At 42.0% G+C, this 71,182-nt stretch overlaps 4 protein-coding genes across 7 annotated transcripts; 3 read left to right on the top strand and 1 right to left on the bottom strand.

Moving 5' to 3' along the window:
- Positions 1–9,686: 9,686 nt before the first annotated feature.
- pgap6 (post-glycosylphosphatidylinositol attachment to proteins 6) lies at positions 9,687–17,391 on the top strand. Its single transcript, XM_070975032.1, has 13 exons — positions 9,687–9,862; positions 10,219–10,402; positions 10,634–10,835; positions 11,359–11,486; positions 11,591–11,856; positions 11,948–12,285; positions 12,445–12,541; positions 13,166–13,280; positions 13,526–13,668; positions 13,889–14,067; positions 15,037–15,183; positions 15,284–15,400; positions 15,519–17,391. Exons 1-13 carry the CDS (start codon positions 9,799–9,801, stop codon positions 15,840–15,842), a joined length of 2,304 nt encoding a protein of 767 aa, XP_070831133.1. The 5' UTR covers positions 9,687–9,798; the 3' UTR covers positions 15,843–17,391.
- A 1,507-nt stretch (positions 17,392–18,898) lies between these two features.
- rgs11 (regulator of G protein signaling 11) lies at positions 18,899–27,636 on the bottom strand. Its single transcript, XM_070974222.1, has 17 exons — positions 27,521–27,636; positions 27,139–27,235; positions 26,820–26,870; positions 25,843–25,949; positions 25,530–25,581; positions 25,249–25,307; positions 25,005–25,081; positions 24,775–24,856; positions 23,471–23,539; positions 22,928–22,951; positions 22,773–22,834; positions 22,318–22,431; positions 22,032–22,147; positions 21,268–21,355; positions 21,043–21,181; positions 19,626–19,708; positions 18,899–19,542 (listed from the first exon to the last, which is right to left on the bottom strand). Exons 1-17 carry the CDS (start codon positions 27,581–27,583, stop codon positions 19,404–19,406), a joined length of 1,422 nt encoding a protein of 473 aa, XP_070830323.1. The 5' UTR covers positions 27,584–27,636; the 3' UTR covers positions 18,899–19,403.
- A 1,769-nt stretch (positions 27,637–29,405) lies between these two features.
- Positions 29,406–34,049, top strand: ints15 (integrator complex subunit 15). Of its 3 annotated transcripts, none has more exons than XM_070974418.1 (8): positions 29,410–29,511; positions 30,119–30,319; positions 30,412–30,633; positions 30,839–31,004; positions 31,236–31,513; positions 31,643–31,880; positions 32,235–32,274; positions 33,619–34,049. In XM_070974418.1, the coding sequence occupies exons 2-8, from the start codon at positions 30,125–30,127 to the stop codon at positions 33,842–33,844; spliced, it is 1,365 nt and encodes a 454-aa protein (XP_070830519.1). In that variant the 5' UTR covers positions 29,410–29,511; positions 30,119–30,124; the 3' UTR covers positions 33,845–34,049. The 3 variants fall into 3 exon arrangements, with proteins under 3 accessions (XP_070830520.1, XP_070830519.1, XP_070830521.1); XM_070974420.1 differs by having other exon boundaries at positions 29,418–29,741; XM_070974419.1 differs by having other exon boundaries at positions 29,406–30,319.
- Positions 34,050–40,674: 6,625 nt separating this feature from the next.
- Positions 40,675–56,058, top strand: LOC139339102 (transferrin receptor protein 1-like). 2 transcript variants are annotated; one of them, XM_070974559.1, is made up of 18 exons: positions 40,675–40,779; positions 47,057–47,114; positions 48,134–48,371; positions 49,096–49,276; positions 49,418–49,640; positions 49,725–49,847; positions 50,021–50,116; positions 50,859–50,998; positions 51,114–51,265; positions 51,355–51,474; positions 51,661–51,746; positions 51,882–51,945; positions 52,063–52,130; positions 52,244–52,311; positions 52,517–52,607; positions 52,709–52,930; positions 53,193–53,351; positions 53,646–56,058. In XM_070974559.1, the coding sequence occupies exons 2-18, from the start codon at positions 47,082–47,084 to the stop codon at positions 53,886–53,888; spliced, it is 2,307 nt and encodes a 768-aa protein (XP_070830660.1). In that variant the 5' UTR covers positions 40,675–40,779; positions 47,057–47,081; the 3' UTR covers positions 53,889–56,058. The 2 variants fall into 2 exon arrangements, with proteins under 2 accessions (XP_070830660.1, XP_070830659.1); XM_070974558.1 differs by lacking the exon at positions 40,675–40,779 and having other exon boundaries at positions 46,975–47,114.
- Positions 56,059–71,182: the final 15,124 nt, after the last annotated feature.

Raw genomic sequence — 71,182 nt, forward strand, 5'->3', positions numbered from 1 at the left:
ATGAGTGCTAATGTTGCTCTGTGATTCAAGATGTGTAAATAGGCATAACTTCTCAGAGACAAGGCTGCTCACAGCCTGTTGCAGTCCCCCCAAGTGGCCAATAAACATCAAGTAATGATCTTTTAAAAAAAACAAGAGTGACAGTGATTCTTAAAATGACATACAGCATTGACTGAAAGTCACATTTTCTCCCTGTGCTATCAATATCGATTTAGAGCTTAATCAATATTTCTGTTGTCCATCTATCAGTGTAACCTGCTTAGTACATTTTTGTTAGTAGTAGTATTGATTACTGCTGATGTCATTTGAGTTAGCTATAATTTAGCTAACTATGACAAGTACAGTGTAGCTTTTGTGTGTATTGATTGCATATCGGTACTTTCCTTTCCCATCCATATCAATAAGCATATAGATATTAGAAACACCTCTCAGTTCAGTGCAGTACAATTGATCTGCACAAACGGCATCCTCCAAAGTAACTACATATCTGACTCAACACTTCTCTAATACGGGTAACAGTTAACAGTAATTTAACATGAACAGCCCAGAGACTGGAAACAGGAGGACACAGCTAGCCTTGGCTCTGTCCAAACATAACAAAATCTGTAGTAACACTTAATAGCACAGTCCAGAATTTACAGTGCAATTTTGTTGCAAGAATAAGGTACCCATAAAATCGGTGCCTCCTGGTACTCAAACATGCAGTGGAAGAAAATAAAACTATTGGAGACAAGGGAGCAACAACTGGGAGTTTTAGAAGATAGGAGAAATAAATTCTACTCGAAGTATTATTGTAAACACTGGAAACCTGCGGGGTGCAGAACTCAGACACAAAACTGAGGTTTGGGGAAAAACGGCATTGACAACGTTAATATTCTGTGGAACTTAAACAGAAATTATGGTAGAATGTGTCTTACAGTGATATGCTAGCAGCATAACACCAGGTGTAGTCTAAACTAAGGCGGTACTTTAGGATCTTAATACTTTCCAGGTGTGGGGGCGACACCACTTATATTTGTTTTAGCCAAGTCAAGTTAAGTCATTCATAATGATGACTCATTCTAATATAACATCACACACATTTAGCATGTGTGATATGCTATGAAAGGATGGAGGTGTCTGATGGTGCAGTCAGTGACATATCCAAAGTGTCACAATGTGAACAGAGCAATGCATGTGAGAAACACTGCCTGATCATGAGAAACACTTGATCTTCACAGAATTCAATTAAACACAAGATGAGATATCAAATGTAGTACAGAGAAAATAGATAGTTTAAGAAAGCTTTCATCAGGTGCTCCTGAAAGCTTTCATTATGCTTAACCTCTTCCCTCCGTTCCTTCTGAAAGTCCATGATTACAAAAACATTTTGGATCACATAGTGTAGTCAAGAGCAGAATTGAGAAAGATGCACGATAGACAGTACTGTGACACTCGAAGGTATAAAGATGATATAAAATCTAACTTCAAATATGCAGTTTCGTGCTTGACGCTATCGCTGCTGGGCAGAGGTGTTAGTGTGCACGCTGACATTAAGATGAACAATATCATTGTGAAAAGGAGAAATGAGACTGTACCAAGAAGGACATTATACCAGACACACCGGGATTCTTTCATGTGGTGCAATTTGCTGCAATTCTGAGAGACTCTTTTTTTTCTCAGGAAGGATGGGAAATAAGGAGTTTAAAAAGCTCTGCTTTTTGGCACAGGGTTCTTTAGCTCCTCCTAACCCGGGGCGATGGAGACGCCAGAGTGATGCCTGGCCGTTCTCCTGGGCTCTGGGAGGAAAATCCTGTTTAATGTCTCCACAATAACATTCCCTGGGGTTATTTATTCAGGAATGTTAATGTGCTTAGAATCTACTGGCCCCTGTGGCCTCTGACACAGGCTCCGCTGGGATTTCCTATCAAGCGTTCGATCAGGCACAGCACAAGCTCTTCAGTGCCGCTGCCATCTGTTTAAACAACAAAGATTGATGCAGCAGGAATCTATTGATGACCCTGCAGTCAGACAATATGAGATATCTGTTTGTGCAAAAGCTTCCTTTATTGCATGCACACAATGCACATCTCTGTTTGTGCTTTGCCTCAATTTGACACTGCAATATGCAATTTGGAAGTAGATTAATATTTGCAAGCCTTTCAGTAGAAATTCATGGACTTCTTGGTATGCCTCCCACGCACTGTAAACACTGTGTTTATGCGTTTTCTCAGCTCCAGGACCTGGACTTTATGTCATGTTTTGAATAAAGACAACACAATTACAGGATGTAAATGGGCCTCTCCATACACACGAGATCCATTACTTTTCCACACTCATTTAATCTCTCTGTAGGTTCCAAAATGGAAACAGATGCACAGAGCAGCATAATCGTCTCACTAAAAATTCACGAGCAGTGGGAGTTACTTGCTTTTTCTCTTTTAATCTTAGCATTTTTTACACAAATCTTTAATATGTCAGTTAGATCCTTAAAGGACCAGTGTGAAAGATTTGGTTAGGCGAGGGGTATTCAGCTGGTTGTAATGTGCAGCCTCACTGCTAGATGCCACTAAATCCGACGACTGAAATTCACTTCCTTGCTGAGAGTTAGTTGAAAAGGTTGAAAGGCTGAGACCACTGGGATAGAAACTTTTCTGCTGCTTGGTCGCAGCTTGTCCAGGCCAAGAAATAGTGTGGAATGTTGAAATAGTTGTTTTTACACAAATAAGATGCATGTTAATTAGAAGAAAGCATTAGAGGTGCCGGTAGGTGGATTTTGTTACCTTTGGACAGAACCAGGCTAACTGTTTCCCCCTGTTTCAAGTCTTTGTGCTAAGCTAAGTTAGCTGGCTGTTAGAGGTATTTTGTATGCTGATATGAGAATGGAAACAATCTTCTAGTCTAACTCTTGGCAAGAAAATGACTAAAAATGTCGACCTTTAAATTCAGCTCATTTTGGGTAGAAAATGAAGTTTCTCGTGTACCCCACATGTGACATGTGAAGAGTTCCACTCATGAGAGCTTATTTTTCTTGGGAAACTTGGACGAGACTTGGAGTGTTTTCTGACCTAATTGTGCTGTAAAGGTCCAGGGGTTCACACCTTCCCTGACTGGCTTTGCTTGCATGTGAGAGTTTAAAACAGACCATGTGAACCCGGAGGATTTCCTGGCCCAGTGGCCTCAGTTGTTATGCTCCTTTTTCTCTGACCCTTGACTCAATGCATGTAAACACACACGCTACCCTCCAGGATTATTCACTGGGGAATTAGGCCACAGCACGAGGATTGCTAAAATATCTAGTCCTTTTTCCCCGTTCACATGATCTCTGTGAGTAAGCGACTTCAGGATAAATTCAGTTTCATGTTCATTCCTCTGCTCTTCACATTTCAGGTGGTTTGGCAAAAAACAAAAAAAAACAAGGGCAACTCCTCTAATAAACCCCACATCCTCTTTATGATTCATGGTAAATCACACTTAATTGCACTCACAGATGCTATAAAATCTTATCTGCTCATAATGCTGGCCTTTCAGTGACATCCACACTTTAACCATTTTTTTAATGTTAGCGTAAGTTTATGATTTCCCTAAAGCTGGAAGTCAGAGGCCCTGAATCGTAAAAAACATAATTCATTCTGTGTGTAACATTTTTATGATTACCCTGTACCTCATGTAACGCTGACCTCTGGGTCACTCTGAGCTGCCTTGAAAACACTTGCTTATGCGTGGGTAATATTTTACAGCCTCCCTCTGGGGTTGCAGTAACCTGTTTTTTTTACCCACTCGTGATTCCAACTTCCCGCTTGTTTTTCACTGTAAGAAATTACAAGAATGTTGTGTCAAGTATGACAAATTTGCTCTCAGTATTCTGCTTCCCTCTGATGAAATCATGGAACGTGTTCCCAGCACATTTGTCAAGAAATTTGGACAATTAATGGCCGAGACTCTCCTATTAAATTACAGAAAACATATTTTTTTTATGATTCTTAAGTAGATGAGATGACCTCAGGGTGTTGACTTAGGCTCAGTTTTCAGGGGTGCTGTGGGTTTGACAGCCTCGTTGGTGCAACTTGATCCGCACTCTTGAGAAAACAGACCTAATGAATGTGTTCCCAGAGGTGGTGGGATCAGGTTTGATTGTTCAACCTCTGAGCATCAAACGCCTGAGTGCTTAGTGATGTTGAATATCTGCTGCCATCTACAGGCCTTTTTATTCTTTTCTAAATAGTTGAATCTAGCGGGCATTCTCCAAAACTAATCAAGTACCAGATCACGTTAAAACAAGATACATATTATGACCAAAATTTGTAAAGCTGAGCAGATTTCCCCTCTGTCACAAAGACCTTCATGCTGCAGCACACAGATAATGTGAGGGTGTATTAATACTGTGTATTGTGTCCATTAGACATTAAAGGCAAATCAATTTAAAGCTTTTGAATCAACATTATTGGCTGCTGTAACATTACAGTGACTGACAGGTTCTGTTTATGTGTACAGACATTTATTATTATCTTGTGTGTATGCTTTTGCTTCTAGGCTTTAGTGGATGACTGATGCATGACCATTTCTGGTTGCATATGAACAATAACAGCGACATACAGACACAGTTTGCATGTGGGCAATAATCCATAACAGTAACAAATAAGATCATTTCCAAAACGTACAAACATACATATTTTAACAAAAATCATACCTCACATGCTCTTCACCCGCACTGCCTACCATGACCTCAGTGTTATACTGGTTTCCACAGACCAGCTCCAGTAAAATCAACCATGGGATTCTATTGCACTGCTGAGATTTAAGAGTAAAGGTGACTGAAATTTATGAGCATTTAAACTGTGGAGCAACCCACGAGAGGTAAGACTATAGGCCCGTAAAATGTCATGTTTTAAATCACACGTGTGTGAGATCATGAGTCATTCTTTAAAACATGGTTCTACCCACTCATTATAGGTTTGTACTTTGCATTTTTGTGGTTATATCTTATTGTCTCTTGTTTGCTGTGTTGAGTTTTCACAGTTTGGCAGATTTGTGTTAGTTGTGGTACTTTTGCTGCTGCCTGCATTTACTTATATTAATGGTACTTTCATTGCATAATTATCTATGGTACATCCCCTATAAAACCCTTGGCATTGTTGGCGCATACTGATCCTCAGACAGAGCTAACTTGGATGCAGCAGTGTTTGGCTCCCTCTAACGGCAGCCAGTGGTAAAACCCACCTGAAAGTTTTCTCCCTCAGTCACGAAGTCGCCTCCCACAGTCTTAAAAACAGACTTTTCTTCTCACCTTAGTTTTCTGAAAGCTGGTGAAGCATCATAAACTTTTTTTCAGTGACTTTACCTTTTCTCAGGCTGCAGCAAAGCACTCAATGCCCCAAAACTGACCTTAACCTCAATCATGAGGACGCAGGAAGCTCCCATTACTGCTGCCCTGATTTTGAAAGTCATTCACATGGGGCAATATGACAGATGAATAAAAATAAACCATCTATTTGAGTGGGTAGAGCAGATGTTAGTGTCCTCACTGCTTATTTGGCCTGTCCATGTGTCTAAAAGTGGGCTGTGCAACTGTACAGATCTGTCTCTCAGAAAGTATTAAGCACTTCCTTTGCTGCACAGTACAAATCAAACATATCATGACACAAAAAGTCTCAAAAAACATTTGTACATGGAAGTAAAATCAATTTACTAACAATATGGAGATGTACAGAATTTTGTTGGGTTTTAATTGCAACGATGGTGTCACATGTAATGGAGTTTAAATCTATTTGATATATGAGGCATATTTACATGTAATTTCAAATGTTGTATGCTTTTATTCAGCATGAAGAAAACACGCTTAATTTAAATAGCTTATCATTAGCCTGCTGGTATGGCTAATGATAGCTAGCCATGACATTAGCCAAGCTATAATAAATATCCTGTCGTGCTGTTACTGAGAGAAGTTATGGAGGGGTTTCAACATTATTTTTACCCTGCTGTTTGGTGACCCACCAACTTTGATACAGGGAACAAGAAATTTTCAGTTTACCATTAGCATTAGTTAGAAGGTTAGCAAACTAATTTGGCTAACGTTAGCTAATACTCCTTAGCCAATGTTAGCTAAAACTATGTGTTGCATGTAAGTGACATAGAAGAGCATAATTCAGTTCATATAGGTGCAATGTTTTAATGCTCATTTCAAGCAGAGAAGGAGCAAGAGAAGAATAACCTGGGTTGGTTTGTGAGAGCACAGGGGCCATCAGCATCATTTTTTACACAAAAGCGAGTCTAGTCAGTTGTGTCCACTACAGTTACAGATTATTTGACAGCCTATGTCATGTGGACAGGTATTTGACATGCTGGCTCCAACAGGTCCCATGTGTCACATTTGTCCTCATAAGGCGCAGGAAAAGATTTATTACCACTGTGAATCATTAGCTGTGCATATCCCCAAACTGACTTTACATTTTATGAGTTTTCTGGCTTTCATTACATTCTGATTTGGTACTTATATGGCATGACATGATAAGATCCAGGTCATAAATGAACTCTTTGAACTAGTAATCTAGCTGGGATACTTGTTTGCTTTTCATGTGATGGAATCAAGGTTTAATCTTATTGGACTAATGGTTTGAGCAACAAAAAAAACTTTCTGATTAGACCCTGATCACAGTAATAAAGTCAGTTTATCTGCGCAGCAGCTCGGAGCGCACACGCTGAATCTCCCCATGTGACCGCCGGTGTAAAACTCCACCTGTTGATCGAGGACTACACAAAGGGCACCACCACCCTCCAGCAGCACGTTCTGGGCTGCACAGCAGCGACACCTTTGCAGTGTGAATGGTGACAGCGGTCAGCGGGACAGAGGAGTTGTGCGTTGACACTTCCAGCGTTTTCATGACCAGTTCTGCGCTTCTCTGGCAGGTTTGTCAGTCGTGGTCATGGTTTATTGTGGAGCGTTCAGGAATATAACCTGTGTTGTCAGTCAACAGGTGTGTGGGACATTTATGGGTGTGTGATTTTCCCCGCTGCCGGGGGTCTGACGTCTCACTGGAGGGTGAAGAGGTGAAGCGACTTTACGCGAGCGTCTCTGATCGGACACCTGGACGTGATTATTGCGCTGTGGGATGGAAGAGGAAATCAACAACGATTCCTTCCTAGATCTGAAAGAACTGGAAAATAAGGTTGGCAGGAAAACACCCGAGAGTCTTCTGGTTTGGATGAGAGATGCTGCGGACTGCGAAGATGGTTGGAGGTCTGATGTGGTCGACAGGGGAGACCGCAGCTCTGCCTCCAGCGACAGCTTCTCTGACAAAATCAGCAACTTGAAACAAGAGATGGTAAAGATCCCCATTGTGTTCAGTGTTTTCACCATGTAATAGATACTGTGTGTTTGAAATGTACAAACCCTCTCTGTTTTGGAGTGACTTTGTGCTGTTGGAGTGCGCGTTGCGCCTGCATACCTGCGCATCTTTTCATATTTGGGTAAAGCCGCAACTTGTGCAACCTGTTTCAGCAATCACTGCTCTGTTTATTTTAATGACATGTCTTCCTTTGACCTGCAGAAATGTCAACACCACTGAGTTCTGTTCTGGTCCACTTCACCACTCATGTTAATGTCTGCTGACAGACAGTGTCACCTGTCTCTCACCTGGCGTCTCTTTCATTCTCCTCCCTTCATTTAACACATTCTGATGGGATTTTTCTACTCATTCGTTGGCCACACACTCCTTCCTCATTCTTCTCTGTAATTTTACTGTTTTCTTCTGCTTCATGCACTTTATTCAAATGAGCACACAAGCAGGGGCCTCACTACTCAGGCAGAATGAGCTCTGTCCGGGGCCCCTGAGAGAGGTTAAGTGCTACAGTGAACACACACGCCTCTCTCATCTGTTCCCATACATGCAGAACACACCAGTTCCCTTTTTTAAACCTGCACCATGTTTATCCACCCTAACTCCACACTATTCTTGCAGAGGTGGCTGCGTTCTGCCGATGTGAGGATTCTTCGCCAGCTGGTAGCTGTGCACGAGGGGATCGAGGCCATGCGTTGGCTGATGGAGGAGCGGGATGCCTTAGCCAGCCATGGCAGCAGCTTGACTGGCAGCCTCAGCAGCCTACTGACTGTGGAGGAGCACGGGCCCTGCATGTCCCCCTGCAGGTACAGCACAGTGTCTAGTTTGGCTGCTGTACAGTAACCGGCTCTTTTTTATATACAAACTAATATTAGATTATATGTCTGAAATATCCCACAGAGAAAGCCTGAGTCCCACTCAGGATTTGATTGAAACCGCTGGTGAGGAATCGGAAGATCAACCACCTCTAACTGACAACAACATCCTGAGCCATGAGTCTACTGAAGCAAGACCTCCTAGTCTTTCCACCTCCACCTCGCTTGGTGAAGCATCATCTCGTCCTGCCAACAGTTTGGTTATTGCCAATTTGCCAATGTCATACTCACGGCACTCAGATGGAGCTCCATTACAACACATCAAATCCAGTCCTGACGCCATCAGGAAAGCTCTGCTCAGATCAATCAGGGCAAGAAGAGAGGTGAAAGTGGATAATGGTAGTTTTGCCCTCACTAAACAGCCAGAGGAGACACAGCCAAAGACAGAGGTCCAAACTCAGGGGAGTTTCAGAGCCTCTCAGAACAATTTGATGGAAAAGGATGAGAGTGCACCCAATATAGAGTCAAGTCTGCTAGGGTATGATGCTCAGTGGTGCTGGGTAGAGTCACAGGATGATGTGACATTTCTATGATCTTCTATAAGCACAATTTAAATGTATGGTCTTCGGTTTGAAGCTGTTCCTCTTAACAGTTAACGGCCAGTAATGCAGTGGGATTTAATATGCACTTTGACACTTATGAATGAATGATGCTTAAAGATGAATGTATCACTGTCTCAGTTTCACTCCTCATTCTGTTAGTGCTTCTGGTCAGGATGTATGCCATCTGATCATGTTTTCCCCTTGTGTCCTTGTCTGATAATTTTTTTTTAACACACTGGGGACTTGAATTTTAGAGATGAACTTCAGTTTGTTTTTTCATTTGATTGCACTGAATTTCATTTCTTTGTCTCATTGTATTTATAAGACAAGAATTGTCATCTTTTGTGCTCATTTCTCATATGTTGTGTGGTCTCCATGGGATCTCTCACAATTGTGGATATAATGCAACAGTAATCATGTGAGGATTTTAAAGATGATGCCATATTTCTGCTAAAATTGTTCTGCAACAATGAGCCAAATATTCTTGTTAGTAATAAACAAGAAAAATAAATAAATAAATAAATAAATAAATAAATAAATAAATAAAATCGCTTTATTTCTGTCTCTCAACCCAAACAGCAGAGACAAATGGGTGTGCTGAATGAATGTGTGTATGAGTAAAGGCAACATGTCCTTTAATTTGGGACACAAGTGAAAAATGGTAAATCCTAATAACGACTACATTCATGGTAAAATGATAGCATTTTGTGGTCCTATGGGCGAGAATTGCCTTCTTTGTAACTCACAAACTAGTCTTACAATGTTTTACATTATAATTAGCAGACACAAAAAGTTATTAATGTCAATAAAATGCTATTTGCACGGCATCTATTTGAAAATGACGCTAATTATGAATGATATTACTATTTGTTGCCTATAGGCGTGTATGATGGTTAATGTTTCCGACAGACCACAAAGGCAGCACTGGACGTCTTTCGCAACGTCACGTATTTACATAGAAACCAGGAAGTGTACAGGTAGAATGAATTCCTCGTAGCGTAGATTAGTGTGACATTACAGGTGGATAAAGGACGATGTAATGGTTCAGATACTCGTAAAGGAAACATGGAATTTTGTTTTCTACGTGGTCTCCTTTTGGTCGCCCTGACGCCTTGGACATTAGGAGACGGTAAGTGTTTTCAGCTAAAGGGTCGAAGTCAGTGGAAACTGTTGTTAGCATGTTTGCTATCTCGACTTGCTGGTTTACCTGAACCCTCTTAGATATACAATATGGATATTAACTTATAAAAAGTAAAGGAAACACATAAATTATTTCTACATTGACATACAGAGACACAAAAACATGAAATAAATGTAACCTAATTCCTTCCTGTTTACAGTCGTTTCAGGTTAACCCTGGATGCATACTTCACTGAGAGGAGTCTTTTTTGTATGCTATGTCCGCTACAAGAGTCTAAATTTACACCACTCGGCAGAAAAACTGTGTTTGTGCACTTTCATACAGTGACATCTTGTGCTCCACAGATGGACAGGTGACGTTTGTATCAGAGCTCTCATCCAAACCAGCTCAGAAGTTGTCAAAGTACAGTTGGTACGGCAACGCGAGGCTGCAAAGGTTTCACATACCAGAGGAAACTGCTGTCGCTCGCTGGCTGTTCTCTGTCACCAAAGGCCACAGCTTCCACTGCGGACAGCACAACGTCACCATGTAAGATGTGAGAAGTTGGTCATCATGAAACCATCCCTGCTAATTGTGGTGGTCTCATTTCCTGTGAGAATCCTTTCTATAAAAGATGATGGGACAAACTTAAACCTAAAACACAAAGTTCATCGGTCATTTCAGGTCACACATAGAGTAAAAAGATGGTTATATGGTGAATTTAAATATCAGTCTCTTCTACCCATGTTATCATGTAACCAGTTTCTCTCTCTCTCCTAGTCACATTCGATGGGGTGCCCCTCCAGTCATAAACCCAATAGGGTCCGTGTTTCCCAATGCAACGCTATGGAGCCCCTGTCTGTCTCTGATCTTGCCGGTGACATCACACAGCTCCACAACCTTAAACCTCTCCAATCCCGCTCCTGGTGATTGGTACGTTGCTGCCCACTTGCCTGAAGATGATGGGCGTATAGAGCAGAAGGTTTGTCTCGACCTGTGTACAGGACTTTGTCACTTCCTGTTCCAGTTGTTTTTCTAAATAGTTTTTTCCTGGTCTCATTTCTTGACTGTTACTTTAGACACATGCACAACAACACTGGCCTCATTAAAGCCGCTGCACTTCTCACAAAGACCGCTTTTAGAGATTTATTCATAAATTTTAAAACTAAAAAAGAGTTTTGCATTGAAAGGCCAACAAAGCGTTAATCTTCCAATCATGCCTTAAACCTCAACCTGTTCATCCACAGCAGGGTGTAGGTGGATTGCTTCTTATCTAAAGTAGCTGAGCTACATTCTTCTGCTTCTTTCTCTTCGCCTCTGTTCTTATTGCAGACTTGCTGTTGGAAGTGCAGCCTTATTTACTAATGGCTGACCTTTAAGAACATTTCTATTTACATTTTCTTGTTATATCTCTCCACTTCTTTATTAGTTTGCCAGCCACCTGTGAAACACTTTGTATTTGCTCTATGTATACTTATATTGCATTTTTCATCTTTATCTGTTAGGGCTTCCCATCCTGCTCCTACTTCTTTCAGCCACAGCTGTCAATCCGGAGAGCAGTGGACATACCCACTTTACAGCAGGGCACATTCCTCCAACAGACCGCCGCCCCTGACAGACCTGCACGCCTTAAGTAAGAAGAGTCTGTCTTTTGTTTCCTGTTGTCCCATCCTTTGCTCTGTTGTATATTTTTCTGTCTCTATATAAGCACACCTAATGTATTTGTGTCTGTCTTAGGTTGTATGTTCCAGAGTTTGCCTCTTCTCTCTCCGTGTCTGTGGCTGACTGTTCGTCAGGGGAAGGAGTGGACAGTGGAAACTGTTCATTGGTCCTCAGGCTCGGCTCCGTGTCTCTGCAGCATGGCCCAGTAACAGTGAACTGCTCAGGGATTGGCTGCTCTGCAGCTCTCTCTAATCCACCGTGGGACACCTGGTTACGAGTTGTTGTAGAGAGCGGCCAAGATAACCATACTGTCACCTTTAGCATCGTCTCAAACTACACAGGTGAACACAGAAACGTGGCCACGTAAGTTTCACACACTGCGTCTGTTCACTGTTGTGATCCACTGCCTGTGTGTGCATTTGTCTGCCTCAGTGGGATGCAAGCCAAAAAGTGTAGGCCTTAGAGCGGATGATGACATCAGCAAGCTCCATGGCAACAGCAGCTATACCAACTCAGCATCAGCGGACAACAGCTCAGTGGTTACAGACGTGGTCGCGATTAGCAACAAATCAGCATCACCGTTGTCGGCGTCGGCGTGTGTGTGGAGCATCCCTGTGCTGTTCGAGGAGGTGGATGTTCTGTCGCTCCGATTCACTCCCGTCAATGGACCCAACGTCAGCGTTACACACACGCACGCCACTCTGCTCACCTACCCCCTGCACACACAGGCCACTGGTGGTACACTCAACCTACAGCTCACACTCAACACTGTGAGTACCACCCAGTTACCACACACACACACACACACACACACACACACACACACATACCGATACAGTATCATAGCATGTTAGATTTGATTTCTCTTAACTCAGAGTTGTGCATTTGCGCTGCTTTACTTTGATACATGTGTGTTTGTGTGTGCGCAGACTAATGTAACCCTGGGGAACAGCAGCAGTGTGGTGGCCTGTCTCTCTCCCTGGGCTCCAGTCCTCGAACTCAACCGCTCTCAACCTTGTCACACAGGTAGCACAGCCAAATGGAATGATTTATTCACCCTGACATGGGGGAATTGATGCATTAAACACCTGCTGTAGCTTAATTAATCAGGCAACATCAAGATAGAATATCAAGAACGTGCATGTAGAAATAATAAATGTTAGAAATAGACAGTAAATCCCACCACAGGCAGAAGGGCGGACATCAGCTGATTGACAAAGTTTGCAGTGTGAAAAGAGTTCTCTTGCAGGTGTATTACACCAGCTCAGGTTTGTGGAATAAGACCGAGAGCCTTTCACAGGTGTTTCCATGCCCTCTGCCAAATGCATGCTGGGATAGGTTCCAACTGCACTGTGACTCAGAAACTATCACGTGGATTTTTAACAGCTATGAGGAAATAGGTGTTGTTTTGGAGTAGTAAGCACTCTTAGATCAAAGATAACAAAAACATTATAATTGATATATACAAAGAAAGAAACTTGATATTTCCTGCTCTTACATCAGATGGATATTGATCAGATCTTTTTTGGAATTTCACTGATGTCTGCTCCATTGTGATACACTGACTACCAGCGATATATAACCAAGCAGGAAACTTGACTTTGCGTTGTGAAAATAACATTTGGAGCCACGTCGTGTGTGTGTCAACAGCTTTGTTTGGAGGATATGGTGTTCGTGTGAATGCCAGTGTCCCTAAAGCCGTGGTCAGGCTGCCTTTCCCTCAGTCGACAACATGGTACCTCACCTTGCAGCTCACGTGTAACAGGTAATAATGAAACGCTGCAGTACGTTACACATTTGTGTACACTTTATTTAGCTTTATTGGAAGCACTATTCCATGTTTGTCTCTGTGAATTTGAGTTGATCTGTGTTTTAAAAGACTAATTTGGGTCTGGGAGATGCTAAAGGTCGTGGAGATGAAGTGCAAAATTGTAATCTAGAGATCTCAGCGTGTAGAGATTTATGAATTGTTTTGTTTTTTTTAATAGTTAAATGTGTGTGTTCTTGCAGCAGTGACTGTGGTAATACATCATTAGTGTCAGTGGTCCCAGAGGTGTTTATCAGTGCCTGTGTGGAGGACTGTGGGACATATGGTGAATGTAGACTTCTGAGATCCTACACCTACCTGTATGCTGCCTGCGTCTGCAAAGCTGGTACGAGACTCACACACACACACACACACACACACACACACACACACACACACACACACAAAAAGAGCTCCCACCTACCTTTTGTCATCACTGTGTCTTTTGTTGTCATTTATTGATGAACAAATAAATCAATTCATTTGGTTTCATTGCATTTGTGTGTGTGTGTGTGTGTGTGTGTGTGTGTGTGTGTGTGTGTGTGTGTGTGTGTGTGTGTGTGCAGGCTGGAGCGGTTGGGGCTGCACCGATGATTCGACAGCTCAGTCGTACCGTCGCCAGTTGCTGGCGACTCTACTGCTCACACTCAGTAACCTGTCCTTCCTGCCGGCCATCGTGGTGGCCATCAAACGCTGCTACATCACTGAGGCCTCAGTCTACCTCTTCACAATGTTCTTCTCCACGGTAACACACACACACACACACACACACACACACACACACACACACACACACACACACACAAATCACACACACACTGCTGTGTTACAAGAGTATTGTTCATATTCTGTTGGACTGATGGTAAAATGCTGTGTAAAAGGGAAGTTCAGGAAATCAAAGCGAGGCTCTCTTCCATGTTTACAATAGTGATATTTCCCACTAAAAAGGGCTTATTCCTTTCCCATTGCCATTAGACATTTTTGCCTTTCAGTTGTTTTTCTGGTGTGTCATGTTCAACATCACATGTGCCAAAATCTGTGACATCATCACGCCAGAAATGAGCGTGTCAGCCTGGGTGTCCTGTTTCCATCACTGCCGATCGGGGCTGGAGCTGATAAATACCCATGACTACTGCAGAGTCGTTTGACCCAGAAATGAACGCCCTTTCCCATTGAAGACAAAAGCCAGATGTTAGGGGGTGTTGGTGGGTGTTTTTGTCCAGTGTGAAAGAGGCTTTAGATGGGAACAGGACTATTGTTTGAATGCTCGGGAGCTCAAGCTGAGCAAGTGTTTGCTTGGGTCAGCACACTTTGAATGCGCCCAGGTGACCTTTAGGGAAAAAAAAAAAACAAACAAAAAAAAAAAAACGATGCTCCTTTCAAGACTGTGAAGACTGCCAGCCACAGATTTTAAGGCACAAAATGTACTTTTTTTGAGTACAAACTGTGTTTTTATGACTGACTGTAACACAACAGCATACCGATTATGGAATAGGAATGTTAGGAATAGCCTTGATGTAAGATATCCTCCCTTAAAGATATTGATTAACCCAGACCAGATAACACACGAATGCATCTTCACCACCCAGGATAATTCTTTACATCTCTGTAACAAGTAGAAAAGAGAAAAGCCAGAGTTATCCATTCTACTGACTGGAGGGGTGGACAGTTTTGTGGCATCACACTGTTTTTTTCCCTTCTCTTCGTATTGTAGTTCTACCATGCATGTGACCAGCCTGGCATAGCCGTGCTGTGTATAATGGACTACGATACCCTCCAATACTGTGACTTCCTGGGGTCAGTCTGTTCCATCTGGGTCACCATCCTGTGCATGGCTCGCATCAAAGACACGTTCAAATACGTAAGATGCTGACTGCTGCCTCTATTTCTGTAATACTACAATCACACTTCACTGAGGATTGATATGATGCTTTGTATTGTCTTCTTCTTCACACCTGTAGACTCTCTTCATGCTCGGGGCTCTGCTCATAGCCATGTCAATGCAGCTGGACCGCAAAGGTCTGTGGAACCTGCTGGGCCCCATCCTCTGTGCCATACTATTCATGGTCACTGCCTGGGTGAGACATACATCATCATACTACAGTACACGATGCTGATTTCCTTGCAGATGAAAATGTAGGCAGTCACGTTTGCTGTAGCTGCGGTTTGCTGAATCCAGCCCTCTGTTGTTTGCAGGTGTACCGAGGGGTGCGGCGGCGACATTGTTACCCGCCCTCTTGGAAACGCTGGGTCCTCTACCTGATCCCCGGGGCAGTGTGCGCCCTGATCGGCGTGTGTTTGTACATTTTTGCCGAGACAGAGGACAATTACTACTACACGCACTCGCTGTGGCACATCCTGGTGGCCAGCTGCGTGGTGTTCCTGCTGCCGCCCAAGGAGAAGAACAGGGAGGGGTCGGGCTGGAGCAGAGGCTGGAGCTGGAACTGGAGCTGGAGACCCCGGGTTTGCGGGTACACGCTCTGTCAGAGCAGCAAGGACGAACTCTACACCGTCACGTAGACGGAGCGGAGATGCTGGAAGGAGGTAAAGCGACGAGGCATTGATTGTTCAACAGCACCACAAACATTCACATGAGGTAAAGAGACAAACACGAGCACAAGGTGTCAGCTTGTTTCTTAATGTTTTGAATTTTAAATAAAATTGAAGCCTATATTCTCATAGGTGTAACACGCGCACACACACACACACACACACACACACACACACACACACACACACACACACACACACAATTTCACCCTGCTGAAACCTCCAAGGTGGACCACTGCACCAGCTTAGGTGTGATTTTCAAAAACACACCACTACCACACACCACCTGATCTGTGACCTCATGACCAGGAGTTTGTACATATTGTGTATGTACGTATTTTACTAGGCTAGGACATAAATGTTGGAATATTTATAAGGAATAGCACTTTCTGGAACTCTTTTAAATCTTTCATCATTGAGTCTGCTATACAATATTTATAGCCTTGTTCTCGTGCCCTCTTGTATTTTAATTTTTTCCAGATGTGCTCGATTTTTATCTGCCAACCAGTTTTAACAACCTTCAAAGTAGTTTGACGAAACAATAAGAAGCCTGAACTTTCAATCATGTAACGCGGTCCTCATCAGAAGAGGAGATTAGCTTTTGAATTTCAACGTGTGTCATCGCAGAACACAAAAGCAAAGTACTCAAAGACACCTGAGAGAAATCATTTAAAACCAACAAACTGCACTTTGTTTCACATAATGTCAGCTCCTGTTTTTCTGTGCAACAAGTTCTCAGCCAGCAGCCAACTGTAATTCAGGGGCTTGGAAGAATGAAAGAGTAGTAGTTTGGGATGCGGGTGCCTCTTTATTCCTTTAAAAAAAGAAATCCACATAAACACTGTACATGACGTGTTCATGTACAGATATATATGCAGCCTGTACTGATGGATAACTCAGTGTCCTTCCTTTTCTTTTCTCGTCTCTGCTGTCTTTCTCCCACTCTACCAGCTAACATTCATTCTGATGCACTTTTATGATTAAAAAGCTGATTCCACTATGTATACACAGCCCATATGTGTATGAATGGGCACTTTATGAATGTACGCTATATTCAAATGACTGTCCGGTGCCTCCTCTGTCTGTGTCTTTCTGTGAATGCACTGTATGATTGTGTGTGGACGTTTTGTCTCTTGCACCAGTAAAGCTACAGAACACTTTCCATGCTTTCTTTAATGTAAAGCATAGAGTTAATGAGTTTGTTGTCTGTGTTGAAGCGGTCCTTACCCTGACCATTTTCTCATTGTGATTTTGCACACAGGTTCAAATTGAACGTTTCTGTCACTCTTGAGTCGCCTTCCTTTCATTGTTTTTTTTTTCTTGTGAGGGTTGTGAATCATTTTGTATGGGAATGAAAAGGCATTGTACCACAACAACATACTGTAGCTGTCATTGCTTGTGTGGATGAAGAAATATAATGTTTCATATAGAACAGGATTTTACTTCCTTGCACTGGACAGCTACCTTTCAGTCTGTTAAAAAACAACATTTAGCCCACCAAAAATAAATCTGTTGTATGAAGAGAAATGTTTCATGTTTTTTTTTTCGTTGTATTGCTTTTTATCTGGTGCTGTTTTCCTGTCCTCGGGCACTCACACACGCACTCTCACACACCAGCAGAGGATGGGGATGGATGGAAGCGGATTACCATAATCCTCAGAAATATAGAAGGTGCTTGTTTGGAGTGTTGAAATACATATTCCACTCTGTGTGTGTGTGTGTGTGTGTGTGTGTGTGTGTGTGTGTGTGTGTGTGTGTGTGTGTGAGAGTGAGAGAGAGAGAGAGAGTATATATATAGCTTCCCTCCATTAGTAAATTTGATGGGCTCTCAGCTGCTACAAAGCTGACACACATCAGTGCTGCAGATCACAAAATCAAGCCTAACTGTTCATTGTTTTTCTGAGTCAGAACCAAAGCAGCAGAGGCCAACATACAGTATCCCAACATGTAGTGCTAAGCTCGAGTCAAGCTTCAAAAATACCGGATCCAACTCAAAAGTATCCTTCATGCGACCTCAATGTCCACATCTTTAAAACCACAGGTCCCCAATTTATAACACAGCATTTCTGTTAAACATTTGAACTCAGCTCAAGACTATGAATAGCCCCTCCAGTCACAGCTGATATTATACAACCGCTTTCACAGGCTGAGCAGTACTCCTTATGGCGTTCATGGGTAAGATCTGTGGAGTGCTCCTTTAACCTGCATTGTCACCTAACGGGACCTTGGAGTGGAAATGACGATATGTTCTCAAAAGTCCTGCAAAGACAGTAATTATTCATGTGAACCTTGAGTTGTTGAGATGTGCTGTATTTACCACAGTGATTCCCAAACCAACCAGTTTATTTCTTCCAAATATTAAAATTTTTCACTATTTCTCTTGCGAAACACTGAACTATTTCTTCAGCCCTCCAGCGTAAATAAATCACACTTGGGTTGAACTGCTCGTAACTCTTGTTCTGAGTACTCGGCCTGTAGAGGGAGCCAGTCCAGTAGGAGAAACTGTAGCTCCTACAGAACCAATGGAGGGAAGTAAAGCCTGAAAGGTTGTTAGTTGGAAAACAAAGGTGAAAAAAGAAGTTTGTGTGCTCAGAAACAGTAGTGGAGGAGAGAGCGTTTGCAGACAGAACGACACTGTAGGAAACACATCTGGGCCACTGTAGCAGCTGCTCTTCAAACCTCTGGAAGCATCTGTGAGATGGGCTGAGTTGCTGAAGCTCTATAGTTCAATGCTACAATTTTCAGTGAGAGCAAAGATTTCCCTGTCCAAAACTGTGTTTGATTAACTTCTTTGTGATGATAAATTCAGTTGCAGTTCATGTGGAATTCATAAATGCTAAAATAAACCCTAAAAGGCTTTGTGTTTAAAATAGGCCTAAGGACACATGAAAGAGAGAGAAGATAGAGAGGAGAGGAGGTCAAAGGAAATAAAGTTGTTATAAAAATAATAATAGCCTGATCACTGGCTCACACACACTCACAGTTTACCACAGCATGCAGAGCTGACAACACAACACAACACTGAACGCTGTTGTGACATTTTATTGGGATGAAAACATGCTCGAGCAAAATGGACAGCAACCACCATCACACTGAAGCTCCAGCATGGGATGAACAAAACAAGCAAACTGTACGATGATCACAGACATGCCGAAGCAACGTTTTGACTAAATACATATTTTACATCTCTATTGCTCTATAAACAACTGTTGTTCCTACGCCTGCTTATCAGAGGCGGAGTAGATTCTATAGAGAAGCTACTGCGGGAGAAAGGAGGACTTAGTGTTTGGAGTCAATATCAAGAACAACAGGACAGACTTTCCGGACTCAGATGGGATGTAAATGCAGGATGACTACGCAGCACTAAAAGCTCTTTTCTCTGCTGTTCGCTGCTCTGGGAATAAAATGTGATGCTGCTGAGGTATGCATTAACACCTGTGCTCTGAGATGAAGCTCTAATGTGGAAATCCTAGCTCTGGTAATGTTGCAGCGGTGAAAGAAAAGCTTTCACACTGACAGTTTGGCTCAGCGTCAGGCATGGGAGCCGGCTGCAGAGTTGGTACCTGCTTGCCTGGCCCCCTTGGCTTGTCCGTCTTCCTCTGTCGCCAGGGTGACAGCCTGAGCAGGGGATGGGCTAGAGTGCCGCTGGCGTCTCATGAAGGGGAACACGCTGAGAGGAAGGAGGGTGATATTGGAGAGTGACTGCATTCAAGTGAAATCAAAGTAAGAGTGATAACTAATGTGAATTTTTACCTTTTCTTTGTCTCCTGGGGAACAACAGCTTTGGCCAGCATGTTCTTGTACAGGTCAGACTTAAGATATCTTGGGTAAGAGTCCTGCACACACAAACACACACAAACAGAATGTCACAGTCTGCCAGCTCCTTACCTGCTGCCACTCTCTCCCTCATCTGCACACCTGTCAGTAACGCCTATCTGTCCAATCACCAGAGCACACACCTGAGACTAGTAACAATCAGCGCAATACTTAAGCTGCTCCCTCACACTCACTCTTCGCCAGATTGTTCTTCGCCTACATGCAAGACTCTCTAGCAATTTGTATCGGACTGCTTTCTCTCAGCTTTACCTCAGCTTTCTGTCCCTGACCATGTCCATTGCCTTACCCCTCTTGGATCTGTTGCTGGGTGGGATTGCCAAACAGTTCCTGAAACTGTCGCTTGCCCCAAGCGAGGCATCAAGCCACACTCACAGACGCAAGACTCTAACAGACTCCCACATTCAGGTAGTGGTGCTATTGGGTTCAAACCTTACCTGTTACAAAGAATAGCAACGTTACCGCCTAAGTCCTAAAAACTGTCAGCTAACATTAAAAGCTGCCATTTTGATGTGTCTACCTTTAGTTTATGGACTTTTAGGTTGACCCTCAGGGGTCAATAATGGGTCCACTGCTGTTCAGTCTGTAGAGTTTGATTCTTGACCATAAAAATTATTATTATTATTATTATTATTATTATTATTATTATTATTATTATTATTATTATTACTCCTATGTGCAATATCAACACTCCAGTCAGGAGTACTATCATCGAACGTGCTATATCAGTACCTGGTGAATCTCTAATTTCCAATGTGCAATATTGGTACTTCCTCTGTGCGATGGTGTAAACTTGAAAACACTATATACTGTTACCACTCCCATATTTTACATTTCCCCATACTCGGTTGCTAGTTTCTGTATTGATCCTTGTTTGAATTGTTCATATTTTTCAATATTCCTTGTTTATATTGTTTATATTGCTTGTTTGCTATTTAATGTCCTTTTTACTGATGCCCTCTATTTTTTGCTATCCACTTTGCTGCTGTAATACTGGAAATTTCCCCACTGTGGGACTAATAAAGGAATATGTTATCTTATCTTAAATCCAGAAACACTGTGGAAGTTATCAGATTTATACTGATGACACACGGCTATGCCTATCCTTGTCCCCTGGAGGTCTAAATCCTGTTAAATCAGTCATTCAATATATTAGACAAACAATTCAGTGTCCCATAACTTCCTGCAGAAGTAGAAAAGCACATACAAATTTACCCACAGCAGCATGGTTTGGCAAATAATTAGCTGTAAAGTATACGTGATTTGTGGCAAAGGGGATAAAACATGCAAAGGATGAAGTTTTAAGTATCAAACTACAATGCGTAAGAGTTCAGACCTTCTTCATGAGAAAGTAGATGTGCATTTGTGCGTCGTCCATGACAAAACGATGTGGGTGTCTGATCCCCTCCAGAGTTTTATCCATCGTCTTACTGTCAATGTTGACCCACCGGGCAGCTCCAGGAGCAAGGAAATTTCTGAGTCACACAAACAAAAGAGTGGCTGTCATCTGACATTAAACCCAAGTGTGTATTTCTGCATCTTTGTTTGCTTGCACACTTACTTGTAGACTTCTTCCACTTTCTCGATGATCTTGGAACTTTCTCCATGTCTAATATCCTCACAGGCCTGCCAGAAACACAGGTTCTCCGCTGGCAGAGACAGACAGAGACAGACGATGAGGTGCTGGGTATGTTTGGAGGTGAACAGAACAACAACGATGCAGGAAAAAGTGACACATACTGTAATTAAGGGCGTTTTATAGCATGGCTGGCCTCTGTGGAGCGCCATGGCCACTGGCAATGTTCCACATGTCTGCATGGATTACGCTTTCTACCTACCTATCTCACTCTTAAATCTGTCTTGGACTTACCTCTCTCCTCTCTGTTCTTCTTCCTCATCTGCTCTTTCCATCCTCTCAACTAACAGAGCCATGAAAGTAATCTTATTTTCCACTACCTCAACCCTTACATCTCTCACCGCTGGGATTGGAAAATGTCATTAGGGATGATAATGATAATGAAATATGAATAACAGTTACATTATCTTGCTCCGTTTATTATTGTAATAGGCTTCTCCATATGAATAATAATTCAGTGTGCAGATTTTCCCTGCCACATGATTGTAATTCAAAATGTAAAACAGAAGTTTGCTTAGAATAAAAGTAAGAGGGTGGAGGAGATTTGGGATATTGTATCTGAATTCCTTACATGTTGAAGTTGGGTCAGATCATCTGACCTAATCACTAAATGTTTTAACCACATCAGACCTGTTTCAGCACATACACACACAAGTATATGAAAATGCATTTCTGTCACCCTCCCTTACCACTAAACTCTTTCTCCAGGTAGGTCATGAACTCCCGCTTCCCCATGGAGTCATTGAGCAGCTCCATGAAGCTGAAGCTCCAGCGTTCCACTCGAAGACGTGTCGGTACAGCCACCCTGCACGGACACACAGCAACGACACAAATCAGACACACGGGCATTCGAACTGCTGCGGTAACTTGAACGGAACATTTTTGATTTAAACCTGAAACTAGCTAGGCTAAATTACCACTACAGTGGACAGTATAGTTTGGACTTGTGATGTGTAAGTGTGTTTATTTTCTCACACGTCTGCATTCATTGTCCAGTGTGCGGTGTCATCAGAGATCCAGGGGTTACTGGGAAGGCAGCCTTGCATGATGGGATCATGGTTCAGGTACTGCTCACTGTATTTCACAAAACTGCACATCCGTACACAAATGCAGTGGCACGCACACACACACACACACACACACACACACACACACACACACACACACACACACACACACACACACACACACACACAGTATTATTGTATTAGTACTGCAGATCATAAGAGTTAATGGCCACTAATTCCAGCTTCCCTCAGGAAGCATCCATTAGTGGCTCTTACAGTGGGAGCACTAAGCCTTATGTGCATGTGCGTGCGTGCTCGAGACACAGAGTTCGGTTCAGGCAGAATCAAGTCCATTAGTCCTTGTGTATGTATCTGCGTGTGTGTCTGAGTGTGTCTATGTGCGCTTATCACACTGACACATACCCTTCGAGGCAGATGGAAGACTTAACACGATTTCTTCCAAGGGCCCTTCGACAGGTTTCAATCTGTAAACAAACGCAAAAAGCACATGTAAATACAATGAAGCGTACATTCAGTGTGCTTAAAGCAACAGTGTATAAATTATACATGATGTTTACCTCACTTTTGTAGTAGTCACTGTTCTAGTTCTGTTAAGGAAACACAGTGTCATCACACAGTGACTGCATTATACATTTGTAGTCATCTCAATAGCAGGCAGCTTCTGTGTGTCTATACATTCACACCCATACAAACAATGGCTTTAAATATTAAAACTGGATATATTCTGTCAAACGAGGAATGTACAATATGAGATTATATACTGATCATAATATAATATATATTAAAGTTTTATTTCAGATGGATATTCTTCTGGACTGCTGTTACTTAAAAATTGTTTTTATCAGTCATAATTTCCTTGTCACACAAAGGAAATGGCTTTCATGTCATGTCAGGGCCTCAGATTTTAACCTCCGTCTATAATTAGAAAAACAGTGGAATATACTGTAATCGTCCACAGTATAGCACAGCTCACTTAAACACTTACTTCAAAACAATCCCGACAGCAAGAAAGAGGGAAAGCAACAGAACCATGAGAGATGAGATGGATAGCAGACGTTATCACATCAGGGGAAGTAAAGAAATGAGATGACGTCACTGACCAGTGTCACTCGTGAGCTGAAGTTATTGGGTCTCTCCAGACCCATGTCCAACACATTATGAGCCCCAGGCTGAAAAAACACACACATACGCACACTAAGAACTAAGTGTAGTATATTTGTCACTGAGTTCGTGTGTGTGTGTGTGTGTGTGTGTGTGTGTGTGTGTGTGTGTGTGTGTGTGTGTGTGTGTGTGTGTATACGCATGTGTGTGTGAGGGAGCACTTATCCTTCCTTGAGTTTTCCACTCCACTAGCTCTGACTTTTATTCTCAGGTTTCTCTTTCTTTTTCTCCATTCCCTCGTCCCTAATTCATAAGGGCAAGACAAGATGGAGTCCTTCCTTCCTCACAGTACCTCTTCACTTCCCCCTAACAACTCCCTGCTGATCCTTGTCTTTGCCTGTCTGCCTCTGTCTGCCTATCAAATATACTGCTGAGGTGTGTAGGAAACATAAAGCAAGTGGAATATGAGGATATTTCTCTCTCTCTCTCTCTCTCTCTCTCTCTATCTCTCTCTCTCTCTCTCTCTCTCTTTCTCTCTCTATCTCTTTGACCAGATGGGTTGAATATTTCATGTAGGAGGCAGAGGGGACTGTGAGTGAACATTAGTGGGACTTCTAACTATTCTAAATACTTCAATACACATTTCTATAGTTGTGTACCATGGTCAAACATAGTCTACATGGTCTACTACAGTGCAGTAGTACAATATATTATAGTATGATATACTATACATAGAATAGCATAACATAGTATAATACAGCACAGTAGAAAACACTATAGTGTAGACCAGTTTAACACATTATTGAATAGTATAGTATAGTATAGTATAGTATAGTATAGTATAGTATAGTATAGTATAGTATAGTATAGTATAGTATAGAATAGTATAGTATTGGTGTGATATACGTAGAATAGCATAACATAGTATAATATGATAAAGTATAGGACAGTTAAGTGTAGTTCAAGTATAGTATAGTACGGTATAGTGCATATTCTAATTGAACAAAGTAGATAACACTAGTATAGAACAGTATAGTGTCACATTGTATAATGTGGGTAAATATACTGTAGTTTAGTGTAGTATACAACATATTATGGTATAGTACAGGATACACTAGTATAGAATAGTACAATAAAATATCTAGTCTAATACAACATGGCAAAGAGCACTTTAGTGTAGAGCATCACATATCATACTATAGTATAGTACAGTATAGTGTAGTCTAGAGTTGTGTAGGGCCGGGCGGTGGGTATAATACATAGTCTGATCCATCCCAGCGGAGCACAGTAACAGTGAACGTACCGGGGGTCGGTTGATGAGCCAGTAGGCCTGCTCCTGACATTCCAGGACAATGCGGTCAGCCTTCCTCCTCTGTTTGGATGCTCTAAACATAAATCACACTGTAAGTTTGCTTGTGTGTGTGTGTGTGTGTGTGTGTGTGTGTGTGTGTGTGTGTGTGTGTGTGTGTGTGTGTGTGTGTGTGTGTGTGTGTGTTTGTGTGCATGTGGGTGCATGTCTGTGTGCGAGTGCACCTGAGTTGCTCTCTGGCTTGCATCACCACAAAGTCCCAGGTGTGGTTAATCCTCTTGTGCAACACACTGTACCTCTCCTAAAAAGCAAGGGGACAAGACAAGAAATGAACAAGAAGAGAAAACACAGAGAATCAAGTAATACTGACATACTGTAGGTCTGTTACTCCAGACTGACTACTGCATGATTCATGATACACACACATTTTATCTGTAACTTACACACATGGACACACACTTTCCTCACCTTTTCATATTCCATGAGTTCTCCTTGTTTTCTTATGTTCTTTTTAGCCAAATAGACTGCTGTTGGGATATAATAAAAACAAGCACAGTAAAGAAAGCCCAGAGCTCTTGGAAATGCTTATCAGGTTTCCTGTATGAGATGATATTTGAAATGGAAGGATTACTGGTAGTCCGTTCCATTTTATAGTGTGTTGCCGGCTGATAAACGGTAGTTTTCCGTCACAATTAAATATATCATACATGAAGGGGTTTTACGACTGCTGACAGTGCAGTTTGTCTTACCATAGTCCAGCTCTGAGGCAGGCCACCGGGTACTAGTCCAGAAGTAAGGAGTCTGAGGGAAAACAAGTGACATTATTCAACATTTCTGATGGAGGTTAATGTTGAAGCGGCTGATGAAAAAGTGGCAGCAGAGGGTGGCAGATGGATGGGGGATTAGGAAGTGGGCTAATGGAGCGAGAGGGAGAAAGGACAGACAGTGACAGACAGAAGGTGACGGTTTGGGAAAAAGTGGCAAAGCTTTTAAACCGAAAGGAGGGACAGTGGTTTTTTACAAGCAGGCAGAATGAAACACACTCCATGAGGGACGACCTACCTGGAAGCGGTAGGGCGACTCATCAGGCCGTAGCAGAAGGGATCTGGGTTCCTTGAGGGGGTAAACATACCCATACCTCACCAGCATGCCACCAACATGCAGCGCCTCTGTTGAAAACACCACAAAAGAACTTAAGTTAGAGAAGAGCATCTGGCTTTTTGCTCAAGCTTATGTTTCTGATGTATATTCATGGGGAACGTTATCATGTGTGGTAAATGATAAACTGCACTAAGTTAGAAAATATTTCTTATTTATCGACGGCACATGAAAGTTCTAAATAATAATAAAACGTGCTGTGGTGCTCATTTGTCATCGTTTTTTTTAATCAAACGCCAGCACCCCGTCAGCAGTCTCCCTCAAATCAAGGCTTTGTTCCACTGATGAAATGCATCATCAATCTTCAGTCTCTCCTCATTTGTTAAAGAGCTCTACTTTTATGACTGACAGCTCCCAAAAAAAGCTGTGTGATGCATTTTAATCAGCTCTTACTGCTCTCTCCCTCCCCTTCTGCTTGACTCGGCTCCCTTGCTTCAGTCTGAGGCTAAAGGGACGGGCGGACTTTTTCCAGCCTCTAATTTAGTTTAAGTATGGTTAAGTCTCCTGAGGTGAAAACCTCCACATGGGCACTAATCAAACACAGATCATCAGGTGAGTTAATCAGACTGGGATCCTCTGGGGCTCACCCCATTCCTGTTTACTGGAAACAGCAGCCCCCACAATACACACACACACACACACACACACACACACACACACACACACACACACACACACACACACACACACACACACACACACACACACACACACACACACACACACACCACTTCCACTTCAGCTCGAGAGAAAACGCCATATCCTGGCAACACACTAGCAACGACACACACAACAAACCAGTCACACTGAGAGGATGAAGCAGAGAATCACAGCAAATTATTCACACACGCACACACAAAACATGTGTATCAGTTGCTTACCCTCCTCGCAGATATTGTATTTCTGGATCAACCAGTCTATTATATCACGACCTGAAGAAAAAAAGGAAAAAGAAAGGAGACGAGAGGACAAAACTTCCTCCCTCTGCTCCGCAAAGCACACAGTATTCTCCAAAATTCACTGCTGCATTATGCATGACCTCCGGGACAAACACAAGCTGCAATGTGCTTCTTCACACATGCACACACACAGATGCTGATGCACTCTGACATAAAGACACACACACACACACACACACACACACACACACACACACACACACACACACACACACACACACACACACACACACACACACACCTGTCATGGCGTGTGGAATGACAGTGATAAGGAGCCTCTGATTTCTCATCTTCACTCCCATGTCAGGGTCCTGCATGGCCACAATCACTTTCTCCATCTGTCGGGGAACACACACACATAGTGACACACACAGACACACACGCACGTCCACATGAGCATGCATACACACACAATCTAGAAAAGCCGTCAAAACACTCATACATAAGTCGGAAATTGATTAAAAAAAATAATGCATGCATTAAACGCCGCACCGGTTGATTTCTTGTTTTGAACCTGGCACGCGCTCATATGTGTTGTATGTTTTCTGCTTCATGCAAGCTTCATCTGCAAAATAATCACATTCTACTTACAAACCAAAGGAGACAGACTCGCAGCATATTACCTTTCGAAAGCATGACATCTGCTCCCGGTGCCAGCCTCCTTTAGCCAGGGTGTTGATGGTCATCTTGCGGGCTGCTGGGGCTCACTCGTCGGGACGGTAAAGTGCAGGACCGAAGTGCTGGCGGGAGCGCGCCGTGGAGAGTGCGCGGCTTCCTTTCCATCCCATCAGGCGGTCCGGAGCCTGGCGGGAACGCGCATTTGAAAATCGCCGTGAAACGACAACCAAACGTACAGATGATAACCACAACGCGGTTTAATCATCTGTGAATTTAGTAAATGTCAAATGTTTTTCGATTAACAATCTACTTTAACAACCCACACAAATCAAAAGCCTGTCATGTTAGATTCACTTCAAATTAAAGTCCAGATGTAAATGTTATGCGAGTTGGCGTGTTGTTTAGTTTGATGTCGGGAGGCTGTTTGCACTTTTGAAAGCAGGCTTTTCAGTGGGCTTCGTCTGAACCCAGTCAGTGGTGTGTCCAGGAGACGCCCTGGGGTGACACTAACCACTCCATGAATAGACATAATATACGACTCCATGTGCTACCCCATTATCCTGATTGGCTGATTGCCTAGTGAGAGGCGGGTCCTGGTTCGAACCAACTGTCTGACCAGTATTTTGTATTTTTGAATGTGCATTGTTTTGTTTTGCAGTCATTGATAAATTAATGGAATTACTTGTGAGAGAAGAAACTATTAACTGTAAGAATATTAGTAATCAGATAATTCAGAAGTAATCTATATTTAGGGATTCCAGGTGTGCTGTGACACCTGTCAGAGGTGTTACCATCCTGAATGTGACAGGTGCCTCCAGTGGATGAGGAGCACTTGTGCTCTTCATGCCAGTAAATGTGTCCCTCGCTGTTTGAAATGTATTTTCTAACATCTTATTTATTACCTCCACCATGGAGGTCATGATTGTGAATGTCTGGTTGGTTTGTCTGGTGGGGCCTTGAGGGAGGTATGTGCTATATCAAGTGCAATGAATGCATCTTTTATCATAGATATATTTATATATGTGTGTTGTTTTTTATAGAAAGGCTCTGTATTTCCAAACAATGTTGTGTTTTTTCCTTTGCTGGTGTTCAGTGTTTTCAAAGTGGTGGTTTAATAACATTAAATTCTGCTCCCAATGAGTGACTTCAGCATTTCCCAAAATAAGAGTTGGGGTGAACATGTTTAACCACTAGGCCTGAAGGTTTCATAGATATTGTAAGATCCTAGTGGGAGACAGTGAACATTGTCTCAATAGCATCAAATATTTTTTAAGGTAGAGTCCTTGAAGTTTCATGGATGTGATATAATCCTATTGACAGATAACAGGGGTGCATTTCATGGAGGACTGTCTCACACACTTTTAAACATTTAGTAAATTCGTAGATGTTTAAATCGTCATGTGGTTATTATCTAATTGACTTTGAGGGCAACTACATTCAGATGCGCGTTCCCGCTATACAGCGCGTTTCACGGCATCAGTGTTCATTACGGCACAAAGCGGGCACAGGAAAAAAATCTAAAAGGATGTTTTTTCCGATTCCGTAATACTGTGTGAGATAATAAAAAGGTCTTTGAATGCGTAAACAAACAAACAATTTGTTTTCTTTTATGTAATTGTGAGACAACAATAAAATGTGTTTTAAAATAGCGAAAATTGACTGAATTGAAAATTGCTCCAACGGAAATGACAAATGAATAAACAATAGTGTTTATCTTTTAATGTAATTCTGTGTGAGATAATACAAAGACATTTATTAATAATTAAAAAATTAACTTAAGTAACACGTCCCTCAGTGTTTGCTAGTGAACAATAAATGAAACTCTTTGTTGACGTTCACAAAAAGGCGCATGCACAGACTCCACTACGTCGATGGCAGCAGTTTTATCCCACGCAGGCTTCCGTAGCACCAGGAAGCGATTCAGTCGTCGTTTAATGATTATTCACTAGTCTCATCACCGGCTAATTTAGTGAGTCTATTAAGAGCTTTTTCACAGGTAAGAGCTTAACTAAATATACGTTTTGTCTTGAAAAGGCGGCTTCGGTGGTAGCTAACGCACTGAGACTTGTTACGGAACAGAAAAGAGTCCTTTGAGCTAACCTTGCTAACCTTAGCTGTAGCAGGACGGAGAACGGCTGACGGTGGAGCTGCCCCACATGAACACTGTTGAGTTGCAGCGGTGAAGCCACAGTTTGCAACACTTGTATAAGATGTAACGTCAAAACGGTACTTTGTGATTACTATTCTCGTGTGAGTGGTCATTGTGCAGCCGTGTTTCCTTCTTTCGTGTGTGGACGATAAAACAGGCTGAGCATCAGTGCATTGTTGTGTTATAGATCGATGTAATATTGTAGTTTTTTTTTTCTGTGCACCAATTGTGACACTGTCTAACAAATTAATTAAAAATTTTATAAAGCTAAGTCCACGACGTCAAGTCCACGTTGCATAAGTTGAATGTTACAAATCTCATTAATTACAGCAGTTTAATCACCTATTGTGAAACAGCCTTTAACATGTCACACTGGAACTTTCAACAACACATTTTACGTGCAAGTTTAAGTGAGAAGGTCAGTTTTTGAATGATTTGAATGGGGCTCTCTTAGGTGGTGATGGGTGACATTCGTCAGTCGTTGCTGCCTCGCGATGTGCTGAGTGCCGCCAAGGAGCTGCTGTATCACCTGGACATCTACATCTGTAACCTGGTGCAGTCCGGGAGGCAGCCTCCTCAGGTGGACTCCAAAACCCTGGAGCTGGTGGAGGAGTTCATTCTGCATGCCCCCAAAGACAGAAACACCCCAGCAAGGGTAAGTCACGACCCTGACCCACTTGGACAAAAATACACAGAGCACACTAACACGAATGTGGGCTGCCAATCAAATGCTTGTTCTTCTTTCAGAGGATGAGCGCCCTCCAGGAGCTCCAGCTGCTGGAGATCATGTGCATCTGTTTCCAGGAGCAGAGCCGTGATACTGTTCGCCAGCTTATGTTCTCCGCGCTCTTCAGTCTTCAAGGCAACCAGGCAGATGAAAGTCGCATGGCACTGTTAGGCAAGCTGGTCTCCATGGCAATCGCTGTGAGCAGGGTTCCTATCTTGGAGTGCGCTGCGAGCTGGTTACAGGTGAGGATTCAGACGCATGCGCATTCAGCTGTGTCTTTTTATATTCCTGTGAGGCTAATCTGATGAAGTACTTTGGTGTGCTTCTGTCCATGTGTGCATATGTGTGTGTGTGTGTGTGTGTGTGTGTGTGTGTGTGTGTGTGTGTGTGTACCATGGTTGTATTAAACATATGCCTCTGGATGTGTTCCTGTCCCCTGTCCTCCAGAGAACCCACCGTGTGTACTGTGTGCGCCTGGCTCAGGTGCTGGTGGACGACTACTGTAGTATGGTGCCAGGCTCGGTGCCCACCCTGCAGAACATCCACAGCGCCAGCCCACGTTTCTGCTGCCAGTTTGTCACTGCTGTCACCACCCTCTATGACTTCACCTCAGGTGCTTTGGTGGGATGATGCAGATGTCCATAAACATCTCAAAACTTTGGGCAGAAAGATTGCAAATATCTTCTTTTTAAATGGCTAAAAATGTAAAATACCTTGAAATTCTTCTTGTCCTCTTTTAGTCATTTAGTCATTTTAATAACCACCTTGTGTGTGTGTGTGTGTGTGTGTGTGCGTGCGTGCGTGCGTGCGTGCGTGTGTGTGTGTGTGTGTGTGTGTGCTTTAGAGGAGCTCACTCCTCCTTTAGAACTCCTCCAGATGATTGCATCATGGATCCAAGATGACCCTCGTCTCGTCCTCATCACTTTTCTGAACACGCCCCTTTCTGGCAGCCAGCCAATCAGCTCACTCGATGTCACGCCTTTAGGAGGGTTGGTGCGCTGGTGCGTCAAAGCGCCGTTGGCCTACAGGGGGGACAAAAAGCTGCCGCTGACCAACGGTACCACTGATAGTGAGCTGGAGGTGGGGCGTCTTTTCTCTGCTCTCCATCTGAGTGTCCTGCAGGTTTGTAGCATGTTTAGATATTTGCATACAGTAAACATTTACATGCAGTATGCAGAACACCTCCAGCATCCAGAGGGAAGATAACGAAACCATTTTCCCATGCCGTTGTCCATCTCCTTCCAAATCTAGGTCTTCATGCTTTTGCCAAATGTCCTAAATGAGAAGGGGCTTTTTGGGCGCCTGGCACTGCTGCAGATGGAGTCCCTGGCCACACTGACATCTGACCTCTCAAGGCTGCTGGACCAGGCCGACAAGCACACACACACGTCATCCGCCGACACACACGCGCTGTCCCAGCTGACCCTGGACCGGCTGGCACAGGCCTTGCAGGTCGCCATGGCCAATGGAGCCCTGCTCTGTTCGAGAGGTAAGACTGAAAAGGCAGGATGGAAGGATAAAAGCGATAGATAAGTAAAGTGGAATTAGACGTACAATTTAGGAAAAAATCCCGCCTTGTCATTGGTTGACTCAAAGTACTCAGTAGCAGAGTTGTGTCTGAGATTAGAACTTAATTTGACAGATATCTCGACTCAAATGAACAGCCTCTCCACCTGCTTTGCTGTAGACGAGCGGGTGCCAACAATGTGTGAAAAGCCTTAAGCTTTAAGCAACTACTAAATATGTAACTGATCATTTTCCTCAGTCACTTGTCATATGGATTGTCTCCTCACGCTGTGGTGTGATGTTTGACTTCTTATTTCATGCTGCCTTTTCTCTACAGAGGACCTGAGAGCCATCTGTTCCCGCCTCCCACACAACAAGTAAGAGCCATTACTATTCATGGTCCTTTCACCCTGTAATTTCCACTGCTTATTTGGTTTCAGAGAGAACAATATAATTTAAGAGTATGACAAGCCTCAGCTTTATGTTCATCTATGTGGAGAATCTCTATCTCTACCCCTGTGCGAGTCAGCCTCTTTTGTGCCTTTGTCACACTGTGAACGTTGCATGATGCTAAACTGAGGTCTAGTATAGTCACCAAGTAGTTTAACAGACTTTATTTTATAAAGTAATTTCAGTTGAACAGCAGTTTATCTTTGATTCAAATGCAGATTTAATTTGTGGCATGTTTTCAAGTTGGGAAATAAAGGTTAAGACATACAGACTTCATTTCTGACTCTATTTAAGGCTAAAATAGTTCCTCAGCCTCTTGTGTTGAGTGCACTCACATTAACATAATTATAGAAAGCACATTTCACACACACACACACACACACACACACCACACCACACCACACCACACCACACCACACCACAACACAACACAACACACACACACACACACTTTTGTTCACATTGATTTAAGGAATATTTTTATATATAAACATACTTCTGAATTATTTTACATTGATTAAGTGATGCAGCGGGGAGCCAGTTTTGAAGCAGGACAATTTTAATTCCTTTGTAAGCCAGCAAAATAATCTTTGATTTAATCAAGCATAGTTTTGGTTGGTATTTCATTCATTTCGTTGGGTGGTGGATGTATGTCAACCCTCAGGTATTTGTTGTGATGTACAAGCCTGATTCCAAAAAAGTTAAGACGCTGTGTAAAATATAAATAAACCAGAATGTGATCATTTGCTAATCCCCTTTGACATATATTCAGTGTAAAGACAATATATTTAATGTTTGACCTCATCAGCTTCATTGATTTTTGTAAATATATTGTGAATTTGATACAGCAACATGTTTCAAACAAGTTGGACAGGAGCAGTTTAAGTCTGGGAAAGATGTGGAATGCTCCAAAAACACCTGTTTGGAACATTCCACAGGTAAACAGGTTCAACAGGTAAACATGATTGGGTATGAAAGGCTCAGTCGTTCAAAAGCAAGGATGGAGCGGGGTTCACCACTTTGTGAACACATGATTGTACAAAGGATGTTACTACATGAGCTCAGGAACACCTCTTAAACTGTTGTCAGTAAACACAGTTTGTTTGGAAGTGACTACAATCTGTTTTCACTTGTTTTACACAGCGTCCCAGCTCTTTTGGAATCAGGGTTGTACGTGTGCCTAACATGACTTGTATTTGACTTTTTTTTTTTTGTTCTTCTCTTTCTTCTCTTCATCATCACTTTGTGTCATTGCATCTTTGTATCTCCAGTTTGCTGCAGTTGGTGTTGTCAGGCCCAGTGATGTACTACAACAACATCCACACTCCTCCGCTGGCCTTCAGTCCACACACAGCTCACTCCCCCATCGCCTCACACCCGGCACACCCGGCACACGCCCCGCACACACCTTTAGCCGCTCACCCCTCCGCTCACCCTCAGTACCCCGCTCAGCCTTTCATGACGGGGATGCCGTTCCCCTTCCGACCCAGCCACTAAAAGAATCCTGTTTGCGGATGTGAAGTTGTGCGTTTCTGTGTGTGGATGCTGGCCGTGGGGGTTCGTTGTCTGCTCGTTGTTGTGCATGGATTAATGTGTGAGTGGTGTGTTATGTATTATGTATTATGATGCTGAGAAGCAGATTTGCTTTTGCTAAAAGTCTGTGAGGATAACAGATTTGTCCAATAAAATATTTTTTTACCTCAGTCTTGGTGTTGTTCTTCATGCTGGCCACTTGTGGTCACTGTTGTCCTACTCCCAGAAATACAGTCCATCAGCTTCCAGATGCCACAGATACATATTTCAGGGCTTTAGTTGAATTATTGCAAAGTACAAGATGGCACAGGAACTCTGCTGTAGGCTTTTTTTTATGCTTTATGCAAATTGTCATGCTGTACACTATTTTTACTCTATCAGAACTCTGCATGGGTAGAAACAGAATCATCCATGGTGGAATAAACCAAATTGTGGCACCCAGAAAGAATCTTGCATTTAAATTGGTTAATAAAATGGGAGATACAGAAAATGCTACAGCAGATTTGATCCACGTCAGTGCAGCTACACACACCCCCACAGGGCTACATGACTCACACTGAGCACAAAAGACATAAATATCTAAAGGTAAACCAACGTGGGTCATTATGTAAGCAGAGATGTCAGAGCCAAGCCCAGTGTACATAAGCTTGGCCCCTGTTATTAGACAGATAGCATATCGTTGGTCTGCAGCACACCAAAAAAAGATGTTCAGCCCTCCCCAGGACCCCGGCTGCCTTCACCCAGGATGAGAATTGCATCATCCCCGAGTCAGTGAAGCCTGCCTTTACTTCGTTTAACGCATTGCACAAAGGTTTAGAACAAGCATGAATTAGTAAGGGTAGCTGGTTTTTGGGGATCCTGATGTACACGCACAATGCATGTACATCAGTTTTTTCACCTTACTTCCTCATGATCTAATTTTTACGCATGGTCTGTGTGTGCTGGGAAGGTAATACTCATCTTGATAGATGTCTTTGTTTCCCCCTACACAGTATTGTTGCCATAATTAGCAGTCACTACTTCCTTATCTATTTTTACTAGAAATGTCTCACAACAGTGCAGCTGGAATTTCTTAAAGACATCCTGGAACAACTGTGCAAAGATCAGCTCAGAGCAGCGTCTACATGTCGCAGCATCTTGGATTCCAGCTGTCACTTCACAGTGTTACAATAGGCGCTGTTGAAGGCTGATTGTTCCGTGTTCACGCACTGTAGACTGTAGTGTCTGTGGTCTCCCCCCTGCAGAGCTCATGGGTGGGACGATGATAAGGATATCTGTTCTGGGACAGAAATGCCCGAGTTACTGTTAAGCAGGCGAAGGTGGCAGCAGATAATATTCGAGTGAAAAAGGCCGGATCGAAGATCGAGAGTGTGTGTTCGTACTGAGGAGAGTGTGTGAGGTTTGGTGCTCTAAATCAAACAGGAGCTGTCAGTGGTGGAATGTATGCAGTACATTTAGTCAAGTACTGCTCTTAAGTACAAATCCAAGTTTTACTTCAGTGTTTTCCATACTATGTTACTTTATACTTCTCCTACACTACATCTCTCAGGTAAATAATGTACTTTTTACTCCACTACAGTCCCTGACAGCTTTAGTTACTAGTTTCATGTCAGTTCACAATGTTCACACCTTTCCGGTCTAGTGCATGCATATCCAAATGTGTTGAATATTCATTTGAATGTATCTGATGAAACTGAAGGATTAAGTTTTCCTTTATGAGTTGAGAGAATTCTCCCACTTCTTAAGATAAATAGACAAAAGAGTAGCTGTGAAATGCATTGTCATAAAGCTGAAAACAGCAGCATTACAAACATGTGATTATGTGATTATAGAATATGATGAATTGCTGTAGATTAAACTACGCAACAGGATATAAAGTAGTTAAAATAAGCTCCAGCTTAAACATCAACAGCAGTAAAGTGCAACATGAATACTGCTTTTGCCAACGGGAGCTGTTTGGTGGACTCAAGCTTAATCAGGCCTCCAGATTCTGCACACTGCTTTTTGCTGTCAACCTAATATCTGAAAGTTTTGTGATCATATGTGGCTTTGACAGTGTGAACAAAGCTCACAATACCTCATTTAATCTTCGGCTGTGTCTTGTATGTAATTTTGCCAGCGTGCCATGAGACCAGATGTGCTGGTCAGAACTGGTTTTGTCTGCATGGTTTTAAGTGGGTTACAAGGGGAAATCTTGGTTTGGGTGAGTCCACATCCCTGCAGGTGTGCATTGTGGTTGCGTAGGACTGTCTGAGTCAGCAGCTCCAGAATCATGGTTTCCTGTAGGAAAAAAAAAAAACCTCTCAAGGCTGAACACCAAATCTGATTTACAAAGAACCCCATTTTCGAAGCTAACTGTAGACCAGATGGCTGAACTTTAATACTGTGTCAATCTGAATTGCTCAACGTCAGTCATTAGCCCATGAATAACGGCCCTGCTTGAGCATTTATCAGACGAACGTCACAATGAGGTTTAAAGCTTCCAGTGTGAAACCCTAAAACTGATTCATGCTCAAAATAACACAAAGCAGAAATAGACAAAAATACAGAACTGATTTTCACCAACTCCTTCCCCTCTGTATTGTGCTTCTGCATAACTACAGCACAGGTGTTCAGTGGGCTGTCGTTTTTACACTTCCCGCCATTAATGCAACAACAGGAAACAGCCTGAAAATGACCTGCAGTTTCAGAATGAGCTGAGCATCTACGGATTCAAAAGTGTAAATAAGTATTTGCAAAGACGTTAAAAAGAATCAAAAAAGAGTCTCTTTCACCTTTGTGCATCATGTGGTTGACTGTATGTACGTGAATATGTATACAGTGTAACGTATCATTACAACATAACGGGCGTGTTTTGTCAAGATCCTACAACATAGAACTTTGTCCTTAAAGCTTTTAGGGCCAGCTGTGGTTGTCGCTGATAACCGTCCTCATTTGCTTTTCTCAAACAAAGGATCACTGCCTCTGAGTTTACATCCTGCAGAGCCTGAGCTTATAATTGACTTAATCTTGGAAACAAACAGATCAGAGTGTTAACTGTAAAACAATTTTTAAGTATGATTCAGCAACATTATGGGAAACAGAAGACATTTCTCTCTCATACAGTCCTGAGTGCCTTCATAAGACTTCTCAGTGAGTTTTATTAGCTACAGTACATTTATTATATTATAGCATTATAGCTAATCTCATTTTAGCTTAAGCCTGCAAAATACACACATATTTGTATATATGTGTATGTCCTCTCTCAAAAACTATTTAACTTCTCTGTGTGTTTTTGTGTACTTGTTTGTGGTTCATGGTGTGTTTTTGACAAGGAACAAGAAGGAGTACGCACATGCGAACATGCTAACAGTGATAAGACTAACAAGCATGCACACATTTGCAGAGATTCAGAAAATGTATAAGGATACAGTATGTGAACCATGCGTGTCTGTACAAGATATTGTGCCAAGATGTTTCACTGAGTGACATGTTTGACCTGCTGGTGTCACAGCATGAAATGTCATTACAGTTTATCCTCTGGGGACCCAGAATATGTGTAGCAATTTCACCACAATCTATTGAGTAGTTTTTTCATAAAAATGGCAGCAGTATTCTTCTAGTCTTGTACATAATGTACATATATAGTTGACTTTTGTTTTATATTCTGTGGCCTTTTTTATCTTGATCTTTCTATGCCACTCTTTTGCCTCTCTTTTTATACTTTGCTGGCTATAACACTTTAATTTCCCATACTTTAATGTGGGATTAATAAAGTGTATCTTATGTTATCTTGAAGCTGCCATTGGCCGCCTCTTTCAGGCAGCCAATGACAGGCCCTTCTGCTATCAGTATGTTACCCTTTTGAAAATCTGTGTCGATATGGGAAACAATCAAACAATCGCTGAGCTAGCAACCTACACGCTGTGCTTTGCTGAAAATGGCAAGTTAGCCTAACTGGTCGCTAAAGGTCCAACCAAAAACAAGCTAGCTGCTGTTACCTTTTCCGTTGTGGGGATTTAGCCATTTTAATGCAAGGCCTCACCTCCATTTTTTTACCCTTTACCAGAATGATAAACCTTTCCCCAGCAGCGTGGAGAGACGTCTAGCTATGCGTGGTCACTGAACAGTTGTACAGTAGATCTCAGAGGTGTTAATTAAATTCTACGTGTTAGCACTGAGGTTGTCATTAGTGGTGGTGTTGCACTGGACTGCATCATATCAAAAGGAGTTTCTAATATTCAGCCCCCATCATGTATGCAAATGCGATGGAAACACCTCTCACAATAACACAGTCCAGTAAAAGCCCATCACTCACAGTGAACTTAATAATAAATGTATGCTTGAATTTACGTTTCTTGCAATGTCAACAAAAATTGAACATTATGGGCCTCATGAAGATAGATGTTATGGCAGGACTCTTGTGTTGGACTGCATCATATTATTCAGGTGTGGCATACCTCATAAAGGGGGTGCTGAGTGCATCTCACTCTGAACTACAATGTTGTGTCAGGACAGCATCACAGCAAGCAGGATCCATCCTATTAGCAGCTTTGGAAGAAGTCAGGATGTCAACAGTTAGCAGTTTTGAACTTTTATCTGACGTCTATTCAACAAGCCAGTTGAACAAGTTAGTGCGCTGTTAACATTTAAAAAACAAACAGTTACATTCGTGCTTCTGCTTTGCACTGCACTCACTAGTTAAATGACTATGGAAAAAAAATTCTGGTTTGTGCTATTTGTTAGTAAAATAGGATGTTCTCACATGCAAGAAGGGAACTAAGGTGTTGCATGAGGTGTTTCCTCATCATTTCAGTTTCACAGTGGTTTAGTCTTGCAGCCTCTTGAGGCTGTGTGTGCAGACTCTACACATGCTCCTTGGTGCATTTTTTCAAAAAGTCGAGACATTTCCACTGAAAGTCCAGAACCGCCTCGACATTGCATAACATTATTTCTGAGAAAACATTTCCTCTGCTGTTTTCGCACAGCTGGAATGTTGTTATAGAATCCTGACTGGCAGCTACAGATATTGTGGGAATCTGTTAGCTTGCTCTGCTGCTCACCTCCAACACATTTGCCCCACACTTAACAATTCAACCAAGCAAGACAAGCAAGGGCATTATTACATGTTGTTAACACCAGCATGACACATCAGTGTCAGGTAATGATTGCACAGACAAAAGAGACAATTAGACCTGGTGAAAGTCTCTGCGGTGACTTTACATTCTTGACCTGCGACTGCATGAAACTACAACAACGACTTGCTGTAAAAAATGCGGTTGAACTTTCAGAACTCTAGATTCTTGACCGTGAGATCGCTGTTTCTAAGAGAGGACAGAAATTAATTGCCATCATGTCCACTGGTTTGTTTAACAGGAGATATACAGTGGCTTTGTGAGTCTAGTCTAACCTGTATGTTCTAAAAAACAGTGGACTTGTTGAAGATAGAAAATATAGATCTTCTGCATCATGTCAGCCCCCACTTGAAATGTCAAACCTTTGATGGAAAGTGACCCAAATGTGGGAAAATTATGCTGTGGGAAAATTATTAAAACCTGTGCTCAGACCTCCCCAATGACTGGTTTGCACAAAATACACGTTAGCGGCCAGGCAACAGGCATAAACATGTAATTACTGAAGATACCCAAAAGAGCAATTATAGAGACAGTGACACAGCCTCACTAAGGCTGTTTTGGTTAAATAATCAATAATTAAGAGCAGTGGTAAATAGAGGGCATTGCAAAACCAGCTATAAAAAAATTAAAAGAAGCACCTGTTTACAAAGATTTACTAATAATTTACCACCGGTGGCGACTACTTTGCTTCTGCCCACCATGAACGCCCAATCATAGGGCTGCTGACTCGACAACCATGTCTGTATAAACACAACATCAAGTGTTATGATAACCAAATTATCAATACTGTCTGGATATTAGAAAAAGGAGCCAGACAACTAAACTGGAAAAAAAATCTGTGTCTGACTTAGTCAGCACACTGGTCACCAAACTAAATCCAAACTAAATAGGTCTGCACTTCCTTTCTGGGAGCTGATATTTTCACAGCTGCACCATAAAGAAACACTATTTTGTGGACTGTGTGTGTCTGAAAAGGTAGCAGTCCTGGGCACAAAGGTTTGTTCTTATTTCAAGGTGAGCAGCAGATAGAAGTCGCCAATTTGTCTGTGACACACATGGGGGGGGGGGGGGGGGGGTTCATTCAAGGTGTGTGTGTGTGTGGGGGGGGTCATTCAAGGTGTGTGTGTGTGTGTGTGGTCATTCAAGGTAATCCATGAACACCTAGCATGGCTGTAGAGGCTTTAGAGACCAAATTTAATTAAAGCTGTTAAATAATAGTAAGTGCAATATGTTGTGAAGAGTTATTCAATAGTATAAAACAGAACTACTCAGTAAAAAACAATAACCTGGAACCTGAAAAATGTACACAGGTACTTTCTACTACTGACCGTGACATTACCTCAACTTTATGGTTTATGGTTTCTGTTTATCTGATATGGGGCAGTGTAGTTCTAATTACCCTAAAGCTTTCCTGCTGTAGTATGTTATCTTCTCAAAAATATAATTATCTTACAAAAGCTTTTTTCCCTCATTAAGATCAGTATAAACACTTGTGGTGAGGATATGGCATTTCTATTCATATATAAACCTTACTGCAAACGCACATGTCGCCCTCACTCGCAGGCAGTCAGTTGGGCAGACACGACCTATGATTCGTTTGGCGCGACAGCAAGGCCCTCAATAGGGAAGTGACGTTGTAGCCACGCCTCTTGTAGACTCGTAGCCAATCCCGATAGGTATAACTGCGAGTAGCGTGGTCAAGGGCACCGGCTGATAGAAAGCAGATAGGAAGCAGGACGGAGAGGAACCGCGTGTCAAAGACTGTCACAGAAGAAGTGAGAGAAGGTGAGTTTTCCCCTCACAACGAGCGACTAAGCTGGCAACACTACCTGAAAATGAGGTGATGTTAGAGCTAATTTTACTGAAATGTTTAATGTTCACTAACGTGACTCCAAAGGCTGCTCTGCGGAAGAACGCATGTGCTCACTTTTTTGTAGGGAGTATGTTAATAAATGCCAAATGTATTCCATATTCAGTATAGAAAATTTAATAGATTAAACCTTATGAGTTTAACGCTAACGTTGTCGTGTCTCAGCATGCAGAAGCGAAGGCGCTTACGCCACCTGTCACTTGCGTTAAAGACATGTTTCCGCTGTGCTTCATTATCCGGTGGATGGGAATCACTGCTGTCACGTTGCTCATACAACAAGGGCGCCATAATGAGGAAAGGCTGGAGTCACGTTCGGCCTGAGTGATCTGCTCAGTGCTGCTGATAGCAGCTAGCTTCCGCTGAGTGACCCTTCCTGCTCAGGGGTAACCGTGTCACTAGGTAGACATGACACTGTCCCTGTCCCTGACCTTGACAGGCGGCAATAGGCTGCTGCATCGATAAGTTATCTTTGCTACAGGATTCACAGCCATTACCTCCTGTGTGGACGCCTTCAAATAAAACCTGTTTCCGACATTTAGGTGGAGCTAAAAATCTCTTTGATGTGCAACGTGCCTCTCTGAGACATTATGGTGTCCTATATGGTGGTAGGACAGGAACTAGATTTGGTTATGGATGAGTTGTCCCCAAGGCCATAGTGAGGTGTTAGTCATGACTGAAATATTCAACACGCTGTTCAGACTAGCAGTAGGTGAACTTAATAAGCCTAACTGCTGGCTGCAGCTTTTTTTTTTTTTTTTTCCCTGGAAAGAGCATTTCACCATTGTCTGTCATTGCATTTCAAATCACCCACACAGGGAAGCAGCTATTATTTATTATTCAGTATAGGAGTGTTCAGAGGAGACCTGCTTGCTCTTTTAGAGGTATATTATCATACCCACTAATACAACTCAGCTGTCTGTCATAATTCTAGTGGCTAGATTAGCACTTCACACCTGTGTTTTAATTATTCTTATTTTTTTGTTTTTAATTAATACATCCTTGTGTGTTATTTTAGTGTATGGTTTAAAGGCTTGCCTACACCACAGTGGTGCCACCTGGTGGGCCCCTATATATTAAGGTGGGACCCACTAATGCACAACTGACTGCCTGAACGTGCTTTATAGTTTAAAGAAAAAGATGAATGCTGGCAGCAGGTCATAGTCTCCTCTGCATGAATTGTGACTGTGTTGTTGCTCATGTCTGTTAAATTCTGAATAAACTGTGGTTTTAACAATTCTTGTGCAGACCTCATAAATGGGATTTGCCTGCCGCACTGTTCTGTTTCATTTTCCCATGAGTTAGTTGGAGCTTTTCCCCAATGTGACTCTCACATGATTTGCCACTGCACAATGACTCCTACGCAGCCCTGACCCCTCTCCCCTTCTCCTCTCCTTCTCCCCCTATCGTCTTCTCCTTTTCCCACCATTTTTTTTGTTCGGTTGTGTTGTCAGAAATCTGTAAGATGAGATCAAATTGTTTTTTTTTTTTTTTTGTAGTTGGTGCTGATTAGCAAGGATTTTAGACAGAGGAGAACATGTAGAATGAAACTGCTAAATTCAGAAAATGATCACTTTTAATTCAGATCTGTTTAACTGAGGCTGGGGCTGTGAGCTGCAGCTTGTTTTTATTGTCTGTGTGGGTATACTGTGTTAATGATATGGGGCTTTTGTTCGGTGATGCTCAGAAGAACACTAATTGTAAGATGCCGAAATAATTGTAACGCAAAATATCTGTATGTACATATACAAATAATGTATTATAGCTGTATTTGCAGTTTGTCACTTCTTGAACTTGAACTGTGCATGTTTCCAGTTAAGGTTCAACTACTAGTTAGACCGGATTTTCCCTTAAATGTATGTTATTTAGATCTGTGGCTCCAAGAAGACCTCAAAGCTCTTACTGTAACAAGAGGACTTGTGTGTTATCAGTAAAATCCTGTCATACCATTTTTTTAAAACGTGTCAACAGATTGTACCTGCACGAGCTGAATTGCTTCTGCAATACCACATTAGTAGGTAGTTTATCTTGTGCTGCAATCCCTGAATCTACACATGAAGACAAGCAAGGTATTAACGGCCTGACCTTTTGCTGGTTGCAGAGCCCCTCAGACAAATAGGCGAGGTCTTCACCGTAATGATAGTTATTATGTTATCATTGCTATGGCAGGTGTATGTAAGGTTGCACTGACTAGTAATAATTCTGTAATATTTTGTTGTTGAAGGGATCACTGATGAATGATCATAACTGCAGCGTAATATATGACCACATTTGCTTGCGCACTAACAGTGGAGTATTATGCACATGTCCATGCTCGTCCTGTTGGTTCAATTAAGTGAATTCAGTGAATGAGTGTGATTGATTCAGTTATTGTTTGAGGGAAGGGCATTTTCACATCCAACTTCTTTGCCCCCTCTCAGTGACCCTCATCTGAGTTCACAATAGTGCTGTTGTGATGTTAGAACAAAAGTCTTCTTTCCACATTTTCAGTAACCTATTTATGAAGCAATAGTTCCTTTTTTTTTTTTTCTTCAAAGGCATTTCTTCAGTTACTAAGAACACGATGAGGAAGCTTCTTTTGCAGCATGCTGGAAATCAGTGGAATTCACCTGCTGGCAGCGATATTTAGTCTGTTGGCAGGGCAGCAAAAAAAGTCCCATTTTTTGCTGTGTTTCAGTTTTTCTTTGATTCAGCCTGAATTATTTTAGGAAAAAATGTCCTGATACCAGGTGACCACTGGTAGGCCGTTCCACACCTTTTCTTTTTTTGGCCTCAACTACAAGCGCTCAGTGTGCAGATGAACTCTGCCCAACATCGTTAAACCTTCAGGGACTCATTTACCATCACTGTCGAACGGGTCATGCCTGTGAGTGTAGTTTCCAGAAGGGCGTGACTCAAGTTGGCTTTTGCTATCTCTTGCACACATGTGTCTAAGAAGTCTTAGATGGAGATACGAGTCTTCATGATTAATCATGATTCAGAGACTGCAAGTGTAGGCCTACACGGACATGAAGCACATGCTATCACATCTTTGTGGAGTTGCTAGTGTTAAAAGATGATTGTGTTTGTTGTGTATGTGCCTGTAGCTTGATTTGTGTCCTGTTTCATATCGCTAATATCCATAGGTCTTTCAACTGCAAGAGTAGCTAATCTGATTAAAGTATTAAGGCCCGGTATGTTTGGTATGTAAGATTATAGGCATAGCTCTGCCCACCTTAGTGAGCAATTAGCTTTACAGAGCAGCTAAGCCTGGTCTGATTCCTTTTTTGAAGTCTGTATTATTTAGGTTGTGTTAGCAAAGCGACCTATGAGAAAGAAAAATGTGACACGACTCTTTTGGGTTTTTTTTACGTGGGGACCTTTATGTCTAATGTGCTGTGTTTTTAGTGGGGCTGTATAACTCCTCCAGGTTATAGAAGTCAAGGGAGTTCTGGGGCAATCTGAGGTCAAGCCATGTTCTAAAGTTAGCTGTACTCATAATGACTGGAATAACCAAAGTGTTTCCTGAGTGAAGCTATTGTGTGGCCAAGTTCCAACATGTCTGTGCCCTCATTTGCTTTATTGAAATACACTTTGAGTCCAAGGTTAGGCTTTTTATCCATGCTGTCTTGGAGGCATGCTGTGGAGTGTAGCAAGGCTGTGCTTTGGCCCTGCAAATTAGGACAGGCTTGCCCGCCTGCCTGATCGTTTGTGTCCTCTTGGCATTTGCCCACACAAGCTCTCCTCACGCAGTGTCCAGTTTGGGATCTCCCTCCAGTGGAGCTTATAAATTGGCCTGTAGGGGTCATTAGGAGCTTTTCTCCGCTGTCGAGCCGCACAGCACACATCATAGTCACTCCAGGCAACCAAAGTGTCTTTTTGTCTCTTACTTTTTCATGACTTTGTTTAAACTGAACAGGCAGTTACAGAATACACTGAACAGATGGTGCATAAATAAAGCGAGCTAAATTTGAGCATGTTTTGGAGTGTGTGGTTTGTGATTGAGCCTACTGTCAACAAAGCAGTGTTTTATTCAGTCCAAAGTGCGCTCAGTGTGGTAATAGTTTAACCCCTCAGGCCATATACTTCTCACATACAAGTTGATTAAGAGCTGTTGGATTAACTCAAGTTTTGCAGGGTTGCTTGAGAATTTGTGGTCTGTTTGGTTCTTCTCTGAAGGTCAGACGGGGCTCGAGAGGTCATTGGGGCTCGAGAGGTCATTGGGGCTCTGTCAGTCAAATCATTGTGTCTGCTCACTAGAACTGGGATTAGGGCTGGTTAAGAGTTGCTTTGCTTGAGTCCTAACAGGTTAATTGGTTGGTTTAAGATGGAACTAAGTGGAATACTGATAGCTTTTCATGGACTCCCCTTTGTTCAAAGATTTCACATATAGTCATATAGTCACCTATGAAAGTAGTTTGCTAATGCTTTGAATGTGTAGGCCTCCATGGGTTTGCACCTTTTTGGTGAAAATGGTTGCTGTTGGCAGGAGTTTGGAAATCTTAGGTTGTTATGCAGCAGGCACTGGTATCTCCAGTCCAATGCATATCCAAGAATGCATTTCAGAAATTTGAGTCGCTCCATGTGAACAAAGTCCACTGTAACCAAGATGCAGAGACAAGACATAAAGGCACAGTTCCCTGACATGGTTATCTGGCCTTTTGTTGTCTATGATGATGCCCTGTCACCTAGTAGACAGCCCCATTTGTGTTTTTTTATTTGCATTGTTCAGTGTGTATTGTTGTAAAAACATAGTGTACCTTTGTACTACTTCTGTTGTTAATCTGCTTTGTATGAGCTGCATTCTAGTGAACAAGGAAGTGATGCCACTTTTGTTTAACATTGTTATTCATTGGGTAACTTCCCAATGGGGCATTAATGTTAATGCAGTAGAATCGTCAGCTGTGTTGTTTTTACAGATCTGTGACTTAACAAGTGCATTTGCAGTGAAGAGGAGCTCAGCTTTTAACATGCTAATACTTGTCATGAAATCCAGTTATTCTCTCCAGAACATGTGTTCTTCTATGAATTGTTATACTTTATTGCAAAAGGGTGTGTTTTAAGTGTGATAAGCCAATCTTTTTGAGACTTCTTGACCACTGTGGTCACACACACTGCTACTACTAAACCACAGCTAAATCCTGTTTCTCACTGATGCAGTAAGTTTAAAATAATATTTGCATTGTCTTTGACTACCTTAGGTGTTTAGGCTTTGTAGTCAGTTGAATTCACATAAATTGACTGTTGTTTCTCAAAGGCAATCCTTAGCCAGCATTCAAAAATAGCAGTAGAAGGCCATGAGGAGCCTGTGCAGTGTCCAAGTGTCAAATATCAGTGAATCAATAGAAAATTCACTGAGTGGTCAGAAATTCTATACTGTAACATCATTTCTCTCATAGCTTCATTTGCATTTTATAATAGAAATCTTCTGATGTGTGTATGATAATAGTATAAGAACTGTGCAGACGTGTGATACATGAAAGCAGAATACTATTATTATCAAATGTGTGTTTTATGAGAAATGTGTTAAGAGATACAGGACCCGGACACCTTGCAGAGCCGGCCTGTCTTCGAGGACGAGCACATGCATGCCTCCTCTCTCACTGGTAGTGCATTACAGTATGAAAGAAAATATACAGAAGAGTTGCATTTCAGGTCTTGTTCCTCTTAAACTGGAAACTTGCTTTGTTTGGCTTGCCTTGTGAATCAAAGCTAGTGGGAAGCTAGTTATTCTGTTATTGTATTCTTCTGGCAATGGAGTCACATGGAGGCATGGAATCTGTGTTGACCTGTCCTGGACACTGGTCTTTTGTACCAAGAAACAGTGCTGCCTTTCTAGTTAGCAGCACAGGAAACCCCATGGATGTTTGGACAAGAGGTGGGACGTGTTCTTTGGACACCCCATTATTTCCAGAAGTGAAACAGTAACACACTATACCCACTGTACAGAAATGAGACCTTAAAGTGCCTAAAACTGCACCTAAAATCCACACTCTGACCATAAGACACTCATCCCGTTGTGACTGGAAAGGTGGGTGTTTAAAAAGTGTTTTATTTATAGCCACCAAGTCTGCTGGGATGATTGTTTCCTATTCAAGACAGAGTGTGGGTGGATTGTCAATTTGAAAAGCAAACCATGGTAAAGATGACGATAACCATCAATCTCTATACATGATGTGTCACTAATAGACATTCCTTGTTTGTTTCTCTTTTTAGAGTCCTTTTCAAGCAGCAAGCAGCAATGGACCAGGCAAGGTCAACAATATCCAAAATTGTGAGTATTGTAACTAGGATTACAACCTAAGTCCTAAAATAACAAACTTTGCTGTAATGAGTTATCCTCCCCTTATTACCGCTTCAGAAATGAGTGTTATTGGAACTGCCCGTGTTCCGTAATTGAATGTTTTTTCTTTTCATCTTGGGGAACAAACACTTATTATTTTGCATGTCATCACCACCACGCTGAATGATTATTAGGCACACAGTATTTTCAGTGCAGTTATAGTTGCATATAATTTAAGTGTGGTAAGTTAATCTTTAGTAAGATAAGGGATTATTATCACTGCAAGGGACAAAACCACATCACCTTCAAAAAAGGCATACTTTTAGAGTTTATACATTAATACTGGTTATTGTTATTAAATATTTAATGCTGTCTAAAAATTCATCATTCAAGTTAATTCAATCGGTTTTGACCATTTTGAACTAAAATCTGTTTTATTCTTATCTTGGATGATTGGAAACCTGTTTTATCAATGACTTGCATTTTATGAAAGCCAAGTATTGTTGCAAGAGAAAGTTACTTTTCATACACCCACTGGTTAACCTTTAAGGCATACAATGGCGCATAAAGAAAAACAACACAATCTCACCTGCCAATATAAATGGAAATGTCCCTTTAATAAGTTACATGCTAGCCAGAAGAACAAAGCAACTCATGGAAGAGGAAATGGGGGTTTCCACAACCTTGCAACCCAAAAAGATGGTCTTATAATGATCAATTAAGTAACAAAGAATTTATTAACACTGGTAAAGTAATTAGCTGCAACATATTCAGTAAGTGTGGCTTATTTAAAAGTGCTACCAAAACTGTATTGCCAAACATTTAGAAATCAACTTTTATACATTTATATCCATAATTCTTAATTTTGTGTCACCTCCAGCAAGTAAGAACTGTACAAAACACTACAAAAAAGCTTATGTTCTGCAATCATAGGTTCTAAAAAATATATGTTCTTAAGCAAATGACAAAACCTATTTTCTCTTCATACCTGCATTGTTCTGTCATTGCAGTTCAATGGGGAGCCGCACTCCTACACACGATTCAACTTGACCCAGAACATGGAGGGCGACAGCAGCCAGGTGGAGATGAAGCTGTCGTCCGACATGGATGAGGAAGTTGGGGGAAATGGCGTGGGAGACCACCTCAATCACAACTCCAACCGCAAACCTTACGTGACTCAAAAGCTTAGCCGCACCCCCAAGAACCTCTGCTTCATGGCAGCCGCCACCCTTCTCATCTTCATCATTGGTAAGAGGGGGCTGTTGAATGCAGTAGCTGGCTTTCGATAAAGTTTGGATCACTCTAGAATAACTTGCCGAGATCCTCACAGATCCGTCTTAGAACCACTACTTTTTAATATACTGGTTGTCTTATCAGGACACAACAAATACTGATGGCACTCAGCTTAATGTGGCTCTGTCTCCTGATGACAAAGATGCATTTAAATACAAGTGACTGAATGTCACAAGGTGCTTTACAGCTCAACCAGGATAAAAGTGAAATATTAGTTCCAACTCTGAAAAGACTGAAAAGAAAGAGAAACTTAAAGCCCCAGGACTTTCTACTAGCCAACATGGCAGAAAGCCGGGTGTATCTTCGGCTCTTAACTTAAAGGCTCATGTGGGGAATTGTCACCAGTTCTGCTTTTTATCACGTGTAAACCATAGCTCAGTTGTGACCTTGTCTCTTAGGGTTTCCTAATCTTGCAGTCAGGCTTTGAATGTGATAGTTGATGCAATAAAATGTGATTTAGTGGATTTGAAGTTTCTCGGGTGGAATGAGGTATGCATTCTGTACAGTACTGTCGTACTCACTTGGTGGCATAGCATTTCAAAATGCAGACTGTGTGCTTCAGGCGGTAATTTGATACCTTTAGTCCGTCCTTGGCTGTTTACCCTCTGTCTCTCTGTTAGTGCAATTATTCCTCTCTGTCTCTGGCTGTTTCTCATGTGACACCACTGCTTCCTTTAAGGGTACTTGATTGGCTATCTGGTTCATCGGAAGAAAGACATGGCTCCAAGCGCAGTCTCCATGCTCCCTTTTGAAGATCCTGTCCCCCACGAGACAGGTGCTGCCCCCCTCATGGACTGGGACGATGTGAAAAAGCTCCTCGCTCAAAAACTCAGTCCAAACAAATTTGACTCTGTCTTCAGGTAAATATAAACCCTGCACACTCCCTCTAGAATCTGATGCGAGGGAGTCGACTTATTTCCAAAATGACTTTTCTTGGAAAATGTATTTATTTGTGTTTTCTTGTTTCTTTCCTCCTCATCTTTTATTTCCCTCTGTTCTAGTGAGTTTTCCAGTTCCAACCACCGGGCCGGTTCTCCAGGTGATGAGGATTTGGGGAACCAGGTACTCAGCAAGTTTAAAGAGTACGGCATGAACACCTGGACTGATGAGCACTTTGTTAAGGTTCAGGACCCCCCAGTTTCTGGCTTCAACAAATTTGTTTTCAATGGCGTTGAGGAGCGTCCAACTGGATTCCTGTCCTACAGTGCCAATGGAACAGTAAAGGTAATGTACAAGCTAAAATAAGTAGAGAACTTATTTACTGTTTTTTTTAAGAAGAGAAAATTCACTTTATTTATTTTGGTCCAGGGTGCTGTCTTGTATGCACATTATGGACTGGAAGATGAATTCATTATGCTGCGGGACAAGGGCATCAACATGAGCGGCAGAGTCATTCTGGTCCGAGCTGGTCGAATCCCCTTTGCTGAGAAGGTGGGCGCTTGTAATAAGAATTACAGTATACCTTTTGTTAGTGACAGGAATAATTGACCCCGTGACCCGACCCTGGATAAGAGGTTGAAGATGAGGATGAGGAGGAATAATTGATAAAATGCAGCTCATGTTTCTTTTTCCATTTCCTTCTCCCCTCCCTCTTTTTCTTACAGGTAGCCAATGCTGCCAAAATGAGTGCCTCTGCTGTGCTGATCTACCCAGACCCTGATGATTACTCTTTTGGAGACACCACTCAGCTCTTTGGACATGTGAGTGTGGACTATTTAGAAGCATAATGCTTGCGGATGCAGCCCACTGGAGAAATGTCCATATTTAGTGATGATATGAAATACATCAAACAACTTTAAAGGAGCCTAAAGGTAGAGTTTTGGACCACTATTGATGACTGGTTCCCTGTTTTGTTTCTCATTGACTAGCCTGACTGGGAGCATGAGCGGAGCATAAAGAATTCCACATGAGTCTATTCGTGGTAATGCAGAAATGTAGCAGTGTACCAGCAAAAAATCAGACAAAAGGTTGTTGTTGTAAACATGGAAGTAGAAACGATGCGGGTCTCCAAATATGTATATAAAAAAAACAAATCACAAAATAGATGTATTGTTAACGCTGCATGTAAAACATAACTAAGAGGAAGCACCTGCATCGCTGCTGCAGTGAATTTCATCTGGGTGGTTTGCATCAGTACTTCTGCCATCGTTCTTGGAGAACAATTAACAATTGGAAACACTACAGGATACTTTCAATATAAACAAATAAATGACAATTTGTCAAAAATGAAGCATGCCATTAATGGTAAGCCACACTAATACTTCAGCATGAGTATTTGATTTCTAATAAGAGCAACCTTCAGTTTAAGAATGTCGAAGTCAAATCGTCTGTCGGGCTTTTTCACTTCATTTTCTTAATTTCAAATTTAGGAGCTCCAGGCTGCTGGGATGAAACACATAGCTGCTCTGCAAACTTGGTAAAACGTCTGTCTGTTTCCCACAGGTCCACCTGGGTTCAGGGGATCCCTACACCCCAGGCTTCCCCTCCTTCAACCACACCCAGTTTCCACCCGTCCAGTCTTCAGGCCTGCCAAACATCTTGGCTCAGACGATCACAGCACGCATGGCTGCCAACATACTCAAGTGAGGCTCGCGTTCACGAGCTCAAACAAGAAAAAAAGAAAGATCGTAAATCAAATATTCCTCTTGCACTCTCCAGTAGTGTACAAAGCATGAATGTTTACTGTGCTTCCCACAGCAAGCTTGGGGGCCAGAATGTGCCGCAAGGATGGCGAGGCATCAACAAACTGGGAGAGGAGAGCAATGTAATTACTGTGGAAGTCAACAACGTTCTCACTGAGAAGAAAATAAATAACGTCTTCGCGGTCATCAAAGGCTTTGTGGACGCAGGTACAATGAGACGTTTATTTTACGAGAGGCACGCTGTGATTCAGTGTAGCGGAACGAATGTCCTCTCATTGTCCTTTTGTGAATTTTAGACCGGTATGTGGTTATCGGTGCTCAGAGGGACGCTTGGGGTCCAGGTTTTGCCACGTCAACCGTCGGCACCAGCGTCCTCGTTGAGCTGGCACGCTCCATCTCTGACATGGTGAAGAATGGTGAGTCTCAGGCAGCAGCTGATGTTTGGTTTTCAAAGTGGAACATTGCCACATTTTGAGTGAAATAATACTGATGTCAGGTGAAGACAGCAGCCACAGGAAATGCTTCGGCAGAATCTGAGCATTTTCGTTTTAGCCAGGGCGCTGCGCTTTTTGCTAACGTGCCTTTTCTTATTCCCTCGACAGACGGATTCAAGCCAAGGAGAAGCATCGTGTTTGCTAGCTGGAGTGCTGGAGAATACGGGAGTGTTGGCGCCACCGAGTGGTTGGAGGTGAGAATTACACAATGAAGGTTTCCCAGCTGCATTTTTCTTGATCAGCAGCTTTTATGCAATCATAAGTCAGTTTGGTGTTCTTCTTTTCTTTAATTTTCTTCATGAGAAATTGAATTTTGTTTGTTTATCCAGGGCTATCTCTCTTCTCTGAACATGAAAGCTTTCTCCTACATTAACTTGGATGGAGTTGTTGCAGGTACCTACCTTAAGTTTCTTGCTAAACTTTTGATTAAATATTTAATGCCTTCCTATACCTACAATATGACGCTACATGCGACTTTCAGGAGGACTGAATAGAAATCTTCTTTTCCAGGTCGGAATGGATTTAAAGTAGCAGCCAGTCCCTTGATGCACAGCCTGATCGAGAGCTCTCTGAACGAGGTGAATCCACAGTTCAAGCACATTGAATACAAGCCTGCAGCGTGGACATTAGTTATATACTGCTGTCGAGTTGTTTTGTTTGTGGAGGTCAAATAAAATTGTCTTCTCCTCAGGTGAACTCTCCAAACAAGGCTGGGTCTCTCTTTTCGCAGTTTGCACGGGGCAACTGGGAAGCAAATGTGTAAGTGTGACCAGGCTGCTGGTGCAGTCACATCCCGTGTGTAGTCAGTGTTTACACATCACCATGACCGCCACAGCTGGGATGTGTGGGATAGCTGTCATTCTCACGTTTGGCAAATGCTCACTATCTAATCTTTTTCCAAACATTTAGCGACATTGAGAGAAAGCACGGCTGAAGCGTCATCTTACGTCTGTTTATTTTCCAGGTTGGAGCCTCTGAAAGTAGATAATGCTGCGTATCCCTTCCTGGCCTTTTCTGGCATTCCCTCAGTCTCCTTCAGATTCACTGGCAGTTCAGTAAGTCAAAATGCAATATCCATGACGACTTTGTACACAGCCATTGTAGTAAAGTTTGTATCTTTTGCCAACTGCTAACACATCTTGGTTTCCCCTCTCAGGAGTACTCGTATTTTGGTACAATGCTGGACACCCGGGAGAAACTGAATGCGGCCACATCCAATCAGGTTTCTCAGCTGGCTGAAATAGCGACCCGGTTTGCAGGTCACATGGTGCTGAGGCTGGTCCATGATCACCTGCTGCGGATGGACGTGATGAAGTACGATAAGATCATACGGACTCACGTGGGTCAGATCAATGGGAAAGTGAAAGACATTCGGAGGGTGAGTTTGTGTTTTCTTGCTGACTCAGCTGTTGGAGGGTCGTTGCCTCAGAGTCTGTGTTTTCATGGCATGTCTGTGTGCATAGAGATAAAGGATTCCCCTTTGAACTTGGAGCTTTGTAAACTAACCAGCTCACCTGTTTTAATGCCCTTGAAATGGTTTTAGCACTGTTTTTTTTGTCTGATTGCTGCTTTGATTATGCAGCCCAGACGATGGACATGCCATCAGCTGTTTATTCAGAATGAAAATGATGTGCTTCCAGCTGCAGCCCCAGCTGTTTCCCAAGGCGCTGACCGTGCAGTGGTTGATCCTGGCCTCCGGCTCGTACAGCCGCGCCTCCCGCAGCCTGGTGCTAGACATCCAGAACAGCAACCTGGATGACATCGAGATGTGCCGCATCATTAATGACCGCATCATGGGGGTAAGACCTCATCTATTAGACGAGTGCAAAAACAATATTATTGGCGCATATTCCGTGGTTATGCACGCCTGTTCAGTCTTTAACATGACTGAATTGGTTTGAAGTGGGTTGGGCTATTGGGAAAAGGTGTCCCATATTTCATTATACAGAATTTAGCAACTTTTGATTCAAAATGTGATGACATTTGTGAGGTTGTTCGCTCATGTTTCTGTCAGTTAAATCTGATTAAACCACACCGACACAGATCTGCTGAAGCAGTGTCTTTCATCACCACGTGTTTCTCTGTTTCTGTAGGTGGAAAGGAACTTCCTGTCACCCTATGTGTCGCCCAGAGAGAGTCCTTTCCGCCACATCCTGCTGGGCTCCGGCCCTTACACCGTCAAGGCTCTGTCCAACCACCTCGACTCCTTCAGGGCTGAGAAGCCCGAGGCGGACGCTGACCTGTTCCACAACCAGTTCGCCCTGGCAACCTGGACCATTCAGGGCTGCGCCAACTCACTAGCGGGGGACATCTGGTCTTTGGATAATGAAATCTAAAAAGTAACCCCCCCCCCCCCATGTTCATGGTTTGGCCCTCTTATCACATCTGGCAGTGTGGAAACCAGTAGGCTGAGATAATTTACCATGAACAGTCAATGTATCCCAGTGTCACAGCATCGCCTCCAATCAATCATTTTCAGCATTTCAGTCATTAGTTCCCTCATCTCTATTCTTTCTGAAATTCTCCATGAAGCCAAAACATTCATGATAAAATGTACTTAAGCCTTCCGCCTTAACAAAAACACTGTTTAGAAGGTCATTCTCATATTTCTCCCCGCTTTGGAAAGGAAAAGAATTTCATCGTTTTAGCATGTGGTGCTTAAATATCACATTTTGAATACTTTGGTGCTAGCAGTGACTACCTTCAATTGGTGTTTCCCTTACGAATGAGTTGAATGTAGTGAAAGTGATGCTTTTTTTCAGCACAGTATCAGGTCATGATCACAGGAAACGCTGTGTTCGCCAGCTCAGAGATTCCTAAAACACAAACGGGGCAGTATGATGTAATAAGCTAATGACTTTCCATTTCTTGACCGTAATTACTGCAAATCAAAACTGCTGGTGTTTCCACTGCTGCTGGAGCCTCGCATTCAAACCTGAGCTGGTTTATGTTGGTAGCTATACTTTCATACTGTGCTGAAATCTGCTCCACTCATTGTCAGAGATTCAGATGTTGCTGAAAAGGACAGAAGATTAACAAACAACAACAACACAGCCCTTGTGCTGCACAGATCGCACCTACAGGTGGATTTTGGGCAATCAGCTGTCGTTACCTCGCACCATTTAAACTGCCTTAATCTTTAAAGAAAAGTCCTAATTACACGCAACAATAAAATGCAAACATTTGAATTGGTTAATTATCTGAATCGTCCGCATCCTGACATGAGAGCAAATCTGAGCAAGGCTTTCAAAAACCAAGGGAGAAGGTCTCTAATCATGTCGCACTGAAACAAACCGTATGTCTATTTATTGTGTTATTTATTTATCAGTGGCAGGGTTCACTATAAATAGTTTTTTAATTGCCTTTTATAAAAAAACATTGTATAATTATCGGGAGCAGTGCCTTCCATAATTATGACAGTTATACTGTCGAATTGACAAAAGCAGCATCTGCTAAAAAGAAGTGTGCATGCTGACCGACGGCCAGGACTGAACAAACCGCGACCAGGCGAACCACACAACTCTGAGGTCATAGGTTTTTTTTCTACTTAACTGACACTGGATTGGTCGACCAGCTCACATACAACACCTTGGAAAATACTTACTGAACACATCTGGCTGCCTGTCAGTACCGGTCCCTTGGTCCATGCACACCTCTCGTCCTGACGACATTATCGGGAGCAGTGTCTTCCATAATGTGAAAAAAGAAGAAGGTAGTTTTTGCCTACCAGTGTGTGTCCGTATCGGAGGCAGTGCCCTCCATATTTCACTGTAGGGGTGGTTTTTATTATCGGGGACAGTGATTCCCATAATGTGTATATATACAGTACATTGCTACCATGCACATGTTGTCTGCATCTTTAGAACTGCTCTGTGGTTTTTCCATGCTGATGCACTCTGTAGTTTCCTCTCAGGCCTGCAGCTTCTGTCCACAGATCTCTAAGATACTGATGACTTTTACAAACCTGATTCCAAGAAAGTGACATATACTCAACCGAGTTATCCTGAATGCTCCAAAAACGCCTGTTTGGAACATTCCACAGGTAAACGGGTTCATTGGTAACAGCTGATAGTGTCATGAAGGGGCGTCCTGGAAAGGCTCAGTCGTTCACAAGCAAGGATGGAGAGAGGTTCACCACTTTGTGAACACATGATTGGATAAAAGAGATTACTACGTAAAAGTAAGCTCAGTTTGTTTGCAAATGATTGAGTTCTGTTTCTTATCTGCAGCCCAACTTTTTTGGAATCAGGGTTGTAACAGCTCTTCTGGAAACACGTCTCCTCTTCCTCCTCAGTGAGGCAAAGAAGCTGCAGGTCTTGAACTTTCTTTGGTGAGCTGTTCGTCTCATTTTAATCAAACGCTGGTAATGTGTCGTCTTCGGGCCTCATATGGAAATGATACAGAAGGTCTTTTGCTTTAAAGGAAAAACGTTACAAACCTGTGGGGGACCTCTGGTTACACCAGGGTGGTCCAGTGTTTTCCAGCAAAGATCATCACTCTGCAAAATGGGTTTTTGTTTCGTTCAGTGCTTTCTATTTTGTGTTCATTCATTCTTTTTTTTAAGAGATTTCCTTGTGCCTTTCTTGTTTCATTATAGAGCTGAGTTCCTGCATACAGTACAGTACTTAAAGAAGTTTTGGAGGATGTATATTTGTTTCGTTTTAGTTTTAACATTTCTGTATTTCTTTTTGATCCTGTTGTCTGCTAGAATGAAAGGTTACTGGTTTAAAAGCCCGTTATGGTACAACACCTTTTAGATAAAGTTACTGGAGAATTGTAAAAAGTGAAAGGACAAAATCAATATGAAGGGGATTTAAAATTACACAGTGAATGTTAAAGTAGTTGACGTGGTCCTCCTTTAGCTAATCTAAGTCTGGTCACTCACTCTTTTCATTTGTTTTAATCATGAATAACCACCAACCAAGTCTGAGTGATGAAACTGATCTGCTGGCCTGTAATGAGGAACGTGCTGGTGGTTGTGTTTTTAATATTGCCATCTTGCTGTGAGCAGATGTAAGAATTGGTCTTCAGAATTGCTCTTTGCTGAGCTTTCAAGAGTCCGACAACGTGGATGAAGAATGTGCTTGGAAATTGTTAAAATAACAAAGCTTTTCTTTTCTCAAACTGTACACAAGTTTGCTTAGCTTTATGTTTTCGTTGCTGCAATAAACAATCACATCACAACCGCTGAGTCCTGATGATTGTTTGTTCACACTAAATCGACCTCAAGCTTTAGTCTGTTAGTTACATGAACGGCTGTGAAAATGAAAGGTTTATTCAGAAAATCATCCCAGTAATTTAGCAACGCACATCCTGGCACTGTCTACATTAAAATCCACATTTTTACTTACGAACAACCGAACAATTCCCTGTTAGAATTGCATTGAATAGAGATCATCAAAGCAAAAAAAACAAACAAACAAAAACAGTTCTGAGCTCCATTGCTTATACAACATCCATTATTTTAGATGAACATCTGCATTAAATTGGCTTATATAAGCAGCTCAGTCCACCTGTGACTTAACCTGCATGTCTGTGCTTTGCTGTGCAGAGTTTGACACCAAATGTTTGTCTCACCTTCATCTGCTGAAGGAGGAGCGTTTCTCTGTGCTCGCCTGAAATCTTACTTTAATACATGTGCGGGCAGTTTTGAAGCCCATCATAGTTCAATATGCAACTGGCATAAGTGTGAGGAAGAGACAGAGTAAGAATGGACATTTCAGTGAAGTAGACATGTTGTGCACCTTTGAAATGAAACATATTTGAATATTCACACATTTCTGGACTTTTTGATGAGGAAGGAGTAGATGTAATTTTAAGAAATCATACACTCCAATTTCTTACTGTACAGTATGAGAGTATTTCTATGAGTTTTAAAACATGTCTGGAGGGAATCTCTAATATTTCTTCCTGCTCTTCACTGGTGACACCTGTCCAACCAGTGCAGACCCCTTCATTGAAGGCCCTGAAAGCAGTCTGGAGAAAAATAGTTGTTTTGACAAGCTTTGACCAGATGATGGAGACAAAGTAAACTATCTGTTTTATGAGCCTTTAAACTTTCCCAACTATTAAATTTAGTCTCTCGCTCAATTATGGTTATTTATGAAGTGAAGCTTTGCATTTGAATAGGAGGCTCCCAAACCTTTTCCTGTCAAAACTCTGAAAGGGTTTTTGTGTGGGGAATTATTTACCATATAATCCCATCACTTGTACTTCATCTTAAATTGGAAAACCATCAATAACTTAACTAAATTTGTCAGAAACAGACAAGACAGGAAACTCAAAAAACCCAGTGATTTTAAATGACATCTGTGAGCACGTCATAAACCAAAGCACTGAACTTGTTTGTAGAGGCAGAAGTCACCATGTGTCGTAATATTGTGGCATGTTCCTTTAAGAGTGGGCTGACAGCCTGAATGTGTACCAGAGATATGAGAAAAATAAAGAGCTCTCACTGCGCTGCTGATTCCTGCAGCGAAACAACAACACGAGGAGCGGTGGAAGAAATGCAGACCACAGTCTGTCTTTGCTAGAAATAACACAGCTGGGACATATTTAAATGTTAACAGCTGAAACACTCAGTCGCCAGTTCATCTCAGGACTAAGACAGACAAGCAAACGCTCTCACTGCAATGAAACCAGCAAGGAAATGCACATGAACAATTGAGCACCACGTAAAATCTGCAAAGAAATCTGAATGATGATGCCTCTTGTGGTGTGACAAGAAGAAATATGTGACGACAGTGTGTCACACTAACCGGATGTGGCACAAAACTGCATTTGTGTTACTTAAACTTTTACTGTTTTTACCTACAGGCTAATAAATCAGTGAATTGGCACAATGATGCTTACCCAGCTTTAACTTTGACTGTGAAAATGTGTATATGATAATTTTTTATATTTTTTTGAAATAAAAATAAATAAAATAAAATAAAACCAGCAATTCACTCTTGTAATAAAGTACAAAAAATAAGAAAAAAAAAAAAAACCCTCTGAACATTATGAACATATGTCATACTGGTTCCTGAGGAAAAAATAAAATTAAAAACAAAAATAAAATTAAATAAATAAATAAATAAATAAAAGGGCTGGCTAACTAACTAACTAACTAACTAACTAACTAACTACCTAACTAACTAACTAACTAACTAACTAACTAACTAACTAACTAACTAACTAACTAACTAACTCTGTATTAACTACATTTGCAGACAGGAAAAAGCGCACAAACAGGAGCCTGCTTGTTGTCCCTGGAGTGATCCCTCTCACTCACACACACATAGACGATCTTCGTGCCGTACAAAGACAGCAAAGAACTGACGCCAGCAGCCACACGACTCAAACAGGACTGTGTTTTCTGCCAGGGCTCGTGTGTGCGCTCGCGAACCATTCAACGCAGACTGCTGCAGACTGAGCTCGAGCTCATTCAGACCCGTGAAGCGGTCCAGATGTCGGGACTTGTGCACTTGTAGCCGGTTTGTTGGAGTGTCAAAACACACCGGAACAGGAGGTGACAGCAAGTGACAGCAGCTGAGATTGACAGGTAGGCGCACTCACCGGAGACACGTTTGGGACACACAGCAAACATAATGAGACTTTTATCATTTCCGTTTCAGTGTTAGCTGTGCACTTCAAAGATAGCATTAGCTAGGACAGAACATGCTAATTTGTAGTTTACACACTTGTCACAGTCGTTTAGTGTAACTAATGCTGACAAACAAGCTGGTTATATCGGGCAGGTTGTGCAGTTTGCTCGGTGTGCGGCATTCCGGTGAACCCTCTGCGGGTAAAGTTTTGGCGCACATTTGCCACAAAACTCAAAATTTTAGAAGTTGTATTTATTTTTTTATTCATTCTTTTGTGATGTAATTGCGCGGGACAGCCCGAGGTGGCTTCATGGGTACACTTACCGAGGACACAGATAAGATCATAAGAAGGTAACGAATGGATGCTTGAAAATAAATAAATAAATAAATAAATAAATAAATAAATAAATAAATAAATGACGACAAAATGAATCTGAGAATTAATTTTTAGTTTTCGTTTATCAGACTGAAAGTTACATTTTATTTAAAATAAATAACTTAAATAGCTTAGTAGTATGCTTGTAGTAGTAATCAGCAGCTATTTTGATTTGAATCCGTTTGAGTAATTATTTAAGTAAGAAAAAAACAACAACAGATTTTTCTGCTTCCAGCTACCTCAATGTGAATATCTTCTGCCTTCATCCCTCCTCTATGACAGTAAACTGAATATCTTTGAGTTGTGGACAAAAAAGACATTTGAAGAAGTCATTTTGGCCTTTGGGAAACACTGATTGGCATTTTTCACCATTTTCTGATAGATTAGGTAGATTAGACAACTAATTGATTAGTCAGGAATATATTTGACAGATGAATGAAAATGACTGTTATTTGCAGCCATGATGCAAATGTTTGGTGCAGGCAGTGGCCTATAAGATGAAATGTTCTTACCTGAACTTTGCAGGTACACCCTGCACACTTGTCCTTTCATTGTCCTGCTCTTTGTTTTTAAATTAATTGTCTCTTTGGATTCAATGGACCAGCCATTGACATGAATAACCAGACTGAGAGACACAAAGAGAAATTTCTCTTTGACCACACAGTTGGAGGAAAATGTGTGACTACATTTTCCTCCAACTGTGTGGTCAAAGAGAAATTTCTAATTAACATCAGCCCATGTTGTTGTTGTTGTTGCTGAATGCACAATGTTAGAACCTCCCATGCCTGGAAATACAGAGGGGAGGGCATACCTTTAATCTTTACTACCTGGGTGTGAAGATGTTTGTCCAATCACGCTCACTGTGGGCGTCACTGTTTAAAACTGTCCTGTCAGGTTCCACGTTCGCTTCAGCCAATGGCGTGACATTTCATAAGTGAGGTGGGTTCAAAATGCAACTCAGATCTAAAGGACCCCAAGTCAAAGATCACAACACTTCAGTGTCACCCTCAGTGGATTTGACTCCTCCTGAGGACACGGAGGGAATGACTGGACAGCTGCTTTCACGCTGAAGCTTTTCAGAAGGACTTGGCTGTTTGCGATGCTGTGAGATGGATGGAGTGAAGGTTCATGACCAGAACCTGGTTTCAGATTTAAAGTGATCCGGATTTGGAGAGGAAGTGGCCTTCAAATAGCTGGAGCTAAAAACACAGTAAGTACCCTGTGATGTATATTAAACATTCACACATTTTAGTTTCCAACAGTTGGATAATGAATCGTTTGCTTAATTGTCTCTGAAGGAGCCAAAAAGAGGAAAACTGATGACTGAAGAGGATCTCCAGGAACTTCCTGGAGGTTAAGCTGAGATCAAGTCTCTACACCTGTTGAGTTCTGCTTGGTTTGGTGGATGAATTCATGTCTCATCACCTCACTACACCTCCATCTTTGCTGGCCTCAGCCTTCCCTCCAGTCCTGCTGCTTTTCTGTTGATTTGCAATATCTGTACTGACTGTATGATTTGTATACAAATCATGTGTTGTGTAGGTTTGTACTTGGAACAGTTAATTAGGTTTTTCAATTAAAATACAAAAACATTATTTATGTGTCTGTTCTCCTTTTTTAAATAAGTCATGCAACAAGTCAACAAGAGTTTGAGCTGTTATGTTTGCTCCATATTTAATCCTACTGGTAAAACCAGAGTCACACTGTAGCGGATGCCTGATGTGGGCCTGACCTCTCCTGGACCTGGTCCATGTATTTCTTGCTGGTTTGCCAGTTTTTTAGGCTTCATGGCAACAAGGAGCCAACAGGGGAGAGCTGCTGTCACTGTGAAAGATTTTGTTATGCAAGCGTAGTCTCTGATGGTGCCACCATTAACTCAACAAACCTGATGTGGACCCACATGAAGCTGTGAAGTAGCTAAAGAGCAGCGGTGTCTTTGCGTCTTCTGACATGCTCAAACAGGTCGCTGGAAATAAACAAGGAGACTCCAAGCAACAAAATATTGTGCTTTAATTTGACAATTTTACAGAAGGCATTTTGACATGTCACGGTAATAACAGCACAGAAGTAAATGATAAGATTAGTGAAGACTGAATTCAGTTATTTGCCTCTATCTGTCACCGTTTACTGGGGAGCTTGTATGGAATCATTAATATTACTATGACAAGTCAAAATGTCTGCTGTGAAATACGTAAAATTTAAAAGTTACTCAAAGTAACTCAGAATAGACTCACACACTGAATACTGGTAAACTGTTTGCACTTTGCCTCACAGGTATGCACTGCTGCACTTCTTTTCAAATGTTGTGTTTTACTTGATTTTATGCAGACTCTACTTTCTATATTCTATTTTTATCTGTATTTTTTCACTACTATGCAATAGGTTTTATTTCCCATCATATGCATTCTCTGTATTCTATTTTTAAATCCTTATGTTTATTTAATTTTTACTATTATTTTTACTTTTTCTAAAACGAACGGGTTCTACTCCACATTGTTTTCCAGTAATTATGGTATTATACACCTGTTTTATTCATCTTGTCATATGTTTAATATTATTATCAATTTGCCATCTTATTTTAATTTCATTTTCTGTCTCTGATTATGTTCATTCTGTCTTTTTTAATGTGAAGCACTTGATGCGTGTGATATCTGTGTCGTAAAGCATTTTGAGCTGCGTTTCTTCTATGAAAGGTGCTATTTAAAGAGTTAGTAATAATAATAATGATAATGATGATGATATTACTATTAATAGAAATGATCATATTCAGGCTTTGACATGTAACACACCTGATCGGTGAAGGTATAATTACATATAATAGAACACAAAAGTTTCTATAAAGACAAATGGAAAATAAATATGGATGCAAAGACTACAGATAGTTGTGATTAGTGCAGAATGATCATTTTCATAAGGGAACTTGTCATTCGGGGGATTCTTTCAGTAAATTAAATTAGTTAAAGAAGATCAGCAAGCACCCTTGAGTTTGAACCTCATTGTAGTTCAGTGTATTTTACATGATAAAATTTTAGTTTTTTGAAGGGGCAGGCTATAAATGTCCTTGTCCACAAAATCAGATTACTCAGGATGAATGAAATACCTACACATGTTGGACCTCAGGAAGACAAAACATGCAGCTTTGCTCCATGGGGGTATTTCTTGCCCCCACTTGCTGTGTGTTACCGTCTCTCTCTCTCTCTCTCTCTCTCTCTCTCTCTCTCTCTCTCTCTCTCTCTCTCTCTCTCTCTCTCTCTCTCTCTCTCTCTCTCACACTCACACACACACACACACACACACACACACACACACACACACACACACACACACACACACACCTAGTGTCAGATATGAGGCCTGAGGGCAGCAGAGCTCTCTGTAAATTCACCACCTCAGCCTCTCTAAATCCCTCAACACACACACAAAGACACACTCATCCTCACAGAGAGGTTCCAACATGCATGAGGGATTGTCTGTTAGTATTGTGTCATCATTATGCTTCATTATGCTTGAAGTCTGCAGTGCAAAGACTCCTTATCCTCTCTATCTCTGCTCCTCACACACACACACACACACACACACACACACACACACACACACACACACACACACACACACACACACCTCTGTTACATCATACACATCATACACGCCTGCCGTAGTAGCTTCATTATCTGTAGATCTTTGAGTAATGCCCATTTTTATTCTTGGCATTACGTAATCCATTTGCACATAACTGTTTTTTTTATTGGTACAGTTAAACTTTATGGCTGCTGGTGTTTGGCTGTAAAATCAGAGTGACCCACTGTCTTCCGAGAGTAAAGTCCAGGTCTCTCTCGTAGAGGAGACTGTTGATAAATGATGCATTGGGCCTGTGTGATTAGTTTGTTTGTTTGTATTCATGTATAAGAACCTTCATCTGAATTAAGCTTGGAGCGGTCGCTGTGTACACATTTGAGTGTCTGGCTTGCACTGTGATGGTAATTGTGTTGTTTCAGTTTGACAGAATGAATATGTCACTGCACTTAAGGTTGTAAAAATCTGGAAATTGAAATTTAATTGAATTTTTTATACTTTGTTTTTATATATTTGACCTTTGTAGGAAAACAGGAAACATTGCTGGACATTCACTGTGCACATGACTCAGTGTCTGCCTCTTTTCCATCCTTGTATTGCATCTTGCACACTCTGGAGAATGGGAATGATGATGCTTGAAGATATGAAGGATGTGACGTTCCTGTGATGTGGATGAAGTGTTACAACAAGCTGAAGTTGTGTCTTCAGCAGACAGGCTGCATAGCTTCACCACACACGCAGGTGTGTGGTATTGTAGTAGGCAGGTGTGTGATTTAGTCACGTATGAAAGCTGTGAATTAAATACTGTTGTGATGTTTCAGAATGCCAGCACTGGTGCAGAGATCTTGTTCTGAGTGGAAAGATGAACTTTGTCATCCCGTTAATACCACATCCATCGATTGTGGTTCAAGTTCTTCTCCAGATATTGATTAAACCCCTGAAAACTAATTGTTCCTATGAAAATCAGCAGCTTAGCTAACTGACAAACTCTTGTTGTGGTTGTTTGGCAAGCTAACGTTGGCTAACATTATCTAGCACACTACGGATTTGATGGACACAGTCAAAGGATAAGACGTGAGACAAATTAACTGAGTGGTTGACCAACATGTTGCCTTGTACTCGCTGTGTCTCCAGGATAAATGGATGGAACAGCGGTGGGCTTCAGTATTAGTTTTGTGGTAAAACTGTGCTGTGGAACAAACCTACTGCTGGCTACAGTCTGGCTCCTTTGGTAATACATGAAGTAATACTTATTACTTGCAGGATGTTCCAGTAGTCACCGGGCAGGCAGGATGTGGCTGGCAGTCATATGACATGAATGCAGTTAAACACATTTACTGACACAAAGTCGGTCATGCTGTCCTCACTAAAGGCAGATTTAGTGACAGACAGGCAGACATGATCGTGTGACTGGTAGTGATTTTACGCCTCACATAAAGGGTCGACAGTGGGATTGTGTTGCTCGTTTGGGGCCTAACACAGGTTCACAGGTGCACTCGAGACAGAGGCTTGTATGTTTTGAAGTATTTTGTTTGTTTGGACATTATTGAGATTTATAAAACTTGACATTTGGTTTCATTTTGCCATATTTATAAGTGCGGTAGCCCAGCTTCGACCTGTAGCATCTCTGAAACACTTCGACCTATATGTTGGACAGATGTGAAGTGATTGGACCTTTGATTGATTTATTAGTTCTGATGTTAAAGGTTGGGCTCACTCAGATTAAACACACACACACACACACACACACACACACACACACACACACACACACACACACACACACACACACACACACACACACACACACAATTATCACTTACAGTTAGTGGTGTCAGACTTTGCTGATAGGTTAGGTTTTAATTTACCCAGGTATCCACAGACCTGCTGAGAATGGTTGCCAGGAACTACGGTCTACTGAGAATATATTCCTTATATATATATAAAAAAGAGATTATCTTACTCTTATTTGACAACACCATGCTGGTATGAGTTCTATACTACAAAACTGATTATTTTCAGTGGCATTTAAAGAGTCTTTATGTTATATTTACAGTGCATTTCTTACCAACAACCGCCAGATTTGGTCCTCTGGCTGGTATTTAAAGAGCTATAATTAGCTTTTTTTTTTTTTTTTTCTTTTAACTGGAATTAAACAAGAAAATTGCAAATTTGCAGTGCAGCTACAATTAAAAAGTTGTTGCTATCTGTGTTATATGTTGACCTAAATATGAGTAGGTGCTATTAGATTTTTAAAGCAAAACATGAGATATACAAAGCATTAGAAAGGCATTACACTTGATCACAGAATTGATTATTTATCACAGAATTAGTGGCAGTATGTGCTGAATTTTATAAAGCCACCATTACTGTTCTCTGTCAATGTATGTACTGAATGTATGCATCAATGTGGATGCCAACAGGCCCCCTCATCCTAGAAAGGGTCTTTAAAATGAAAGGTACCAGACTTCTCTGCCTGACAGGATTGAAGATGTTGTAATATAAAACTATTATTTCAGTGTGATTACAGGTGATTGCACATGTGAGATGGATTGAGAGGAAGCTCAATACTGGCTTGATACCCAGCAAGCAGTTAGCAATATGGAAATCAGATGTGGACAGCGCCTACTCCCCAACAGGATGTCACAATCTGTTGCACCACCTTCCTGTATGAGTGAAAAACACTTGCAGAGTCAGAGCAGTCGTAGCTTCAGTTGATGCTGCAGATCAGTAATTAAGAATGAGAGTTATTGATCAGGCATCAGGGAGTTTTTCAGAGCTGCTTTGGACCAGCTTGACTGCTCCGGAGCTTTAAGAGCAGCATGTGAACAAATATGTAATATGAAGACCTGACGCTGTTTGACTCATTCGAGATCATATACAAAAAACATTGATCTAACATGAATTAATATGCTGTCTCTGGGCTGTAAATTCTAACTGTAAACACTGTAACTGTAGCCTTTTTTAAAATGTACACTATATATATTCGTGACCCGTTTAGACAGTATAGAAAAGAGTCTAATTTTGATCTTTTCATGAGGTTTGTTGAATATATAGACCAACACCAGCATTTAAGCTCTCGCTGCCGGCAAAGGCAAGAGTCACTGTCTGTCTGATACAGTACTAACTAATGAATTTAGTGCCTGACCGTCTCTCTGTCCATGATGTTACTCATACCTACGATGAATGTGGTGTGTGGGAGACACAACAGAGGGAGGGCTGTGCTAGATTTCCTGCACTATGAGATGATTGTGTTTCACTCCTGTCACCTCTGCATCGTGTCTTCCTGGCGGCAGCTTTGTCCTCTGGAGGGATTATAGTTGGCCTGGCCTCTATTTGTTCATAGTAACCTGATCAGGAGAGTATTTAGTTAGATATATGACACATGTGTATTATGTTTTATTTCCATGGTAAGCGAGTGTCATGAGTAGCTGACGTGCTGGTATAGAAATGATTTACTGTATAAACAGAAGATGAGTTTTAAATACAGCACAAGACAAATACCACTGTCAGTGTTTAAGAGGTCCTGGTAAGCTAACACTTCTTTTTTGAGTGGTGCCATGTTGACTTCATCAGTGGGGGAAGGCAGCATGAATGAAAGACTTTTCTGTTGACAGTGGAGTGCATGAATCAGCAGTGACTCTGCAATGGAAAAGACAGGAGAGGTAGACTTGCTACTTAGCCTGACCAGTCCTGGTTAATAATAAGCTTCAAGAGACGAGAGGAAGAGCTTTATGTGCTAATACTGTTTTTGTTATGCTCTAACATGTACAGAGGATCTTGTTCCATTTTGTGGTCAACTGGTATCAGCATCACGTTTCCTGCAGTCAGACTGGCAGACCAAACTTTGCTTCACACCTAATTTGCATCATGTGAGCTTGATACAGAACGTAAATATTGACTGCTAGTTGCTGACTGCTGACGAGTTGCCAACAAACAAGGCACTTGCTCAATTGAAGCTGATTTCAAGTCTCATTATTCATCCTCTGAAGACCATGAACGTCATGGCAGAATTTCATGGCATTTCATTCAGTTGGTGAAATACTGCAGTCTGGAACAAGCATGCTAAAATCAATGAAAATTCAGTTAAATTCCGTCATATTAGTAAATAAGTAGTAAACAGCATTTTTCACTGATGCTGGTATTCGGCGCAGCTGTTCCACTAACCTCAGTAAAGCTGCTTTTCTTGTACATGTGTAGTGTTTTCAGTGGCCTCTGTCCTTGACTGTGTTTGTGCAGTTTATTCCTGGCCTTTCTTACACTCTCCAGGGGCCGGGTGGTGTTTGTGTGTTCTAATGTGCCAGGGTGGGGGCTCCAGCCATAAACTACCCTCCCTGCCCTGCCCACTGACTGAGTTGTGTAACAAAATGTAAAAATCGCTGGGGTTGTGTTGTGTCGCCCTCTGGCATGTTACAGATGGCTGTCAATAGCAAGAGATGCAGCTTGCTGTGTCAGCCTGGGCCAGTAATGCATGAATAGTGTGCGTGTCAATAAATGAATGACATCCCAGTGGCCATTTGTCGCTTAAAAGCTGCCAGATTGTTGAGTGTGTGTGTTTGTTTATAGTTCACGCCTATGAGCCTGTATGTGATTGGTGTTACTGTCCTGCGTGCTCATGTTTCACCGTGCACAGTTACATACGTAGTCTTTCTTTCCTCCCAAACAAAGGCCTCATTTGTGGAGCGTATACAGGGAGGAAGAATAGCTTGGTGTTTCTCCTTGTTGTGAGCTTCTCCTCTGACACTGTAGGGCCCAGTCAGCTACTTTACTAGGTGGTGGGTGGACTGTGTCCTCGTGTGTCTGTGTGAATTGCATTGATTCATTCATACTGCCTTCTCCTGAACAGGGCCCCTCAGGCATTCCTACCATAGCCCCCAGACCTGGTTTGGAACAATGTCAAGTCAATTCACATCAAGCATTGGAAATTGCTTCCGGTTGTAGCCGACTGTATGCTACAGATTCAGCGGACTGCAGTAAAACAGAGTTTTATGTTCTTCTGAATTCGTGTTTTCAGGATTTGTTTCAAACTAATTTATGATCTTGAGTTGTGCTCTGAGGTGATTAAACTATAGATTAATCACAAATATCAAATTTATCTGATCAGAGTGGCTTCATTTTTGGTTTTGCAGTAGTATCATTATGAGAGAATTACTCATCTCTGTGCTTTCTTCAGTCCAGGTGTTTACAGCACTTTGTTCGGTCATGTGCATTAAGTGTGAGTGGGTGGATGCTGTTGCTGAAGCGCCTGATTTCACTAGCTGCTCAGTTTCATTTTCGTGGAAATATGAAGTAAAGTAAAAACAACAGCCATTCAGGTGAAAGATAAGAATTGCATAAACGTTTTATACACTCATCCAAAGAAGTAATGATGTTTATAGTATGTTGAAAAAAAAGTAATTTGCATAAAGATCAGCATTAGGTATGTCTACAATATCCTAAAATATTTTGCCAGTCAGCAAATCAGCATATTAATTTATCTTGTATTTTCATTTTTTTTTCAAAAAGTACAGTCTGTGCCTATTAGCAGACTGTGTGTTCGAGCTGAGTGTGTGTCTGCAGAGGGCCCTCCAGGCCAGTCGAGTCATTTTCTTTTGAAACCCTGTAAACCTTCCAGGGATCTGGCTCTGACTCACTCTCTCATCATGATATTAGGTCTCTCTGCGGGTGTACAAAGACCCAAGGGTTCTCACTTTCAGCCGCTCAGGACAGGGGAGACACCTGTGTAAAGGTGCCTCATGTTGTCGTCTGCAGATGAAACACAAGCTCTGTGTTATGCTTTATGGAAGGAAAAATGATCATGTTTTGACCCCATTAGATTACAATGTGACAATGTTTTGTTTGTTTTGTTGTTGTTTTTTTTCAGGCAAGTCCTGAAGCATACTTCTGGGTTTGTGTCGACCAATGGATGAGGATGAAATCATGTGAATGTGTGCTGGCCTCGCAGTGCCACGGACTTGTAGCTGGGCAAAATCTCACCTCAATGGACTGGGGGCCTCATCTGCACGTGGTTGACCTTCTGACATCAACCTGAGAGGAGTATCTACGGTGTGAGAGCGGACACTGGACTCAGCCCAGCAAAGAAAACCAGGTAAGCAGATCATACCTGCTCATATTTTCAGTCTCTCAGACAATAGCGCTGAATCAATGCTGTTCTGTTTGCAGCTGGGTGTGACTGTGCGCTGTGCATGTGTTTGCTGTAGTGTTCGCTGGTTAAACACACACACTTGAGTTTGGTTGTGTATCTGAAAGTTTATCCGCCACACTTTCTGTTTGCTCCACTGTCTCGGTGTGTGTGTGAGCTATGCAGACATGAGATCATGCCAAACAGTGACTGTGCTCTCCTCAGAGCGGGGAGGTCCACTGACCAGCTCATTGTATCGCTGAATGGGAACTATTCACCTTTGAAACGTGGAGCAAATACCGGGGGTGATGTCATCTTGGCTCACACTGTTGGTTTTTGTGTGTGTGTATGAGTTAAAGATAGCTTGGCAGGATGGTGAAGAAAAGAGGAAAAAAATCTTGCATGTTTTTATGGTCTGCTCGCAGATACACACTTAAAAACAGGTGGATGTGGGTGATCATTTCCTGTTTCATCAGACTTGTGTTTGTGTATCCAAAGGGGAATCTGTCACATCCCATTCACTTTACTTTCTATTTGTGGGGCACAGTCACCGAACAACAATCCTAAACTGATGAGGTAGAGTAGGAGGAAGTCACGCTGGTGGCTTTCATAGAAACCCCTCTGTTTGTCAGGCACAAACAGGCCCACGCACAGGATGCCGGCCAGCCAGACACTCAAACAGGTGTCTGCAGGCCGCAGTACGCAGGGAATAATCATCGAGGGCTAAGATGGAGGAGCAGACTGCGAGAGTGTACAGTATGTGTTCCTGTGAATGTAGGAACTGAGCCAACATGCCTTTGTGTGTGAGTGGGTGCACTCACTGACACTTTGTTCATGCTTTTGTTTTGTGAAACCACATGAATCACCGACTGCTGACCCCAGGCCGGTTATTTTACGGATCAGAGGCAGACCACCGGTGGTGTGCTGTGGACGTTGCAGGTGGAGGCTCATTTCTCACTGTCTCACAAAGTCGGACCAGGCGTGTCTCGCTACGAGTATTTAGAAGATTTTTACACACAAAATTTCAACTTATATCCAACAACCCAGCAGTAATAATACAGTGTTTCCTCCAGGATTTTTTTCAGCAGTGGGGGCAGGCTCTCCGGGGAGCCTTGGCGGCACAAACAAAAATAGTTGAAAATTGCTTTTTAAAGGCTGAATGTGTGTGTGCGCTGTGTCTGTAACCCCCGCTCCTCTCCCTCCTGCTCAGTGCATACACACTGAAGCCGCCACACATCATGTAGCTGACCAATCACATGCGGCTTGAACGAAAAAAGTCAAGAAAAAAAACAAACAAACCCCAAAGAGGCTCTCACTCCTGCTCCCAGGCATAAGCCGGCTCTGAGAGCCGTTTCGTTCACGACCGACACATCACTACTGACTAGCGTCATCTTCATCAGCTGTCTTTCTCTTCTCAGAGAAATATTTGAACAAGCTCATCTGAAAATGCAGTCAGCAGTTACATCATGGCGTGCAGATATTAGCTTAATGCTATCAATTAGTTTACTCATGTTCGTGACACTGAGTTGGCACCATTAACTTAAGCAACCGATTTGTTACGTGATGTTAGCTGGCTATCAATATTTTGCGAATGTCTATTTAACTTGTGAAATCTATTATGAGTTATCTTAAGCTAATAAGTCTACCTTTTCTCCGGTAAGTCGCTGCCCTATTTTCCAAGATGACACTCCTCTGACTCTCTGACCTGATGCCTGACCTGATGCCTGGGTGCTTGACATGATGTCACTTTCAAGGCCGCGCTCTCGCGAGCAATTAGCGTCGGACTCTGCTGTGAAGGTGGAGATGTGCGGCGGTGGTGTATTTGTGACAATAAAATAAAATAAAATTAAAAAAAAAGAAATTTGAAGGAGCGGCGGCTAGGATTTAGGAATGGCGGCCGGCCACTCCTAAATGAATGTAGAGGAAACACTGAGGTGTCGTTCTGCTGCCTGATGAGTCCTTAATTTTAATATT

The sequence above is a fragment of the Chaetodon trifascialis genome, chromosome 11, assembly GCF_039877785.1.
Source record: "Chaetodon trifascialis isolate fChaTrf1 chromosome 11, fChaTrf1.hap1, whole genome shotgun sequence".
Taxonomy (NCBI): domain Eukaryota; kingdom Metazoa; phylum Chordata; class Actinopteri; order Chaetodontiformes; family Chaetodontidae; genus Chaetodon; species Chaetodon trifascialis.

Coding starts and splice junctions, on each gene's coding strand:
- pgap6 (XM_070975032.1), top strand. CDS start 9,799: ATGGAATTTTGTTTTCTACGTGGTCTCCTTTTGGTCGCCCTGACGCCT. Junction 11,487..11,590: donor GACAGACCTGCACGCCTTAA/GTAAGAAGAGTC, acceptor TGTCTGTCTTAG/GTTGTATGTTCCAGAGTTTG. Junction 13,281..13,525: donor TTGCAGCTCACGTGTAACAG/GTAATAATGAAA, acceptor GTGTTCTTGCAG/CAGTGACTGTGGTAATACAT.
- rgs11 (XM_070974222.1), bottom strand. CDS start 27,583: ATGACCATCAACACCCTGGCTAAAGGAGGCTGGCACCGGGAGCAGATG. Junction 24,857..25,004: donor CAAGCCAGAGAGCAACTCAG/GTGCACTCGCAC, acceptor ATTTATGTTTAG/AGCATCCAAACAGAGGAGGA. Junction 22,148..22,317: donor TGGACAATGAATGCAGACGT/GTGAGAAAATAA, acceptor GTGTCCGTGCAG/GGTGGCTGTACCGACACGTC.
- ints15 (XM_070974419.1), top strand. CDS start 30,125: ATGGGTGACATTCGTCAGTCGTTGCTGCCTCGCGATGTGCTGAGTGCC. Junction 30,634..30,838: donor GCGCTGCGAGCTGGTTACAG/GTGAGGATTCAG, acceptor CCTGTCCTCCAG/AGAACCCACCGTGTGTACTG. Junction 31,881..32,234: donor AGCCCTGCTCTGTTCGAGAG/GTAAGACTGAAA, acceptor TTTTCTCTACAG/AGGACCTGAGAGCCATCTGT.
- LOC139339102 (XM_070974559.1), top strand. CDS start 47,082: ATGGACCAGGCAAGGTCAACAATATCCAAAATT. Junction 51,946..52,062: donor CTTGGATGGAGTTGTTGCAG/GTACCTACCTTA, acceptor CTTCTTTTCCAG/GTCGGAATGGATTTAAAGTA. Junction 52,608..52,708: donor TCAGATTCACTGGCAGTTCA/GTAAGTCAAAAT, acceptor TTCCCCTCTCAG/GAGTACTCGTATTTTGGTAC.